The sequence below is a fragment of the Asterias amurensis genome, chromosome 15 (genome assembly GCF_032118995.1).
Source record: "Asterias amurensis chromosome 15, ASM3211899v1".
Lineage (NCBI taxonomy): Eukaryota > Metazoa > Echinodermata > Asteroidea > Forcipulatida > Asteriidae > Asterias > Asterias amurensis.
Genome location: NC_092662.1, coordinates 10,990,087 through 11,062,175, shown reverse-complemented (window position 1 = coordinate 11,062,175; position 72,089 = coordinate 10,990,087).

The window sequence follows — 72,089 nt, the reverse complement described above, 5'->3', positions numbered from 1 at the left end:
GCCATCTTGTTTTCTAATAGTCAACTCTGGAAATCGCGTTTTGACGGTGCAAATCGACCAAGTTGAGCATCCTGAACAACTTTCCTGTGTGGAGTCATGCAAAATTCGCAAAACCTTGGGAATTACAACTTTTTGGTGCAAAAGTGACGTCATAATTTGACAAAAAATCGTCGACTACCGCCAAAGTAAAACATTGATGGGGTTCAAATTTGCACAGGCACACTCGGGTGGGGTATCCCCATGAAGTAATCACGCTAATTCGGCTTTTTGGGAGCTCGAAAATTAAAAAGTTTATTCCCCGGGAAGGGAAAAGGGAAGAGCGGCCATCTTGTTTTTCTAATAGTCAACTCTGGAAATCGCGTTTTGACGGTGCAAATCGACCAAGTTGAGCATCCTGAACAACTTTCCTGTGTGGAGTCATGCAAAATTCGCAAAACCTTGGGAATTACAACTTTTTGGTGCAAAAGTGACGTCATAATTTGACAAAAAATCGTCGATTACCGCCAAAGTAAAACATTGATGGGGTTCAAATTTGCACAGGCACACTCGGGTGGGGTATCCCCATGAAGTAATCACGCTAATTCGGCTTTTTGGGAGCTCGAAAATTAAAAAGTTTATTCCCCGGGCAGGGAAAAGGGAAGAGCGGCCATCTTGTTTTTGTAATAGTCAACTCTGGAAATCGCGTTTTGACGCGCCAAATCGACCAAGTTGAGCATCCTGAACAACTTTCCTGTGTTTGAGTCATGCAAAATTCGTAAAACCTTGGGAATTACAACTTTTTGGTGCAAAAGTGACGTCATAATTTGACCAAAAATCGTCGATTACCGCCAAAGTGAAACATTAAATGGGTTCAAATTTGCACCGGCACACTCGGGTGGGGTATCCGCAAGAAGTAATCACGCTAATTCGGCTTTTCGGGAGCTCGAAAATTAAAAAGTTTATTCCCCGGGCAGGGAAAAGGGAAGAGCGGCCATCTTGTTTTCTAATAGTCAACCCTGGAAATCGCGTTTTGACGGTGCAAATCGACCAAGTTGAGCATCCTGAACAACTTTCCTGAGTGGAGTCATGCAAAATTCGTAAAACCTTGGGAATTACAACTTTTTGGTGCAAAAGTGACGTCATAATTTGTCCAAAAATCGTCGATTACCGCCAAAGTAAAACATTGACGGGGTTCAGATTTGCACCGGCACACTCGGGTGGGGTATCCGCAAGAAGTAATCACGCTTATTCGGCTTTTCGGGTTGGCTCGAAAATTAAAAAGTTATTCTCCGGTCAGGGAAAATGGAAGAGCGGCCATCTTGTTTTTCTAATATTCAACTCTTGAAATCGCGTTTTGACGGTGCAAATCGACCAAGTTGAGCATCCTGAACAACTTTCCTGTGTGGAGTCATGCAAAATTCGCAAAATCTTGGGAATTACAACTTTTTGGTGCAAAAGTGACGTCATAATTTGACAAAAAATCGTCGACTACCGCCAAAGTAAAACATTGATGGGGTTCAAATTTGCACAGGCACACTCGGGTGGGGTATCCCCATGAAGTAATCACGCTAATTCGGCTTTTTGGGAGCTCGAAAATTAAAAAGTTTATTCCCCGGGCAGGGAAAAGGGAAGAGCGGCCATCTTGTTTTTGTAATAGTCAACTCTGGAAATCGCGTTTTGACGCGCCAAATCGACCAAGTTGAGCATCCTGAACAACTTTCCTGTGTTTGAGTCATGCAAAATTCGTAAAACCTTGGGAATTACAACTTTTTGGTGCAAAAGTGACGTCATAATTTGACCAAAAATCGTCGATTACCGCCAAAGTGAAACATTAAATGGGTTCAAATTTGCACCGGCACACTCGGGTGGGGTATCCGCAAGAAGTAATCACGCTAATTCGGCTTTTCGGGAGCTCGAAAATTAAAAAGTTTATTCCCCGGGCAGGGAAAAGGGAAGAGCGGCCATCTTGTTTTCTAATAGTCAACTCTGGAAATCGCGTTTTGACGGTGCAAATCGACCAAGTTGAGCATCCTGAACAACTTTCCTGAGTGGAGTCATGCAAAATTCGTAAAACCTTGGGAATTACAACTTTTTGGTGCAAAAGTGACGTCATAATTTGTCCAAAAATCGTCGATTACCGCCAAAGTAAAACATTGACGGGGTTCAGATTTGCACCGGCACACTCGGGTGGGGTATCCGCAAGAAGTAATCACGCTAATTCGGCTTTTCGGGAGCTCGAAAATTAAAAAGTTTATTCCCCGGGCAGGGAAAAGGGAAGAGCGGCCATCTTGTTTTCTAATAGTCAACTCTGGAAATCGCGTTTTGACGGTGCAAATCGACCAAGTTGAGCATCCTGAACAACTTTCCTGAGTGGAGTCATGCAAAATTCGTAAAACCTTGGGAATTACAACTTTTTGGTGCAAAAGTGACGTCATAATTTGTCCAAAAATCGTCGATTACCGCCAAAGTAAAACATTGACGGGGTTCAGATTTGCACCGGCACACTCGGGTGGGGTATCCGCAAGAAGTAATCACGCTTATTCGGCTTTTCGGGTTGGCTCGAAAATTAAAAAGTTATTCTCCGGTCAGGGAAAATGGAAGAGCGGCCATCTTGTTTTTCTAATATTCAACTCTTGAAATCGCGTTTTGACGGTGCAAATCGACCAAGTTGAGCATCCTGAACAACTTTCCTGTGTGGAGTCATGCAAAATTCGCAAAACCTTGGGAATTACAACTTTTTGGTGCAAAAGTGACGTCATAATTTGACAAAAAATCGTCGACTACCGCCAAAGTAAAACATTGATGGGGTTCAAATTTGCACAGGCACACTCGGGTGGGGTATCCCCATGAAGTAATCACGCTAATTCGGCTTTTTGGGAGCTCGAAAATTAAAAAGTTTATTCCCCGGGCAGGGAAAAGGGAAGAGCGGCCATCTTGTTTTTGTAATAGTCAACTCTGGAAATCGCGTTTTGACGCGCCAAATCGACCAAGTTGAGCATCCTGAACAACTTTCCTGTGTTTGAGTCATGCAAAATTCGTAAAACCTTGGGAATTACAACTTTTTGGTGCAAAAGTGACGTCATAATTTGACCAAAAATCGTCGATTACCGCCAAAGTGAAACATTAAATGGGTTCAAATTTGCACCGGCACACTCGGGTGGGGTATCCGCAAGAAGTAATCACGCTAATTCGGCTTTTCGGGAGCTCGAAAATTAAAAAGTTTTTCTCCGGTCAGGGAAAATGGAAGAGCGGCCATCTTGTTTTTCTAATATTCAACTCTTGAAATCGCGTTTTGACGGTGCAAATCGACCAAGTTGAGCATCCTGAACAACTTTCCTGAGTGGAGTCATGCAAAATTCGTAAAACCTTGGGAATTACAACTTTTTGGTGCAAAAGTGACGTCATAATTTGTCCAAAAATCGTCGATTACCGCCAAAGTAAAACATTGACGGGGTTCAGATTTGCACCGGCACACTCGGGTGGGGTATCCGCAAGAAGTAATCACGCTAATTCGGCTTTTCGGGTTGGCTCGAAAATTAAAAAGTTATTCTCCGGTCAGGGAAAATGGAAGAGCGGCCATCTTGTTTTTCTAATATTCAACTCTTGAAATCGCGTTTTGACGGTGCAAATCGACCAAGTTGAGCATCCTGAACAACTTTCCTGTGTGGAGTCATGCAAAATTCGCAAAATCTTGGGAATTACAACTTTTTGGTGCAAAAGTGACGTCATCATTTGACAAAAAATCGTCGACTACCGCCAAAGTAAAACATTGATGGGGTTCAAATTTGCACAGGCACACTCGGGTGGGGTATCCCCATGAAGTAATCACGCTAATTCGGCTTTTTGGGAGCTCGAAAATTAAAAAGTTTATTCCCCGGGAAGGGAAAAGGGAAGAGCGGCCATGTTGTTTTTCTAATAGTCAACTCTGGAAATCGCGTTTTGACGGTGCAAATCGACCAAGTTGAGCATCCTGAACAACTTTCCTGTGTGGAGTCATGCAAAATTCGCAAAACCTTGGGAATAACAACTTTTTGGTGCAAAAGTGACGTCATAATTTGACAACAAATCGTCGATTACCGCCAAAGTAAAACATTGATGGGGTTCAAATTTGCACAGGCACACTCGGGTGGGGTATCCCCATGAAGTAATCACGCTAATTCGGCTTTTTGGGAGCTCGAAAATTAAAAAGTTTATTCCCCGGGCAGGGAAAAGGGAAGAGCGGCCATCTTGTTTTTGTAATAGTCAACTCTGGAAATCGCGTTTTGACGCGCCAAATCGACCAAGTTGAGCATCCTGAACAACTTTCCTGTGTTTGAGTCATGCAAAATTCGTAAAACCTTGGGAATTACAACTTTTTGGTGCAAAAGTGACGTCATAATTTGACCAAAAATCGTCGATTACCGCCAAAGTGAAACATTAAATGGGTTCAAATTTGCACCGGCACACTCGGGTGGGGTATCCGCAAGAAGTAATCACGCTAATTCGGCTTTTCGGGAGCTCGAAAATTAAAAAGTTTATTCCCCGGGCAGGGAAAAGGGAAGAGCGGCCATCTTGTTTTCTAATAGTCAACTCTGGAAATCGCGTTTTGACGGTGCAAATCGACCAAGTTGAGCATCCTGGACAACTTTCCTGAGTGGAGTCATGCAAAATTCGTAAAACCTTGGGAATTACAACTTTTTGGTGCAAAAGTGACGTCATAATTTGTCCAAAAATCGTCGATTACCGCCAAAGTAAAACATTGACGGGGTTCAGATTTGCACCGGCACACTCGGGTGGGGTATCCGCAAGAAGTAATCACGCTTATTCGGCTTTTCGGGTTGGCTCGAAAATTAAAAAGTTATTCTCCGGTCAGGGAAAATGGAAGAGCGGCCATCTTGTTTTTCTAATATTCAACTCTTGAAATCGCGTTTTGACGGTGCAAATCGACCAAGTTGAGCATCCTGAACAACTTTCCTGTGTGGAGTCATGCAAAATTCGCTAAACCTTGGGAATTACAACTTTTTGGTGCAAAAGTGACGTCATAATTTGACAAAAAATCGTCGACTACCGCCAAAGTAAAACATTGATGGGGTTCAAATTTGCACAGGCACACTCGGGTGGGGTATCCCCATGAAGTAATCACGCTAATTCGGCTTTTTGGGAGCTCGAAAATTAAAAAGTTTATTCCCCGGGCAGGGAAAAGGGAAGAGCGGCCATCTTGTTTTTCTAATAGTCAACTCTGGAAATCGCGTTTTGACGTAGCAAATCGACCAAGTTGAGCATCCTGAACAACTTTCCTGTGTGGAGTCATGCAAAATTCGTAAAACCTTGGGAATTACAACTTTTTGGTGCAAAAGTGACGTCATAATTTGTCCAAAAATCGTCGATTACCGCCAAAGTAAAACATTGACGGGGTTCAGATTTGCACCGGCACACTCGGGTGGGGTATCCGCAAGAAGTAATCACGCTTATTCGGCTTTTCGGGATGGCTCGAAAATTAAAAAGTTATTCTCCGGTCAGGGAAAATGGAAGAGCGGCCATCTTGTTTTTCTAATATTCAACTCTTGAAATCGCGTTTTGACGGTGCAAATCGACCAAGTTGAGCATCCTGAACAACTTTCCTGTGTGGAGTCATGCAAAATTCGCAAAACCTTGGGAATTACAACTTTTTGGTGCAAAAGTGACGTCATAATTTGACAAAAAATCGTCGACTACCGCCAAAGTAAAACATTGATGGGGTTCAAATTTGCACAGGCACACTCGGGTGGGGTATCCCCATGAAGTAATCACGCTAATTCGGCTTTTTGGGAGCTCGAAAATTAAAAAGTTTATTCCCCGGGCAGGGAAAAGGGAAGAGCGGCCATCTTGTTTTTCTAATAGTCAACTCTGGAAATCGCGTTTTGACGTAGCAAATCGACCAAGTTGAGCATCCTGAACAACTTTCCTGTGTGGAGTCATGCAAAATTCGTAAAACCTTGGGAATTACAACTTTTTGGTGCAAAAGTGACATCATAATTTGACAAAAAAACGTCGATTACCGTCAAAGTAAAACTATGATGGGGTTCAAATTTGCACAGGCACACTCGGGTGGGGTATCCGCAAGAAGTAATCACGCTAATTCGGCTTTTTGGGGGCTCGAAAATAAAAAGTTTTTTCCCCGGGCAGGGAAAAGGGAAGAGCGGCCATCTTGTTTTTCTAATATTCAACTCTGGAAATCGCGTTTTGACGGTGCAAATCGACCAAGTTGAGCATCCTGAACAACTTTCCTGTGTGGAGTCATGCAAAATTCGCAAAACCTTGGGAATTACAACTTTTTGGTGCAAAAGTGACGTCATAATTTGACAAAAAATCGTCGATTACCGCCAAAGTAAAACATTGATGGGGTTAAAATTTGCACAGGCACACTCGGGTGGGGTATCCCCATAAAGTAATCACGCTAATTCGGCTTTTTGGGAGCTCGAAAATTAAAAAGTTTATTCCCCGGGCAGGGAAAAGGGAAGAGCGGCCATCTTGTTTTTCTAATAGTCAACTCTGGAAATCGCGTTTTGACGGTGCAAATCGACCAAGTTGAGCATCCTGAACAACTTTCCTGTGTGGAGTCATGCAAAATTCGTAAAACCTTGGGAATTACAACTTTTTGGTGCAAAAGTGACGTCATAATTTGTCCAAAAATCGTCGATTACCGCCAAAGTAAAACATTGACGGGGTTCAGATTTGCACCGGCACACTCGGGTGGGGTATCCGCAAGAAGTAATCACGCTTATTCGGCTTTTCGGGTTGGCTCGAAAATTAAAAAGTTATTCTCCGGTCAGGGAAAATGGAAGAGCGGCCATCTTGTTTTTCTAATATTCAACTCTTGAAATCGCGTTTTGACGGTGCAAATCGACCAAGTTGAGCATCCTGAACAACTTTCCTGTGTGGAGTCATGCAAAATTCGCAAAACCTTGGGAATTACAACTTTTTGGTGCAAAAGTGACGTCATAATTTGACAAAAAATCGTCGACTACCGCCAAAGTAAAACATTGATGGAGTTCAAATTTGCACAGGCACACTCGGGTGGGGTATCCCCATGAAGTAATCACGCTAATTCGGCTTTTTGGGAGCTCGAAAATTAAAAAGTTTATTCCCCGGGCAGGGAAAAGGGAAGAGCGGCCATCTTGTTTTTCTAATAGTCAACTCTGGAAATCGCGTTTTGACGTAGCAAATCGACCAAGTTGAGCATCCTGAACAACTTTCCTGTGTGGAGTCATGCAAAATTCGTAAAACCTTGGGAATTACAACTTTTTGGTGCAAAAGTGACGTCATAATTTGACAAAAAAACGTCGATTACCGTCAAAGTAAAACATTGATGGGGTTCAAATTTGCACAGGCACACTCGGGTGGGGTATCCGCAAGAAGTAATCACGCTAATTCGGCTTTTTGGGAGCTCGAAAATTAAAAAGTTTTTTCCCCGGGCAGGGAAAAGGGAAGAGCGGCCATCTTGTTTTTCTAATATTCAACTCTGGAAATCGCGTTTTGACGGTGCAAATCGACCAAGTTGAGCATCCTGAACAACTTTCCTGTGTGGAGTCATGCAAAATTCGCAAAACCTTGGGAATTACAACTTTTTGGTGCAAAAGTGACGTCATAATTTGACAAAAAATCGTCGATTACCGCCAAAGTAAAACATTGATGGGGTTAAAATTTGCACAGGCACACTCGGGTGGGGTATCCCCATAAAGTAATCACGCTAATTCGGCTTTTTGGGAGCTCGAAAATTAAAAAGTTTATTCCCCGGGCAGGGAAAAGGGAAGAGCGGCCATCTTGTTTTTCTAATAGTCAACTCTGGAAATCGCGTTTTGACGGTGCAAATCGACCAAGTTGAGCATCCTGAACAACTTTCCTGTGTGGAGTCATGCAAAATTCGCAAAACCTTGGGAATTACAACTTTTTGGTGCAAAAGTGACGTCATAATTTGACAAAAAATCGTCGATTACCGCCAAAGTAAAACATTGATGGGGTTCAAATTTGCACAGGCACACTCGGGTGGGGTATCCCCATGAAGTAATCACGCTAATTCGGCTTTTTGGGAGCTCGAAAATTAAAAAGTTTATTCCCCGGGCAGGGAAAAGGGAAGAGCGGCCATCTTGTTTTTCTAATAGTCAACTCTGGAAATCGCGTTTTGACGTAGCAAATCGACCAAGTTGAGCATCCTGAACAACTTTCCTGTGTGGAGTCATGCAAAATTCGTAAAACCTTGGGAATTACAACTTTTTGGTGCAAAAGTGACGTCATAATTTGACAAAAAAACGTCGATTACCGTCAAAGTAAAACATTGATGGGGTTCAAATTTGCACAGGCACACTCGGGTGGGGTATCCGCAAAAAGTAATCACGCTAATTCGGCTTTTTGGGAGCTCGAAAATTAAAAAGTTTATTCCCCGGGCAGGGAAAAGGGAAGAGCGGCCATCTTGTTTTTCTAATAGTCAACTCTGGAAATCGCGTTTTGACGTAGCAAATCGACCAAGTTGAGCATCCTGAACAACTTTCCTGTGTGGAGTCATGCAAAATTCGTAAAACCTTGGGAATTACAACTTTTTGGTGCAAAAGTGACGTCATAATTTGACAAAAAAACGTCGAATACCGTCAAAGTAAAACATTGATGGGGTTCAAATTTGCACAGGCACACTCGGGTGGGGTATCCGCAAAAAGTAATCACGCTAATTCGGCTTTTTGGGAGCTCGAAAATTAAAAAGTTTTTTCCCCGGGCAGGGAAAAGGGAAGAGCGGCCATCTTGTTTTTCTAATATTCAACTCTGGAAATCGCGTTTTGACGGTGCAAATCGACCAAGTTGAGCATCCTGAACAACTTTCCTGTGTGGAGTCATGCAAAATTCGCAAAACCTTGGGAATTACAACTTTTTGGTGCAAAAGTGACGTCATAATTTGACAAAAAATCGTCGATTACCGCCAAAGTAAAACATTGATGGGGTTCAAATTTGCACAGGCACACTCGGGTGGGGTATCCCCATGAAGTAATCACGCTAATTCGGCTTTTTGGGAGCTCGAAAATTAAAAAGTTTATTCCCCGGGCAGGGAAAAGGGAAGAGCGGCCATCTTGTTTTTCTAATAGTCAACTCTGGAAATCGCGTTTTGACGGTGCAAATCGACCAAGTTGAGCATCCTGAACAACTTTCCTGTGTGGAGTCATGCAAAATTCGTAAAACCTTGGGAATTACAACTTTTTGGTGCAAAAGTGACGTCATAATTTGTCCAAAAATCGTCGATTACCGCCAAAGTAAAACATTGACGGGGTTCAGATTTGCACCGGCACACTCGGGTGGGGTATCCGCAAGAAGTAATCACGCTAATTCGGCTTTTCGGGGTGGCTCGAAAATTAAAAAGTTTATTCCCCGGTCAGGGAAAGGGAAGAGCGGCCACCTTGGGAATTACAACTTTTTGGTGCAAAAGTGACGTCATAATTTGTCCAAAAATCGTCGATTACCGCCAAAGTAAAACATTGACGGGGTTCAGATTTGCACCGGCACACTCGGGTGGGGTATCCGCAAGAAGTAATCACGCTCATTCGGCTTTTCGGGGTGGCTCGAAAATTAAAAAGTTATTCTCCGGTCAGGGAAAAGGGAAGAGCGGCCATCTTGTTTTTCTAATATTAAACTCTGGAAATCGCGTTTTGACGGTGCAAATCGACCAAGTTGAGCATCCTGAACAACTTTCCTGTGTGGAGTCATGCAAAATTCGTAAAACCTTGGGAATTACAACTTTTTGGTGCAAAAGTGACGTCATTATTTGACCAAAAATCGTCGATTACCGCCAAAGTAAAACATTGACTGGGTTCAAATTTGCACAGGCACACTCGGGTGGGGGTATCCGCAAGAAGTAATCATGCTAATTCGGCTTTTCGGGAGCTCGAAAATTAAAAAGTTTATTTCCCGGGCAGGGGAAAGGGAAGAGCGGCCATCTTGTTTTTCTAATAGTCAACTCTGGAAATCGCGTTTTGACGGTGCAAATCGACCAAGTTGAGCATCCTGAACAACTTTCCTGTGTGGAGTCATGCAAAATTCGTAAAACCTTGGGAATTACAACTTTTTGGTGCAAAAGTGACGTCATAATTTGTCCAAAAATCGTCGATTACCGCCAAAGTAAAACATTGACGGGGTTCAGATTTGCACAGGCACACTCGGGTGGGGTATCCGCAAGAAGTAATCACGCTAATTCGGCTTTTCGGGGTGGCTCGAAAATTAAAAAGTTTATTCCCCGGGCAGGGAAAAGGGAAGAGCGGCCATCTTGTTTTCTAATAGTCAACTCTGGAAATCGCGTTTTGACGGTGCAAATCGACCAAGTTGAGCATCCTGAACAACTTTCCTGTGTAGAGTCATGCAAAATTCGCAAAACCTTGGGAATTACAACTTTTTGGTGCAAAAGTGACGTCATAATTTGTCCAAAAATCGTCGATTACCGCCAAAGTAAAACATTGACGGGGTTCAGATTTGCACCGGCACACTCGGGTGGGGTATCCGCAAGAAGTAATCACGCTAATTCGGCTGTTCGGGGTGGCTCGAAAATTAAAAAGTTTATTCCCCGTGCAGGGAAAAGGGAAGAGCGGCCATCTTGTTTTCTAATAGTCAACTCTGGAAATCGCGTTTTGACGGTGCAAATCGACCAAGTTGAGCATCCTGAACAACTTTCCTGTGTGGAGTCATGCAAAATTCGCAAAACCTTGGGAATTACAACTTTTTGGTGCAAAAGTGACGTCATAATTTGACAAAAAATCGTCGATTAACGCCAAAGTAAAACATTGATGGGGTTCAAATTTGCACAGGCACACTCGGGTGGGGTATCCGCAAGAAGTAATCACGCTAATTCGGCTTTTCGGGAGATCGAAAATTAAAAAGTTTATTCCCCGGGCAAGGAAAAGGGAAGAGCGGCCATCTTGTTTTTCTAATAGTCAACTCTGGAAATCACGTTTTGACGGTGCAAATCGACCAAGTTGAGCATCCTGAACAACTTTCCTGTGTGGAGTCATGCAAAATTCGCAAAACCTTGGGAATTACAACTTTTTGGTGCAAAAGTGACGTCATAATTTGTCCAAAAATCGTCGATTACCGCCAAAGTAAAACAATGACGGGGTTCAGATTTGCACAGGCACACTCGGGTGGGGTATCCGCAAGAAGTAATCACGCTAATTCGGCTTTTTGGGGTGGCTCGAAAATTAAAAAGTTTATTCCCCGGGCAGGGAAAAGGGAAGAGCGGCCATCTTGTTTTCTAATAGTCAACTCTGGAAATCGCGTTTTGACGGTGCAAATCGACCAAGTTGAGCATCCTGAACAACTTTCCTGTGTGGAGTCATGCAAAATTCGCAAAACCTTGGGAATTACAACTTTTTGGTGCAAAAGTGACGTCATAATTTGACAAATAATCGTCGATTACCGCCAAAGTAAAACATTGATGGGGTTCAAATTTGCACAGGCACACTCGGGTGGGGTATCCGCAAGAAGTAATCACGCTAATTCGGCTTTTCGGGAGCTCGAAAATTAAAAAGTTTATTCCCCGTGCAGGGAAAAGGGAATAGCGGCCATCTTGTTTTTCTAATAGTCAACTCTTGAAATCGCGTTTTGACGGTGCAAATCGACCAAGTTGAGCATCCTGAACAACTTTCCTGTGTGGAGTCATGCAAAATACGTAAAACCTTGGGAATTACAACTTTTTGGTGCAAAAGTGACGTCATAATTTGTCCAAAAATCGTCGATTACCGCCAAAGTAAAACATTGACGGGGTTCAGATTTGCACCGGCACACTCGGGTGGGGTATCCGCAAGAAGTAATCACGCTAATTCGGCTTTTCGGGGTGCCTCGAAAATTAAAAAGTTTATTCCCCGGGCAGGGAAAAGGGAAGAGCGGCCATCTTGTTTTCTAATAGTCAACTCTGGAAATCGCGTTTTGACGGTGCAAATCGACCAAGTTGAGCATCCTGAATAACTTTCCTGTGTGGAGTCATGCAAAATTCGCAAAACCTTGGGAATTACAACTTTTTGGTGCAAAAGTGACGTCATAATTTGACAAAAAATCGTCGATTACCGCCAAAGTAAAACATTGATGGGGTTCAAATTTGCACAGGCACACTCGGGTGGAATATCCGCAAGAAGTAATCACGCTAATTTGCCTTTTTGGGAGCTCGAAAATTAAAAAGTTTATTCCCCGGGCAGGGAAAAGGGAAGAGCGGCCATCTTGTTTTTGTAATAGTCAACTCTGGAAATCGCGTTTTGACGCGCCAAATCGACCAAGTTGAGCATCCTGAACAACTTTCCTGAGTGGAGTCATGCAAAATTCGTAAAACCTTGGGAATTACAACTTTTTGGTGCAAAAGTGACGTCATAATTTGTCCAAAAATCGTCGATTACCGCCAAAGTAAAACATTGACGGGGTTCAGATTTGCACCGGCACACTCGGGTGGGGTATCCGCAAGAAGTAATCACGCTAATTCGGCTTTTCGGGTTGGCTCGAAAATTAAAAAGTTATTCTCCGGTCAGGGAAAATGGAAGAGCGGCCATCTTGTTTTTCTAATATTCAACTCTTGAAATCGCGTTTTGACGGTGCAAATCGACCAAGTTGAGCATCCTGAACAACTTTCCTGTGTGGAGTCATGCAAAATTCGCAAAACCTTGGGAATTACAACTTTTTGGTGCAAAAGTGACGTCATAATTTGACAAAAAATCGTCGACTACCGCCAAAGTAAAACATTGATGGGGTTCAAATTTGCACAGGCACACTCGGGTGGGGTATCCCCATGAAGTAATCACGCTAATTCGGCTTTTTGGGAGCTCGAAAATTAAAAAGTTTATTCCCCGGGAAGGGAAAAGGGAAGAGCGGCCATCTTGTTTTTCTAATAGTCAACTCTGGAAAGCGCGTTTTGACGGTGCAAATCGACCAAGTTGAGCATCCTGAACAACTTTCCTGTGTGGAGTCATGCAAAATTCGCAAAACCTTGGGAATTACAACTTTTTGGTGCAAAAGTGACGTCATAATTTGACAAAAAATCGTCGATTACCGCCAAAGTAAAACATTGATGGGGTTCAAATTTGCACAGGCACACTCGGGTGGGGTATCCCCATGAAGTAATCACGCTAATTCGGCTTTTTGGGAGCTCGAAAATTAAAAAGTTTATTCCCCGGGCAGGGAAAAGGGAAGAGCGGCCATCTTGTTTTTCTAATAGTCAACTCTGGAAATCGCGTTTTGACGTAGCAAATCGACCAAGTTGAGCATCCTGAACAACTTTCCTGTGTGGAGTCATGCAAAATTCGTAAAACCTTGGGAATTACAACTTTTTGGTGCAAAAGTGACGTCATAATTTGACAAAAAACGTCGATTACCGTCAAAGTAAAACATTGATGGGGTTCAAATTTGCACAGGCACACTCGGGTGGGGTATCCGCAAGAAGTAATCACGCTAATTCGGCTTTTTGGGAGCTCGAAAATTAAAAAGTTTTTTCCCCGGGCAGGGAAAAGGGAAGAGCGGCCATCTTGTTTTTCTAATATTCAACTCTGGAAATCGCGTTTTGACGGTGCAAATCGACCAAGTTGAGCATCCTGAACAACTTTCCTGTGTGGAGTCATGCAAAATTCGTAAAACCTTGGGAATTACAACTTTTTGGTGCAAAAGTGACGTCATAATTTGTCCAAAAATCGTCGATTACCGCCAAAGTAAAACATTGACGGGGTTCAGATTTGCACCGGCACACTCGGGTGGGGTATCCGCAAGAAGTAATCACGCTAATTCGGCTTTTCGGGGTGGCTCGAAAATTAAAAAGTTTATTCCCCGGTCAGGGAAAAGGGAAGAGCGGCCACCTTGGGAATTACAACTTTTTGGTGCAAAAGTGACGTCATAATTTGTCCAAAAATCGTCGATTACCGCCAAAGTAAAACATTGACGGGGTTCAGATTTGCACCGGCACACTCGGGTGGGGTATCCGCAAGAAGTAATCACGCTCATTCGGCTTTTCGGGGTGGCTCGAAAATTAAAAAGTTATTCTCCGGTCAGGGAAAAGGGAAGAGCGGCCATCTTGTTTTTCTAATATTAAACTCTGGAAATCGCGTTTTGACGGTGCAAATCGACCAAGTTGAGCATCCTGAACAACTTTCCTGTGTGGAGTCATGCAAAATTCGTAAAACCTTGGGAATTACAACTTTTTGGTGCAAAAGTGACGTCATTATTTGACCAAAAATCGTCGATTACCGCCAAAGTAAAACATTGACTGGGTTCAAATTTGCACAGGCACACTCGGGTGGGGGTATCCGCAAGAAGTAATCATGCTAATTCGGCTTTTCGGGAGCTCGAAAATTAAAAAGTTTATTTCCCGGGCAGGGGAAAGGGAAGAGCGGCCATCTTGTTTTTCTAATAGTCAACTCTGGAAATCGCCTTTTGACGGTGCAAATCGACCAAGTTGAGCATCCTGAACAACTTTCCTGTGTGGAGTCATGCAAAATTCGTAAAACCTTGGGAATTACAACTTTTTGGTGCAAAAGTGACGTCATAATTTGTCCAAAAATCGTCGATTACCGCCAAAGTAAAACATTGACGGGGTTCAGATTTGCACCGGCACACTCGGGTGGGGTATCCGCAAGAAGTAATCACGCTAATTCGGCTTTTCGGGGTGGCTCGAAAATTAAAAAGTTTATTCCCCGGGCAGGGAAAAGGGAAGAGCGGCCATCTTGTTTTCTAATAGTCAACTCTGGAAATCGCGTTTTGACGGTGCAAATCGACCAAGTTGAGCATCCTGAACAACTTTCCTGTGTAGAGTCATGCAAAATTCGCAAAACCTTGGGAATTACAACTTTTTGGTGCAAAAGTGACGTCATAATTTATCCAAAAATCGTCGATTACCGCCAAAGTAAAACATTGACGGGGTTCAGATTTGCACCGGCACACTCGGGTGGGGTATCCGCAAGAAGTAATCACGCTAATTCGGCTGTTCGGGGTGGCTCGAAAATTAAAAAGTTTATTCCCCGTGCAGGGAAAAGGGAAGAGCGGCCATCTTGTTTTCTAATAGTCAACTCTGGAAATCGCGTTTTGACGGTGCAAATCGACCAAGTTGAGCATCCTGAACAACTTTCCTGTGTGGAGTCATGCAAAATTCGCAAAACCTTGGGAATAACAACTTTTTGGTGCAAAAGTGACGTCATAATTTGACAAAAAATCGTCGATTAACGCCAAAGTAAAACATTGATGGGGTTCAAATTTGCACAGGCACACTCGGGTGGGGTATCCGCAAGAAGTAATCACGCTAATTCGGCTTTTCGGGAGATCGAAAATTAAAAAGTTTATTCCCCGGGCAGGGAAAAGGGAAGAGCGGCCATCTTGTTTTTCTAATAGTCAACTCTGGAAATCACGTTTTGACGGTGCAAATCGACCAAGTTGAGCATCCTGAACAACTTTCCTGTGTGGAGTCATGCAAAATTCGCAAAACCTTGGGAATTACAACTTTTTGGTGCAAAAGTGACGTCATAATTTGTCCAAAAATCGTCGATTACCGCCAAAGTAAAACAATGACGGGGTTCAGATTTGCACAGGCACACTCGGGTGGGGTATCCGCAAGAAGTAATCACGCTAATTCGGCTTTTTGGGGTGGCTCGAAAATTAAAAAGTTTATTCCCCGGGCAGGGAAAAGGGAAGAGCGGCCATCTTGTTTTCTAATAGTCAACTCTGGAAATCGCGTTTTGACGGTGCAAATCGACCAAGTTGAGCATCCTGAACAACTTTCCTGTGTGGAGTCATGCAAAATTCGCAAAACCTTGGGAATTACAACTTTTTGGTGCAAAAGTGACGTCATAATTTGTCCAAAAATCGTCGATTACCGCCAAAGTAAAACATTGACGGGGTTCAGATTTGCACCGGCACACTCGGGTGGGGTATCCGCAAGAAGTAATCACGCTAATTCGGCTGTTCGGGGTGGCTCGAAAATTAAAAAGTTTATTCCCCGGTCAGGGAAAAGGGAAGAGCGGCCACCTTGGGAATTACAACTTTTTGGTGCAAAAGTGACGTCATAATTTGTCCAAAAATCGTCGATTACCGCCAAAGTAAAACATTGACGGGGTTCAGATTTGCACCGGCACACTCGGGTGGGGTATCCGCAAGAAGTAATCACGCTCATTCGGCTTTTCGGGGTGGCTCGAAAATTAAAAAGTTATTCTCCGGTCAGGGAAAAGGGAAGAGCGGCCATCTTGTTTTTCTAATATTAAACTCTGGAAATCGCGTTTTGACGGTGCAAATCGACCAAGTTGAGCATCCTGAACAACTTTCCTGTGTGGAGTCATGCAAAATTCGTAAAACCTTGGGAATTACAACTTTTTGGTGCAAAAGTGACGTCATTATTTGACCAAAAATCGTCGATTACCGCCAAAGTAAAACATTGACTGGGTTCAAATTTGCACAGGCACACTCGGGTGGGGGTATCCGCAAGAAGTAATCATGCTAATTCGGCTTTTCGGGAGCTCGAAAATTAAAAAGTTTATTTCCCGGGCAGGGGAAAGGGAAGAGCGGCCATCTTGTTTTTCTAATAGTCAACTCTGGAAATCGCCTTTTGACGGTGCAAATCGACCAAGTTGAGCATCCTGAACAACTTTCCTGTGTGGAGTCATGCAAAATTCGTAAAACCTTGGGAATTACAACTTTTTGGTGCAAAAGTGACGTCATAATTTGTCCAAAAATCGTCGATTACCGCCAAAGTAAAACATTGACGGGGTTCAGATTTGCACCGGCACACTCGGGTGGGGTATCCGCAAGAATTAATCACGCTAATTCGGCTTTTCGGGGTGGCTCGAAAATTAAAAAGTTTATTCCCCGGGCAGGGAAAAGGGAAGAGCGGCCATCTTGTTTTCTAATAGTCAACTCTGGAAATCGCGTTTTGACGGTGCAAATCGACCAAGTTGAGCATCCTGAACAACTTTCCTGTGTAGAGTCATGCAAAATTCGCAAAACCTTGGGAATTACAACTTTTTGGTGCAAAAGTGACGTCATAATTTATCCAAAAATCGTCGATTACCGCCAAAGTAAAACATTGACGGGGTTCAGATTTGCACCGGCACACTCGGGTGGGGTATCCGCAAGAAGTAATCACGCTAATTCGGCTGTTCGGGGTGGCTCGAAAATTAAAAAGTTTATTCCCCGTGCAGGGAAAAGGGAAGAGCGGCCATCTTGTTTTTCTAATAGTCAACTCTGGAAATCACGTTTTGACGGTGCAAATCGACCAAGTTGAGCATCCTGAACAACTTTCCTGTGTGGAGTCATGCAAAATTCGCAAAACCTTGGGAATTACAACTTTTTGGTGCAAAAGTGACGTCATAATTTGTCCAAAAATCGTCGATTACCGCCAAAGTAAAACAATGACGGGGTTCAGATTTGCACAGGCACACTCGGGTGGGGTATCCGCAAGAAGTAATCACGCTAATTCGGCTTTTTGGGGTGGCTCGAAAATTAAAAAGTTTATTCCCCGGGCAGGGAAAAGGGAAGAGCGGCCATCTTGTTTTCTAATAGTCAACTCTGGAAATCGCGTTTTGACGGTGCAAATCGACCAAGTTGAGCATCCTGAACAACTTTCCTGTGTGGAGTCATGCAAAATTCGCAAAACCTTGGGAATTACAACTTTTTGGTGCAAAAGTGACGTCATAATTTGTCCAAAAATCGTCGATTACCGCCAAAGTAAAACATTGACGGGGTTCAGATTTGCACCGGCACACTCGGGTGGGGTATCCGCAAGAAGTAATCACGCTAATTCGGCTGTTCGGGGTGGCTCGAAAATTAAAAAGTTTATTCCCCGTGCAGGGAAAAGGGAAGAGCGGCCATCTTGTTTTCTAATAGTCAACTCTGGAAATCGCGTTTTGACGGTGCAAATCGACCAAGTTGAGCATCCTGAACAACTTTACTGTGTGGAGTCATGCAAAATTCGCAAAACCTTGGGAATTACAACTTTTTGGTGCAAAAGTGACGTCATAATTTGACAAAAAATCGTCGATTAACGCCAAAGTAAAACATTGATGGGGTTCAAATTTGCACAGGCACACTCGGGTGGGGTATCCGCAAGAAGTAATCACGCTAATTCGGCTTTTCGGGAGATCGAAAATTAAAAAGTTTATTCCCCGGGCAGGGAAAAGGGAAGAGCGGCCATCTTGTTTTTCTAATAGTCAACTCTGGAAATCACGTTTTGACGGTGCAAATCGACCAAGTTGAGCATCCTGAACAACTTTCCTGTGTGGAGTCATGCAAAATTCGCAAAACCTTGGGAATTACAACTTTTTGGTGCAAAAGTGACGTCATAATTTGTCCAAAAATCGTCGATTACCGCCAAAGTAAAACAATGACGGGGTTCAGATTTGCACAGGCACACTCGGGTGGGGTATCCGCAAGAAGTAATCACGCTAATTCGGCTTTTTGGGGTGGCTCGAAAATTAAAAAGTTTATTCCCCGGGCAGGGAAAAGGGAAGAGCGGCCATCTTGTTTTCTAATAGTCAACTCTGGAAATCGCGTTTTGACGGTGCAAATCGACCAAGTTGAGCGTCCTGAACAACTTTCCTGTGTGGAGTCATGCAAAATTCGCAAAACCTTGGGAATTACAACTTTTTGGTGCAAAAGTGACGTCATAATTTGACAAATAATCGTCGATTACCGCCAAAGTAAAACATTGATGGGGTTCAAATTTGCACAGGCACACTCGGGTGGGGTATCCGCAAGAAGTAATCACGCTAATTCGGCTTTTCGGGAGCTCGAAAATTAAAAAGTTTATTCCCCGTGCAGGGAAAAGGGAATAGAGGCCATCTTGTTTTTCTAATAGTCAACTCTTGAAATCGCGTTTTGACGGTGCAAATCGACCAAGTTGAGCATCCTGAACAACTTTCCTGTGTGGAGTCATGCAAAATACGTAAAACCTTGGGAATTACAACTTTTTGGTGCAAAAGTGACGTCATAATTTGTCCAAAAATCGTCGATTACCGCCAAAGTAAAACATTGACGGGGTTCAGATTTGCACCGGCACACTCGGGTGGGGTATCCGCAAGAAGTAATCACGCTAATTCGGCTTTTCGGGGTGCCTCGAAAATTAAAAAGTTTATTCCCCGGGCAGGGAAAAGGGAAGAGCGGCCATCTTGTTTTCTAATAGTCAACTCTGGAAATCGCGTTTTGACGGTGCAAATCGACCAAGTTGAGCATCCTGAATAACTTTCCTGTGTGGAGTCATGCAAAATTCGCAAAACCTTGGGAATTACAACTTTTTGGTGCAAAAGTGACGTCATAATTTGACAAAAAATCGTCGATTACCGCCAAAGTAAAACATTGATGGGGTTCAAATTTGCACAGGCACACTCGGGTGGAATATCCGCAAGAAGTAATCACGCTAATTTGGCTTTTTGGGAGCTCGAAAATTAAAAAGTTTATTCCCCGGGCAGGGAAAAGGGAAGAGCGGCCATCTTGTTTTTGTAATAGTCAACTCTGGAAATCGCGTTTTGACGCGCCAAATCGACCAAGTTGAGCATCCTGAACAACTTTCCTGAGTGGAGTCATGCAAAATTCGTAAAACCTTGGGAATTACAACTTTTTGGTGCAAAAGTGACGTCATAATTTGACAAAAAATCGTCGATTACCGCCAAAGTAAAACATTGATGGGGTTCAAATTTGCACAGGCACACTCGGGTGGGGTATCCCCATGAAGTAATCACGCTAATTCGGCTTTTTGGGAGCTCGAAAATTAAAAAGTTTATTCCCCGGGCAGGGAAAAGGGAAGAGCGGCCATCTTGTTTTTCTAATAGTCAACTCTGGAAATCGCGTTTTGACGTAGCAAATCGACCAAGTTGAGCATCCTGAACAACTTTCCTGTGTGGAGTCATGCAAAATTCGTAAAACCTTGGGAATTACAACTTTTTGGTGCAAAAGTGACGTCATAATTTGACAAAAAAACGTCGATTACCGTCAAAGTAAAACATTGATGGGGTTCAAATTTGCACAGGCACACTCGGGTGGGGTATCCGCAAGAAGTAATCACGCTAATTCGGCTTTTTGGGAGCTCGAAAATTAAAAAGTTTTTTCCCCGGGCAGGGAAAAGGGAAGAGCGGCCATCTTGTTTTTCTAATATTCAACTCTGGAAATCGCGTTTTGACGGTGCAAATCGACCAAGTTGAGCATCCTGAACAACTTTCCTGTGTGGAGTCATGCAAAATTCGCAAAACCTTGGGAATTACAACTTTTTGGTGCAAAAGTGACGTCATAATTTGACAAAAAATCGTCGATTACCGCCAAAGTAAAACATTGATGGGGTTCAAATTTGCACAGGCACACTCGGGTGGGGTATCCCCATGAAGTAATCACGCTAATTCGGCTTTTTGGGAGCTCGAAAATTAAAAAGTTTATTCCCCGGGCAGGGAAAAGGGAAGAGCGGCCATCTTGTTTTTCTAATAGTCAACTCTGGAAATCGCGTTTTGACGGTGCAAATCGACCAAGTTGAGCATCCTGAACAACTTTCCTGTGTGGAGTCATGCAAAATTCGCAAAACCTTGGGAATTACAACTTTTTGGTGCAAAAGTGACGTCATAATTTGACAAAAAATCGTCGATTACCGCCAAAGTAAAACATTGATGGGGTTCAAATTTGCACAGGCACACTCGGGTGGGGTATCCCCATGAAGTAATCACGCTAATTCGGCTTTTTGGGAGCTCGAAAATTAAAAAGTTTATTCCCCGGGCAGGGAAAAGGGAAGAGCGGCCATCTTGTTTTTCTAATAGTCAACTCTGGAAATCGCGTTTTGACGGTGCAAATCGACCAAGTTGAGCATCCTGAACAACTTTCCTGTGTGGAGTCATGCAAAATTCGCAAAACCTTGGGAATTACAACTTTTTGGTGCAAAAGTGACGTCATAATTTGACAAAAAATCGTCGATTACCGCCAAAGTAAAACATTGATGGGGTTCAAATTTGCACAGGCACACTCGGGTGGGGTATCCCAATGAAGTAATCACGCTAATTCGGCTTTTTGGGAGCTCGAAAATTAAAAAGTTTATTCCCCGGGAAGGGAAAAGGGAAGAGCGGCCATCTTGTTTTTCTAATAGTCAACTCTGGAAATCGCGTTTTGACGGTGCAAATCGACCAAGTTGAGCATCCTGCACAACTTTCCTGTGTGGAGTTATGCAAAATTCGCAAAACCTTGGGAATTACAACTTTTTGGTGCAAAAGTGACGTCATAATTTGACAAAAAATCGTCGATTACCGCCAAAGTAAAACATTGATGGGGTTCAAATTTGCACAGGCACACTCGGGTGGGGTATCCCCATGAAGTAATCACGCTAATTCGGCTTTTTGGGAGCTCGAAAATTAAAAAGTTTATTCCCCGTGCAGGGAAAAGGGAAGAGCGGCCATCTTGTTTTTCTAATAGTCAACTCTGGAAATCGCGTTTTGACGTAGCAAATCGACCAAGTTGAGCATCCTGAACAACTTTCCTGTGTGGAGTCATGCAAAATTCGTAAAACCTTGGGAATTACAACTTTTTGGTGCAAAAGTGACGTCATAATTTGACAAAAAAACGTCGATTACCGTCAAAGTAAAACATTGATGGGGTTCAAATTTGCACAGGCACACTCGGGTGGGGTATCCGCAAGAAGTAATCACGCTAATTCGGCTTTTTGGGAGCTCGAAAATTAAAAAGTTTTTTCCCCGGGCAGGGAAAAGGGAAGAGCGGCCATCTTGTTTTTCTAATATTCAACTCTGGAAATCGCGTTTTGACGGTGCAAATCGACCAAGTTGAGCATCCTGAACAACTTTCCTGTGTGGAGTCATGCAAAATTCGCAAAACCTTGGGAATTACAACTTTTTGGTGCAAAAGTGACGTCATAATTTGACAAAAAATCGTCGATTACCGCCAAAGTAAAACATTGATGGGGTTCAAATTTGCACAGGCACACTCGGGTGGGGTATCCCCATGAAGTAATCACGCTAATTCGGCTTTTTGGGAGCTCGAAAATTAAAAAGTTTATTCCCCGGGCAGGGAAAAGGGAAGAGCGGCCATCTTGTTTTTCTAATAGTCAACTCTGGAAATCGCGTTTTGACGGTGCAAATCGACCAAGTTGAGCATCCTGAACAACTTTCCTGTGTGGAGTCATGCAAAATTCGTAAAACCTTGGGAATTACAACTTTTTGGTGCAAAAGTGACGTCATAATTTGTCCAAAAATCGTCGATTACCGCCAAAGTAAAACATTGACGGGGTTCAGATTTGCACCGGCACACTCGGGTGGGGTATCCGCAAGAAGTAATCACGCTAATTCGGCTTTTCGGGGTGGCTCGAAAATTAAAAAGTTTATTCCCCGGTCAGGGAAAAGGGAAGAGCGGCCACCTTGGGAATTACAACTTTTTGGTGCAAAAGTGACGTCATAATTTGTCCAAAAATCGTCGATTACCGCCAAAGTAAAACATTGACGGGGTTCAGATTTGCACCGGCACACTCGGGTGGGGTATCCGCAAGAAGTAATCACGCTAATTCGGCTTTTCGGGGTGGCTCGAAAATTAAAAAGTTATTCTCCGGTCAGGGAAAAGGGAAGAGCGGCCATCTTGTTTTTCTAATATTAAACTCTGGAAATCGCGTTTTGACGGTGCAAATCGACCAAGTTGAGCATCCTGAACAACTTTCCTGTGTGGAGTCATGCAAAATTCGTAAAACCTTGGGAATTACAACTTTTGGGTGCAAAAGTGACGTCATTATTTGACCAAAAATCGTCGATTACCGCCAAAGTAAAACATTGACTGGGTTCAAATTTGCACAGGCACACTCGGGTGGGGGTATCCGCAAGAAGTAATCATGCTAATTCGGCTTTTCGGGAGCTCGAAAATTAAAAAGTTTATTTCCCGGGCAGGGGAAAGGGAAGAGCGGCCATCTTGTTTTTCTAATAGTCAACTCTGGAAATCGCGTTTTGACGGTGCAAATCGACCAAGTTGAGCATCCTGAACAACTTTCCTGTGTGGAGTCATGCAAAATTCGTAAAACCTTGGGAATTACAACTTTTTGGTGCAAAAGTGACGTCATAATTTGTCCAAAAATCGTCGATTACCGCCAAAGTAAAACATTGACGGGGTTCAGATTTGCACCGGCACACTCGGGTGGGGTATCCGCAAGAAGTAATCACGCTAATTCGGCTTTTCGGGGTGGCTCGAAAATTAAAAAGTTTATTCCCCGGGCAGGGAAAAGGGAAGAGCGGCCATCTTGTTTTCTAATAGTCAACTCTGGAAATCGCGTTTTGACGGTGCAAATCGACCAAGTTGAGCATCCTGAACAACTTTCCTGTGTAGAGTCATGCAAAATTCGCAAAACCTTGGGAATTACAACTTTTTGGTGCAAAAGTGTCGTCATAATTTGTCCAAAAAATCGTCGATTACCGCCAAAGTAAAACATTGATGGGGTTCAAATTTGCACAGGCACACTCGGGTGGGGTATCCGCAAGAAGTAATCACGCTAATTCGGCTTTTCGGGAGCTCGAAAATTAAAAAGTTTATTCCCCGGGCAGGGAAAAGGGAAGAGCGGCCATCTTGTTTTTCTAATAGTCAACTCTGGAAATCGCGTTTTGACGGTGCAAATCGACCAAGTTGAGCATCCTGAACAACTTTCCTGTGTGGAGTCATGCAAAATTCGCAAAACCTAGGGAATTACAACTTTTTGGTGCAAAAGTGACGTCATAATTTGTCCAAAAATCGTCGATTACCGCCAAAGTAAAACATTGACGGGGTTCAGATTTGCACCGGCACACTCGGGTGGGGTATCCGCAAGAAGTAATCACGCTAATTCGGCTGTTCGGGGTGGCTCGAAAATTAAAAAGTTTATTCCCCGGGCAGGGAAAAGGGAAGAGCGGCCATCTTGTTTTCTAATAGTCAACTCTGGAAATCGCGTTTTGACGGTGCAAATCGACCAAGTTGAGCATCCTGAACAACTTTCCTGTGTGGAGTCATGCAAAATTCGCAAAACCTTGGGAATTACAACTTTTTGGTGCAAAAGTGACGTCATAATTTGACAAAAAATCGTCGATTAACGCCAAAGTAAAACATTGATGGGGTTCAAATTTGCACAGGCACACTCGGGTGGGGTATCCGCAAGAAGTAATCACGCTAATTCGGCTTTTCGGGAGATCGAAAATTAAAAAGTTTATTCCCCGGGCAGGGAAAAGGGAAGAGCGGCCATCTTGTTTTTCTAATAGTCAACTCTGGAAATCGCGTTTTGACGGTGCAAATCGACCAAGTTGAGCATCCTGAACAACTTTCCTGTGTGGAGTCATGCAAAATTCGCAAAACCTTGGGAATTACAACTTTTTGGTGCAAAAGTGACGTCATAATTTGACAAAAAATCGTCGATTACCGCCAAAGTAAAACATTGATGGGGTTCAAATTTGCACAGGCACACTCGGGTGGAATATCCGCAAGAAGTAATCACGCTAATTTGGCTTTTTGGGAGCTCGAAAATTAAAAAGTTTATTCCCCGGGCAGGGAAAAGGGAAGAGCGGCCATCTTGTTTTTGTAATAGTCAACTCTGGAAATCGCGTTTTGACGCGCCAAATCGACCAAGTTGAGCATCCTGAACAACTTTCCTGTGTTTGAGTCATGCAAAATTCGTAAAACCTTGGGAATTACAACTTTTTGGTGCAAAAGTGACGTCATAATTTGACCAAAAATCGTCGATTACCGCCAAAGTGAAACATTAAATGGGTTCAAATTTGCACCGGCACACTCGGGTGGGGTATCCGCAAGAAGTAATCACGCTAATTCGGCTTTTCGGGAGCTCGAAAATTAAAAAGTTTATTCCCCGGGCAGGGAAAAGGGAAGAGCGGCCATCTTGTTTTCTAATAGTCAACTCTGGAAATCGCGTTTTGACGGTGCAAATCGACCAAGTTGAGCATCCTGAACAACTTTCCTGAGTGGAGTCATGCAAAATTCGTAAAACCTTGGGAATTACAACTTTTTGGTGCAAAAGTGACGTCATAATTTGTCCAAAAATCGTCGATTACCGCCAAAGTAAAACATTGACGGGGTTCAGATTTGCACCGGCACACTCGGGTGGGGTATCCGCAAGAAGTAATCACGCTAATTCGGCTTTTCGGGTTGGCTCGAAAATTAAAAAGTTTATTCCCCGGGAAGGGAAAAGGGAAGAGCGGCCATCTTGTTTTTCTAATAGTCAACTCTGGAAATCGCGTTTTGACGGTGCAAATCGACCAAGTTGAGCATCCTGAACAACTTTCCTGTGTGGAGTCATGCAAAATTCGCAAAACCTTGGGAATTACAACTTTTTGGTGCAAAAGTGACGTCATAATTTGACAAAAAATCGTCGATTACCGCCAAAGTAAAACATTGATGGGGTTCAAATTTGCACAGGCACACTCGGGTGGGGTATCCCCATGAAGTAATCACGCTAATTCGGCTTTTTGGGAGCTCGAAAATTAAAAAGTTTATTCCCCGGGAAGGGAAAAGGGAAGAGCGGCCATCTTGTTTTTCTAATAGTCAACTCTGGAAATCGCGTTTTGACGGTGCAAATCGACCAAGTTGAGCATCCTGAACAACTTTCCTGTGTGGAGTCATGCAAAATTCGCAAAACCTTGGGAATTACAACTTTTTGGTGCAAAAGTGACGTCATAATTTGACAAAAAATCGTCGATTACCGCCAAAGTAAAACATTGATGGGGTTCAAATTTGCACAGGCACACTCGGGTGGGGTATCCCCATGAAGTAATCACGCTAATTCGGCTTTTTGGGAGCTCGAAAATTAAAAAGTTTATTCCCCGGGCAGGGAAAAGGGAAGAGCGGCCATCTTGTTTTTCTAATAGTCAACTCTGGAAATCGCGTTTTGACGTAGCAAATCGACCAAGTTGAGCATCCTGAACAACTTTCCTGTGTGGAGTCATGCAAAATTCGTAAAACCTTGGGAATTACAACTTTTTGGTGCAAAAGTGACGTCATAATTTGACAAAAAAACGTCGATTACCGTCAAAGTAAAACATTGATGGGGTTCAAATTTGCACAGGCACACTCGGGTGGGGTATCCGCAAGAAGTAATCACGCTAATTCGGCTTTTTGGGAGCTCGAAAATTAAAAAGTTTTTTTCCCCGGGCAGGGAAAAGGGAAGAGCGGCCATCTTGTTTTTCTAATAGTCAACTCTGGAAATCGCGTTTTGACGGTGCAAATCGACCAAGTTGAGCATCCTGAACAACTTTCCTGTGTGGAGTCATGCAAAATTCGCAAAACCTTGGGAATTACAACTTTTTGGTGCAAAAGTGACGTCATAATTTGACAAAAAATCGTCGATTACCGCCAAAGTAAAACTTTGATGGGGTTCAAATTTGCACAGGCACACTCGGGTGGGGTATCCCCATGAAGTAATCACGCTAATTCGGCTTTTTGGGAGCTCGAAAATTAAAAAGTTTATTCCCCGGGAAGGGAAAAGGGAAGAGCGGCCATCTTGTTTTTCTAATAGTCAACTCTGGAAATCGCGTTTTGACGGTGCAAATCGACCAAGTTGAGCATCCTGAACAACTTTCCTGTGTGGAGTCATGCAAAATTCGCAAAACCTTGGGAATTACAACTTTTTGGTGCAAAAGTGACGTCATAATTTGACAAAAAATCGTCGATTACCGCCAAAGTAAAACATTGATGGGGTTCAAATTTGCACAGGCACACTCGGGTGGGGTATCCCCATGAAGTAATCACGCTAATTCGGCTTTTTGGGAGCTCGAAAATTAAAAAGTTTATTCCCCGGGCAGGGAAAAGGGAAGAGCGGCCATCTTGTTTTTCTAATAGTCAACTCTGGAAATCGCGTTTTGACGTAGCAAATCGACCAAGTTGAGCATCCTGAACAACTTTCCTGTGTGGAGTCATGCAAAATTCGTAAAACCTTGGGAATTACAACTTTTTGGTGCAAAAGTGACGTCATAATTTGACAAAAAAACGTCGATTACCGTCAAAGTAAAACATTGATGGGGTTCAAATTTGCACAGGCACACTCGGGTGGGGTATCCGCAAGAAGTAATCACGCTAATTCGGCTTTTTGGGAGCTCGAAAATTAAAAAGTTTTTTCCCCGGGCAGGGAAAAGGGAAGAGCGGCCATCTTGTTTTTCTAATATTCAACTCTGGAAATCGCGTTTTGACGGTGCAAATCGACCAAGTTGAGCATCCTGAACAACTTTCCTGTGTGGAGTCATGCAAAATTCGCAAAACCTTGGGAATTACAACTTTTTGGTGCAAAAGTGACGTCATAATTTGACAAAAAATCGTCGATTACCGCCAAAGTAAAACATTGATGTGGTTCAAATTTGCACAGGCACACTCGGGTGGGGTATCCCCATGAAACAATCACGCTAATTCGGCTTTTTGGGAGCTCGAAAATTAAAAAGTTTATTCCCCGGGCAGGGAAAAGGGAAGAGCGGCCATCTTGTTTTTCTAATAGTCAACTCTGGAAATCGCGTTTTGACGGTGCAAATCGACCAAGTTGAGCATCCTGAACAACTTTCCTGTGTGGAGTCATGCAAAATTCGCAAAACCTTGGGAATTACAACTTTTTGGTGCAAAAGTGACGTCATAATTTGACAAAAAATCGTCGATTACCGCCAAAGTAAAACATTGATGGGGTTCAAATTTGCACAGGCACACTCGGGTGGGGTATCCCCATGAAACAATCACGCTAATTCGGCTTTTTGGGAGCTCGAAAATTAAAAAGTTTATTCCCCGGGCAGGGAAAAGGGAAGAGCGGCCATCTTGTTTTTCTAATAGTCAACTCTGGAAATCGCGTTTTGACGGTGCAAATCGACCAAGTTGAGCATCCTGAACAACTTTCCTGTGTGGAGTCATGCAAAATTCGTAAAACCTTGGGAATTACAACTTTTTGGTGCAAAAGTGACGTCATAATTTGTCCAAAAATCGTCGATTACCGCCAAAGTAAAACATTGACGGGGTTCAGACTTGCACCGGCACACTCGGGTGGGGTATCCGCAAGAAGTAATCACGCTAATTCGGCTTTCCGGGGTGGCTCGAAAATTAAAAAGTTATTCTCCGGTCAGGGAAAAGGGAAGAGCGGCCATCTTGTTTTTCTAATATTAAACTCTGGAAATCGCGTTTTGACGGTGCAAATCGACCAAGTTGAGCATCCTGAACAACTTTCCTGTGTGGAGTCATGCAAAATTCGTAAAACCTTGGGAATTACAACTTTTTGGTGCAAAAGTGACGTCATTATTTGACCAAAAATCGTCGATTACCGCCAAAGTAAAACATTGACTGGGTTCAAATTTGCACAGGCACACTCGGGTGGGGGTATCCGCAAAAAGTAATCATGCTAATTCGGCTTTTCGGGAGCTCGAAAATTAAAAAGTTTATTCCCCGGGCAGGGAAAAGGGAAGAGCGGCCATCTTGTTTTCTAATAGTCAACTCTGGTAATCGCGTTTTGACGGTGCAAATCGACCAAGTTGAGCATCCTGAACAACTTTTCTGTGTGGAGTCATGCAAAATTCGTAAAACCTTGGGAATTACAACTTTTTGGTGCAAAAGTGACGTCATAATTTGACAAAAAATCGTCGATTACCGCCAAAGTAAAACATTGATGGGGTTCAAATTTGCACAGGCACACTCGGGTGGGGTATCCGCAAGAAGTAATCACGCTAATTTGGCTTTTTGGGAGCTCGAAAATTAAAAAGTTTATTCCCCGGGCAGGGAAAAGGGAAGAGCGGCCATCTTGTTTTTCTAATAGTCAACTCTGGAAATCGCGTTTTGACGGTGCAAATCGACCAAGTTGAGCATCCTGAACAACTTTCCTGTGTGGAGTCATGCAAAATTCGTAAAACCTTGGGAATTACAACTTTTTGGTGCAAAAGTGACGTCATAATTTGACCAAAAATCGTCGATTACCGCCAAAGTAAAACATTGACGGGGTTCAGATTTGCACAGGCACACTCGGGTGGGGTATCCGCAAGACGTAATCACGCTAATTCGGCTTTTCGGGTTGGCTCGAAAATTAAAAAGTTATTCTCCGGTCAGGGAAAATGGAAGAGCGGCCATCTTGTTTTTCTAATATTCAACTCTGGAATACGCGTTTTGACAGTGCAAATCGACCAAGTTGAGCATCCTGAACAACTTTCCTGTGTGGAGTCATGCAAAATTCGCAAAACCTTGGGAATTACAACTTTTTGGTGCAAAAGTGACGTCATAATTTGACAAAAAATCGTCGATTACCGCCAAAGTAAAACATTGATGGGGTTCAAATTTGCACAGGCACACTCGGGTGGGGTATCCGCAAGAAGTAATCACGCTAATTTGGCTTTTTGGGAGCTCGAAAATTAAAAAGTTTATTCCCCGGGCAGGGAAAAGGGAAGAGCGGCCATCTTGTTTTTCTAATAGTCAACTCTGGAAATCGCGTTTTGACGGTGCAAATCGACCAAGTTGAGCATCCTGAACAACTTTCCTGTGTGGAGTCATGCAAAATTCGTAAAACCTTGGGAATTACAACTTTTTGGTGCAAAAGTGACGTCATAATTTGACCAAAAATCGTCGATTACCGCCAAAGTAAAACATTGACGGGGTTCAGATTTGCACCGGCACACTCGGGTGGGGTATCCGCAAGAAGTAATCACGCTAATTCGGCTTTTCGGGTTGGCTCGAAAATTAAAAAGTTATTCTCCGGTCAGGGAAAAGGGAAGAGCGGCCATCTTGTTTTTCTAATATTAAACTCTGGAAATCGCGTTTTGACGGTGCAAATCGACCAAGTTGAGCATCCTGAACAACTTTCCTGTGTGGAGTCATGCAAAATTCGTAAAACCTTGGGAATTACAACTTTTTGGTGCAAAAGTGACGTCATTATTTGACCAAAAATCGTCGATTACCGCCAAAGTAAAACATTGACTGGGTTCAAATTTGCACAGGCACACTCGGGTGGGGGTATCCGCAAAAAGTAATCATGCTAATTCGGCTTTTCGGGAGCTCGAAAATTAAAAAGTTTATTCCCCGGGCAGGGAAAAGGGAAGAGCGGCCATCTTGTTTTCTAATAGTCAACTCTGGAAATCGCGTTTTGACGGTGCAAATCGACCAAGTTGAGCATCCTGAACAACTTTCCTGTGTGGAGTCATGCAAAATTCGTAAAACCTTGGGAATTACAACTTTTTGGTGCAAAAGTGACGTCATAATTTGACAAAAAATCGTCGATTACCGCCAAAGTAAAACATTGATGGGGTTCAAATTTGCACAGGCACACTCGGGTGGGGTATCCGCAAGAAGTAATCACGCTAATTTGGCTTTTTGGGAGCTCGAAAATTAAAAAGTTTATTCCCCGGGCAGGGAAAAGGGAAGAGCGGCCATCTTGTTTTTCTAATAGTCAACTCTGGAAATCGCGTTTTGACGGTGCAAATCGACCAAGTTGAGCATCCTGAACAACTTTCCTGTGTGGAGTCATGCAAAATTCGTAAAACCTTGGGAATTACAACTTTTTGGTGCAAAAGTGACGTCATAATTTGACCAAAAATCGTCGATTACCGCCAAAGTAAAACATTGACGGGGTTCAGATTTGCACCGGCACACTCGGGTGGGGTATCCGCAAGAAGTAATCACGCTAATTCGGCTTTTCGGGTTGGCTCGAAAATTAAAAAGTTATTCTCCGGTCAGGGAAAAGGGAAGAGCGGCCATCTTGTTTTTCTAATAGTCAACTCTGGAAATCGCGTTTTGACGCGCCAAATCGACCAAGTTGAGCATCCTGAACAACTTTCCTGTGTGGAGTCATGCAAAATTCGTAAAACCTTGGGAATTACAACTTTTTGGTGCAAAAGTGACGTCATAATTTGACCAAAAATCGTCGATTACCGCCAAAGTAAAACATTGACGGGGTTCAGATTTGCACCGGCACACTCGGGTGGGGTATCCGCAAGAAGTAATCACGCTAATTCGGCTTTTCGGGTTGGCTCGAAAATTAAAAAGTTATTCTCCGGTCAGGGAAAATGGAAGAGCGGCCATCTTGTTTTTCTAATATTCAACTCTGGAATACGCGTTTTGACGCGCCAAATCGACCAAGTTGAGCATCCTGAACAACTTTCCTGTGTGGAGTCATGCAAAATTCGCAAAACCTTGGGAATTACAACTTTTTGGTGCAAAAGTGACGTCATAATTTGACAAAAAATCGTCGATTACCGCCAAAGTAAAACATTGATGGGGTTCAAATTTGCACAGGCACACTCGGGTGGGGTATCCGCAAGAAGTAATCACGCTAATTTGGCTTTTTGGGAGCTCGAAAATTAAAAAGTTTATTCCCCGGGCAGGGAAAAGGGAAGAGCGGCCATCTTGTTTTTCTAATAGTCAACTCTGGAAATCGCGTTTTGACGGTGCAAATCGACCAAGTTGAGCATCCTGAACAACTTTCCTGTGTGGAGTCATGCAAAATTCGTAAAACCTTGGGAATTACAACTTTTTGGTGCAAAAGTGACGTCATAATTTGACCAAAAATCGTCGATTACCGCCAAAGTAAAACATTGACGGGGTTCAGATTTGCACCGGCACACTCGGGTGGGGTATCCGCAAGAAGTAATCACGCTAATTCGGCTTTTCGGGTTGGCTCGAAAATTAAAAAGTTATTCTCCGGTCAGGGAAAATGGAAGAGCGGCCATATTGTTTTTCTAATATTCAACTCTGGAATACGCGTTTTGACGGTGCAAATCGACCAAGTTGAGCATCCTGAACAACTTTCCTGTGTGGAGTCATGCAAAATTCGCAAAACCTTGGGAATTACAACTTTTTGGTGCAAAAGTGACGTCATAATTTGACAAAAAATCGTCGATTACCGCCAAAGTAAAACATTGATGGGGTTCAAATTTGCACAGGCACACTCGGGTGGGGTATCCCCATGAAGTAATCACGCTAATTCGGCTTTTTGGGAGCTCGAAAATTAAAAAGTTTATTCCCCGGGCAGGGAAAAGGGAAGAGCGGCCATCTTGTTTTTCTAATAGTCAACTCTGGAAATCGCGTTTTGACGGTGCAAATCGACCAAGTTGAGCATCCTGAACAACTTTCCTGTGTGGAGTCATGCAAAATTCGCAAAACCTTGGGAATTACAACTTTTTGGTGCAAAAGTGACGTCATAATTTGACAAAAAATCGTCGATTACCGCCAAAGTAAAACATTGATGGGGTTCAAATTTGCACAGGCACACTCGGGTGGGGTATCCGCAAGAAGTAATCACGCTAATTCGGCTTTTCGGGTTGGCTCGAAAATTAAAAAGTTATTCTCCGGTCAGGGAAAATGGAAGAGCGGCCATCTTGTTTTTCTAATATTCAACTCTGGAAATTGCGTTTTGACGGTGCAAATCGACCAAGTTGAGCATCCTGAACAACTTTCCTGTGTGGAGTCATGCAAAATTCGTAAAACCTTGGGAATTACAACTTTTTGGTGCAAAAGTGACGTCATAATTTGACCAAAAATCGTCGATTACCGCCAAAGTAAAACATTGACGGGGTTCAGATTTGCACCGGCACACTCGGGTGGGGTATCCGCAAGAAGTAATCACGCTAATTCGGCTTTTCGGGTTGGCTCGAAAATTAAAAAGTTATTCTCCGGTCAGGGAAAATGGAAGAGCGGCCATCTTGTTTTTCTAATATTCAACTCTGGAATACGCGTTTTGACGGTGCAAATCGACCAAGTTGAGCATCCTGAACAACTTTCCTGTGTGGAGTCATGCAAAATTCGTAAAACCTTGGGAATTACAACTTTTTGGTGCAAAAGTGACGTCATAATTTGACAAAAAATCGTCGATTACCGCCAAAGTAAAACATTGATGGGGTTCAAATTTGCACAGGCACACTCGGGTGGGGTATCCCCATGAAGTAATCACGCTAATTCGGCTTTTTGGGAGCTCGAAAATTAAAAAGTTTATTCCCCGGGCAGGGAAAAGGGAAGAGCGGCCATCTTGTTTTTCTAATAGTCAACTCTGGAAATCGCGTTTTGACGGTGCAAATCGACCAAGTTGAGCATCCTGAACAACTTTCCTGTGTGGAGTCATGCAAAATTCGCAAAACCTTAGGAATTACAACTTTTTGGTGCAAAAGTGACGTCATAATTTGACAAAAAATCGTCGATTACCGTCAAAGTAAAACATTGATGGGGTTCAAATTTGCACAGGCACACTCGGGTGGGGTATCCGCAAGAAGTAATCACGCTAATTCGGCCTTTTTGGGAGCTCGAAAATTAAAAAGTTTATTCCCCGGGCAGGGAAAAGGGAAGAGCGGCCATCTTGTTTTTCTAATATTCAACTCTGGAAATCGCGTTTTGACGGTGCAAATCGACCAAGCTGAGCATCCTGAACGACTTTCCTGTGTGGAGTCATGCAAAATTCGCAAAACCTTGGGAATTACAACTTTTTGGTGCAAAAGTGACGTCGTAATTTGACAAAAAATCGTCGATTACCGCCAAAGTAAAACATTGATGGGGTTCAAATTTGCACAGGCACACTCGGGTGGGGTATCCCCATGAAGTAATCACGCTAATTCGGCTTTTTGGGAGCTCGAAAATTAAAAAGTTTATTCCCCGGCCAGGGAAAAGGGAAGAGCGGCCATCTTGTTTTTCTAATAGTCAACTCTGGAAATCGCGTTTTGACGGTGCAAATCGACCAAGTTGAGCATCCTGAACAACTTTCCTGTGTGGAGTCATGCAAAAATCGCAAAACCTTGGGAATTACAACTTTTTGGTGCAAAAGTGACGTCATAATTTGACAAAAAATCGTCGATTACCGCCAAAGTAAAACATTGATGGGGTTCAAATTTGCACAGGCACACTCGGGTGGGGTATCCCCATGAAGTAATCACGCTAATTCGGCTTTTTGGGAGCTCGAAAATTAAAAAGTTTATTCCCCGGGCAGGGAAAAGGGAAGAGCGGCCATCTTGTTTTTCTAATATTCAACTCTGGAAATTGCGTTTTGACGGTGCAAATCGACCAAGTTGAGCATCCTGAACAACTTTCCTGTGTGGAGTCATGCAAAATTCGTAAAACCTTGGGAATTACAACTTTTTGGTGCAAAAGTGACGTCATAATTTGACCAAAAATCGTCGATTACCGCCAAAGTAAAACATTGACGGGGTTCAGATTTGCACCGGCACACTCGGGTGGGGTATCCGCAAGAAGTAATCACGCTAATTCGGCTTTTCGGGTTGGCTCGAAAATTAAAAAGTTATTCTCCGGTCAGGGAAAATGGAAGAGCGGCCATCTTGTTTTTCTAATATTCAACTCTGGAATACGCGTTTTGACGCGCCAAATCGACCAAGTTGAGCATCCTGAACAACTTTCCTGTGTGGAGTCATGCAAAATTCGCAAAACCTTGGGAATTACAACTTTTTGGTGCAAAAGTGACGTCATAATTTGACAAAAAATCGTCGATTACCGCCAAAGTAAAACATTGATGGGGTTCAAATTTGCACAGGCACACTCGGGTGGGGTATCCGCAAGAAGTAATCACGCTAATTTGGCTTTTTGGGAGCTCGAAAATTAAAAAGTTTATTCCCCGGGCAGGGAAAAGGGAAGAGCGGCCATCTTGTTTTTCTAATAGTCAACTCTGGAAATCGCGTTTTGACGGTGCAAATCGACCAAGTTGAGCATCCTGAACAACTTTCCTGTGTGGAGTCATGCAAAATTCGTAAAACCTTGGGAATTACAACTTTTTGGTGCAAAAGTGACGTCATAATTTGACCAAAAATCGTCGATTACCGCCAAAGTAAAACATTGACGGGGTTCAGATTTGCACCGGCACACTCGGGTGGGGTATCCGCAAGAAGTAATCACGCTAATTCGGCTTTTCGGGTTGGCTCGAAAATTAAAAAGTTATTCTCCGGTCAGGGAAAATGGAAGAGCGGCCATATTGTTTTTCTAATATTCAACTCTGGAATACGCGTTTTGACGGTGCAAATCGACCAAGTTGAGCATCCTGAACAACTTTCCTGTGTGGAGTCATGCAAAATTCGCAAAACCTTGGGAATTACAACTTTTTGGTGCAAAAGTGACGTCATAATTTGACAAAAAATCGTCGATTACCGCCAAAGTAAAACATTGATGGGGTTCAAATTTGCACAGGCACACTCGGGTGGGGTATCCCCACGAAGTAATCACGCTAATTCGGCTTTTTGGGAGCTCGAAAATTAAAAAGTTTATTCCCCGGGCAGGGAAAAGGGAAGAGCGGCCATCTTGTTTTTCTAATAGTCAACTCTGGAAATCGCGTTTTGACGGTGCAAATCGACCAAGTTGAGCATCCTGAACAACTTTCCTGTGTGGAGTCATGCAAAATTCGCAAAACCTTGGGAATTACAACTTTTTGGTGCAAAAGTGACGTCATAATTTGACAAAAAATCGTCGATTACCGCCAAAGTAAAACATTGATGGGGTTCAAATTTGCACAGGCACACTCGGGTGGGGTATCCCCATGAAACAATCACGCTAATTCGGCTTTTTGGGAGCTCGAAAATTAAAAAGTTTATTCCCCGGGCAGGGAAAAGGGAAGAGCGGCCATCTTGTTTTTCTAATAGTCAACTCTGGAAATCGCGTTTTGACGGTGCAAATCGACCAAGTTGAGCATCCTGAACAACTTTCCTGTGTGGAGTCATGCAAAATTCGCAAAACCTTGGGAATTACAACTTTTTGGTGCAAAAGTGACGTCATAATTTGACAAAAAATCGTCGATTACCGCCAAAGTAAAACATTGATGGGGTTCAAATTTGCACAGGCACACTCGGGTGGGGTATCCCCATGAAGTAATCACGCTAATTCGGCTTTTTGGGAGCTCGAAAATTAAAAAGTTTATTCCCCGGGCAGGGAAAATGGAAGAGCGGCCAGCTTGTTTTTCTAATATTCAACTCTGGAAATCGCGTTTTGAAGGTGCAAATCGACAAAGTTGAGCATCCTGAACAACTTTCCTGTGTGGAGTCATGCAAAATTCGCAAAACCTAGGGAATTACAACTTTTTGGTGCAAAAGTGACGTCATTATTTGACCAAAAATCGTCGATTACCGCCAAAGTAAAACATTATTAACGGGGTTCAAATTTGCACAGGCACACTCGGGTGGGGTATCCGCAAGAAGTAATCACGCTAATTCGGCTTTTCGGGAGCTCGAAAATTAAAAAGTTTATTCCCCGGGCAGGGAAAAGGGAAGAGCGGCCATCTTGTTTTTCTAATAGTCAACTCTGGAAATCGCGTTTTGACGGTGCAAATCGACCAAGTTGAGCGTCCTGAACAACTTTCCTGTGTGGAGTCATGCAAAATTCGCAAAACCTTGGGAATTACAACTTTTTGGTGCAAAAGTGAAGTCATAATTTGTCCAAAAATCGTCGATTACCGCCAAAGTAAAACATTGATGGGGTTCAAATTTGCACAGGCACACTCGGGTGGGGTATCCGCAAGAAGTAATCACGCTAATTCGGCTTTTTGGGAGCTCGAAAATTAAAAAGTTTATTCCCCGGGCAAGGAAAAGGGAAGAGCAGCCATCTTGTTTTTTTTAATAGTCAACTCTGGAAATCGCGTTTTGACGGTGCAAATCGACCAAGTTGAGCATCCTGAACAACTTTCCTGTGTGGAGTCATGCAAAATTCGTAAAACCTTGGGAATTACAACTTTTTGGTGCAAAAGTGACGTCATTATTTCACCAAAAAATCGTCGATTACCGCCAAAGTAAAACATTGATGGGGTTCAAATTTGCACAGGCACACTCGGGTGGGGTATCCGCAAGAAGTAATCACGCTAATTCGGCTTTTTGGGAGCTCGAAAATTAAAAAGTTTATTCCCCGGGCAGGGAAAAGGGAAGAGCGGCCATCTTGTTTTTCTAATAGTCAACTCTGGAAATCGCGTTTTGACGGTGCAAATCGACCAAGTTGAGCATCCTGAACAACTTTCCTGTGTGGAGTCATGCAAAATTCGTAAAACCTTGGGAATTACAACTTTTTGGTGCAAAAGTGACGTCATAGTTTGACCAAAAATCGTCGATTACCGCCAAAGTGAAACATTAAATGGGTTCAAATTTGCACTGGCACACTCGGGTGGGGTATCCGCAAGAAGTAATCACGCTAATTCGGCTTTTCGGGAGCTCGAAAATTAAAAAGTTTATTCCCCGTGCAGGGAAAAGGGAAGAGCGGCCATCTTGTTTTTCTAATAGTCAACTCTGGAAATCGCGTTTTGACGGTGCAAATCGACCAAGTTGAGCATCCTGAACAACTTTCCTGTGTGGTGTCATGCAAAATTCGCAAAACCCTGGGAATTACAACTTTTTGGTGCAAAAGTGACGACATTATTCGACCAACAATCGTCGATTACCGCCAAAGTAAAACATTGATGGGGTTCAAATTTGCACAGGCACACTCGGGTGGGGTATCCGCAAAAAGTAATCACGCTAATTCGGCTTTTTGGGAGCTCGAAAATTAAAAAGTTTATTCCCCGGGCAGGGAAAAGGGAAGAGCGGCCATCTTGTTTTTCTAATAGTCAACTCTGGAAATCGCGTTTTGACGGTGCAAATCGACCAAGTTGAGCATCCTGAACAACTTTCCTGTGTGGAGTCATGCAAAATTCGTAAAACCTTGGGAATTACAACTTTTTGGTGCAAAAGTGACGTCATAGTTTGACCAAAAATCGTCGATTACCGCCAAAGTGAAACATTAAATGGGTTCAAATTTGCACTGGCACACTCGGGTGGGGTATCCGCAAGAAGTAATCACGCTAATTCGGCTTTTCGGGAGCTCGAAAATTAAAAAGTTTATTCCCCGTGCAGGGAAAAGGGAAGAGCGGCCATATTGTTTTTCTAATAGTCAACTCTGTAAAAATAAAACATTGATGGGGTTCAAATTTGCACAGGCACACTCGGGTGGGGTATCCGCAAAAAGTAATCACGCTACTTCGGCTTTTCGGGAGTTTGAAAATTAAAAAGTTTATTCCCCGGGCAGGGAAAAGGGAAGAGCGGCCATCTTGTTTTTCTAATAGTCAACTCTGGAAATCGCGTTTTGACGGTGCAAATCGACCAAGTTGAGCATCCTGAACAACTTTCCTGTGTGGAGTCATGCAAAATTCGCAAAACCTTGGGAATTACAACTTTTTGGTGCAAAAGTGAAGTCATAATTTGTCCAAAAATCGTCGATTACCGCCAAAGTAAAACATTGATGGGGAAAAAATTTGCACAGGCACACTCGGGTGGGGTATCCGCAAGAAGCAATCACGCTAATTCGGCTTTTTGGGAGCTCGAAAATTAAAAAGTTTATTCCCCGGGCAGGGAAAAGGGAAGAGCGGCCATCTTGTTTTTCTAATAGTCAACTCTGGAAATCGCGTTTTGACGGTGCAAATCGACCAAGTTGAGCATCCTGAACAACTTTCCTGTGTGGAGTCATGCAAAATTCGCAAAACCTTGGGAATTACAACTTTTTGGTGCAAAAGTGAAGTCATAATTTGTCCAAAAATCGTCGATTACCGCCAAAGAAAAACATTGATGGGGTTCAAATTTGCACAGGCACACTCGGGTGGGGTATCCGCAAGAAGTAATCACGCTAATTCGGCTTTTTGGGAGCTCGAAAATTAAAAAGTTTATTCCCCGGGCAGGGAAAAGGGAAGAGCGGCCATCTTGTTTTTTCTAATAGTCAACTCTGGAAATCGCGTTTTGACGGTGCAAATCGACCAAGTTGAGCATCCTGAACAACTTTCCTGTGTGGAGTCATGCAAAATTCGTAAAACCTTGGGAATTACAACTTTTTGGTGCAAAAGTGACGTCATAGTTTGACCAAAAATCGTCGATTACCGCCAAAGTGAAACATTAAATGGGTTCAAATTTGCACTGGCACACTCGGGTGGGGTATCCGCAAGAAGTAATCACGCTAATTCGGCTTTTCGGGAGCTCGAAAATTAAAAAGTTTATTCCCCGTGCAGGGAAAAGGGAAGAGCGGCCATATTGTTTTTCTAATAGTCAACTCTGTAAAAATAAAACATTGATGGGGTTCAAATTTGCACAGGCACACTCGGGTGGGGTATCCGCAAAAAGTAATCACGCTACTTCGGCTTTTCGGGAGCTCGAAAATTAAAAAGTTTATTCCCCGGGCAGGGAAAAGGGAATAGCGGCCATCTTGTTTTTCTAATAGTCAACTCTGGAAATCGCGTTTTGACGGTGCAAATCGACCAAGTTGAGCATCCTGAACAACTTTCCTGTGTGGAGTCATGCAAAATTCGCAAAACCTTGGGAATTACAACTTTTTGGTGCAAAAGTGAAGTCATAATTTGTCCAAAAATCGTCGATTACCGCCAAAGTGAAACATTAAATGGGTTCAAATTTGCACTGGCACACTCGGGTGGGGTATCCGCAAGAAGTAATCACGCTAATTCGGCTTTTCGGGAGCTCGAAAATTAAAAAGTTTATTCCCCGTGCAGGGAAAAGGGAAGAGCGGCCATATTGTTTTTCTAATAGTCAACTCTGTAAAAATAAAACATTGATGGGGTTCAAATTTGCACAGGCACACTCGGGTGGGGTATCCGCAAAAAGTAATCACGCTACTTCGGCTTTTCGGGAGCTCGAAAATTAAAAAGTTTATTCCCCGGGCAGGGAAAAGGGAAGAGCGGCCATCTCGTTTTTCTAATAGTCAACTCTGGAAATCGCGTTTTGACGGTGCAAATCGACCAAGTTGAGCATCCTGAACAACTTTCCTGTGTGGAGTCATGCAAAATTCGCAAAACCTTGGGAATTACAACTTTTTGGTGCAAAAGTGAAGTCATAATTTGTCCAAAAATCGTCGATTACCGCCAAAGTAAAACATTGATGGGGAAAAAATTTGCACAGGCACACTCGGGTGGGGTATCCGCAAGAAGTAATCACGCTAATTCGGCTTTTTGGGAGCTCGAAAATTAAAAAGTTTATTCCCCGGGCAGGGAAAAGGGAAGAGCGGCCATCTTGTTTTTCTAATAGTCAACTCTGGAAATCGCGTTTTGACGGTGCAAATCGACCAAGTTGAGCATCCTGAACAACTTTCCTGTGTGGAGTCATGCAAAATTCGTAAAACCTTGGGAATTACAACTTTTTGGTGCAAAAGTGAAGTCATAATTTGTCCAAAAATCGTCGATTACCGCCAAAGTAAAACATTAAATGGGTTCAAATTTGCACTGGCACACTCGGGTGGGGTATCCGCAAGAAGTAATCACGCTAATTCGGCTTTTCGGGAGCTCGAAAATTAAAAAGTTTATTCCCCGTGCAGGGAAAAGGGAACAGCGGCCATCTTGTTTTTCTAATAGTCAACTCTGGAAATCGCGTTTTGACGGTGCAAATCGACCAAGTTGAGCATCCTGAACAATTTTCCTGTGTGGAGTCATGCAAAATTCGCTAAACCTTGGGAATTACAACTTTTTGGTGCAAAAGTGACGTCATTATTTGACCAAAAATATTCGATTACCGCCAAAGTAAAACATTGATGGGGTTCAAATTTGCACAGGCACACTCGGGTGGGGTATCCGCAAAAAGTAATCACGCTACTTCGGCTTTTCGGGAGCTCGAAAATTAAAAAGTTTATTCCCCGGGCAGGGAAAAGGGAAGAGCGGCCATCTTGTTTTTCTAATAGTCAACTCTGGAAATCGCGTTTTGACGGTGCAAATCGACCAAGTTGAGCATCCTGAACAACTTTCCTGTGTGGAGTCATGCAAAATTCGCAAAACCTTGGGAATTACAACTTTTTGGTGCAAAAGTGAAGTCATAATTTGTCCAAAAATCGTCGATTACCGCCAAAGTAAATCATTGATGGGGAAAAAATTTGCACAGGCACACTCGGGTGGGGTATCCGCAAGAAGTAATCACGCTAATTCGGCTTTTTGGGAGCTCGAAAATTAAAAAGTTTATTCCCCGGGCAGGGAAAAGGGAAGAGCGGCCATCTTGTTTTTCTAATAGTCAACTCTGGAAATCGCGTTTTGACGGTGCAAATCGACCAAGTTGAGCATCCTGAACAACTTTCCTGTGTGGAGTCATGCAAAATTCGTAAAACCTTGGGAATTACAACTTTTTGGTGCAAAAGTGAAGTCATAATTTGTCCAAAAATCGTCGATTACCGCCAAAGTAAAACATTAAATGGGTTCAAATTTGCACTGGCACACTCGGGTGGGGTATCCGCAAGAAGTAATCACGCTAATTCGGCTTTTCGGGAGCTCGAAAATTAAAAAGTTTATTTCCCGTGCAGGGAAAAGGGAAGAGCGGCCATATTGTTTTTCTAATAGTCAACTCTGTAAAAATAAAACATTGATGGGGGTTCAAATTTGCACAGGCACACTCGGGTGGGGTATCCGCAAAAAGTAATCACGCTACTTCGGCTTTTCGGGAGCTCGAAAATTAAAAAGTTTATTCCCCGGGCAGGGAAAAGGGAAGAGCGGCCATCTTGTTTTTCTAATAGTCAACTCTGGAAATCGCGTTTTGACGGTGCAAATCGACCAAGTTGAGCATCCTGAACAACTTTCCTGTGTGGAGTCATGCAAAATTCGCAAAACCTTGGGAATTACAACTTTTGGTGCAAAAGTGAAGTCATAATTTGTCCAAAAATCGTCGATTACCACCAAAGTAAAACATTGATGGGGAAAAAATTTGCACAGGCACACTCGGGTGGGGTATCCGCAAGAAGTAATCACGCTAATTCGGCTTTTTGGGAGCTCGAAAATTAAAAAGTTTATTCCCCGGGCAGGGAAAAGGGAAGAGCGGCCATCATGTTTTTCTAATAGTCAACTCTGGAAATCGCGTTTTGACGGTGCAAATCGACCAAGTTGAGCATCCTGAACAACTTTCCTGTGTGGAGTCATGCAAAATTCGTAAAACCTTGGGAATTACAACTTTTTGGTGCAAAAGTGAAGTCATAATTTGTCCAAAAATCGTCGATTACCGCCAAAGTAAAACATTAAATGGGTTCAAATTTGCACTGGCACACTCGGGTGGGGTATCCGCAAGAAGTAATCACGCTAATTCGGCTTTTCGGGAGCTCGAAAATTAAAAAGTTTATTCCCCGTGCAGGGAAAAGGGAACAGCGGCCATCTTGTTTTTCTAATAGTCAACTCTGGAAATCGCGTTTTGACGGTGCAAATCGACCAAGTTGAGCATCCTGAACAACTTTCCTGTGTGGAGTCATGCAAAATTCGCAAAACCTTGGGAATTACAACTTTTTGGTGCAAAAGTGACGTCATTATTTGACCAAAAATATTCGATTACCGCCAAAGTAAAACATTGATGGGGTTCAAATTTGCACAGGCACACTCGGGTGGGGTATCCGCAAAAAGTAATCACGCTACTTCGGCTTTTCGGGAGCTCGAAAATTAAAAAGTTTATTCCCCGGGCAGGGAAAAGAGAAGAGCGGCCATCTTGTTTTTCTAATAGTCAACTCTGGAAATCGCGTTTTGACGGTGCAAATCGACCAAGTTGAGCATCCTGAACAACTTTCCTGTGTGGAGTCATGCAAAATTCGCAAAACCTTGGGAATTACAACTTTTTGGTGCAAAAGTGAAGTCATAATTTGTCCAAAAATCGTCGATTACCGCCAAAGTGAAACATTAAATGGGTTCAAATTTGCACTGGCACACTCGGGTGGGGTATCCGCAAGAAGTAATCACGCTAATTCGGCTTTTCGGGAGCTCGAAAATTAAAAAGTTTATTCCCCGTGCAGGGAAAAGGGAAGAGCGGCCATATTGTTTTTCTAATAGTCAACTCTGTAAAAATAAAACATTGATGGGGTTCAAATTTGCACAGGCACACTCGGGTGGGGTATCCGCAAAAAGTAATCACGCTACTTCGGCTTTTCGGGAGCTCGAAAATTAAAAAGTTTATTCCCCGGGCAGGGAAAAGGGAAGAGCGGCCATCTCGTTTTTCTAATAGTCAACTCTGGAAATCGCGTTTTGACGGTGCAAATCGACCAAGTTGAGCATCCTGAACAACTTTCCTGTGTGGAGTCATGCAAAATTCGCAAAACCTTGGGAATTACAACTTTTTGGTGCAAAAGTGAAGTCATAATTTGTCCAAAAATCGTCGATTACCGCCAAAATAAACATTGATGGGGTTCAAATTTGCACAGGCACACTGGGGTGGGTTATCCGCAAAAAGTAATCACGCTACTTCGGCTTTTCGGGAGCTCGAAAATTAAAAAGTTTATTCCCCGGGCAGGGAAAAGGGAAGAGCGGCCATCTTGTTTTTCTAATAGTCAACTCTGGAAATCGCGTTTTGACGGTGCAAATCGACCAAGTTGAGCATCCTGAACAACTTTCCTGTGTGGAGTCATGCAAAATTCGCAAAACCTTGGGAATTACAACTTTTTGGTGCAAAAGTGAAGTCATAATTTGTCCAAAAATCGTCGATTACCGCCAAAATAAACATTGATGGGGTTCAAATTTGCACAGGCACACTCGGGTGGGGTATCCGCAAGAAGTAATCACGCTAATTCGGCTTTTTGGGAGCTCGAAAATTAAAAAGTTTATTCCCCGGGCAGGGAAAAGGGAAGAGCGGCCATCTTGTTTTTCTAATAGTCAACTCTGGAAATCGCGTTTTGACGGTGCAAATCGACCAAGTTGAGCATCCTGAACAACTTTCCTGTGTGGAGTCATGCAAAATTCGTAAAACCTTGGGAATTACAACTTTTTGGTGCAAAAGTGACGTCATAGTTTGACCAAAAATCGTCGATTACCGCCAAAGTGAAACATTAAATGGGTTCAAATTTGCACTGGCACACTCGGGTGGGGTATCCGCAAGAAGTAATCACGCTAATTCGGCTTTTCGGGAGCTCGAAAATTAAAAAGTTTATTCCCCGTGCAGGGAAAAGGGAAGAGCGGCCATCTTGTTTTTCTAATAGTCAACTCTGGAAATCGCGTTTTGACGGTGCAAATCGACCAAGTTGAGCATCCTGAATAACTTTCCTGTGTGGAGTCATGCAAAATTCGTAAAACCTTGGGAATTACAACTTTTTGGTGCAAAAGTGACGTCATAATTTGTCCAAAAATCGTCGATTACCGCCAAAGTAAAACATTGACGGGGTTCAGATTTGCACCGGCACACTCGGGTGGGGTATCCGCAAGAAGTAATCACGCTAATTCGGCTTTTCGGGGTGCCTCGAAAATTAAAAAGTTTATTCCCCGGGCAGGGAAAAGGGAAGAGCGGCCATCTTGTTTTCTAATAGTCAACTCTGGAAATCGCGTTTTGACGGTGCAAATCGACCAAGTTGAGCATCCTGAACAACTTTCCTGTGTGGAGTCATGCAAAATTCGCAAAACCTTGGGAATTACAACTTTTTGGTGCAAAAGTGACGTCATAATTTGACAAAAAATCGTCGATTACCGCCAAAGTAAAACATTGATGGGGTTCAAATTTGCACAGGCACACTCGGGTGGGGTATCCGCAAGAAGTAATCACGCTAATTCGGCTTTTTGGGAGCTCGAAAATTAAAAAGTTTATTCCCCGGGCAGGGAAAAGGGAAGAGCGGCCATCTTGTTTTTCTAATAGTCAACTCTGGAAATCGCGTTTTGACGGTGCAAATCGACCAAGTTGAGCATCCTGAACAACTTTCCTGTGTGGAGTCATGCAAAATTCGTAAAACCTTGGGAATTACAACTTTTTGGTGCAAAAGTGACGTCATAATTTGACCAAAAATCGTCGTTTACCGCCAAAGTGAAACATTAAATGGGTTCAAATTTGCACCGGCACACTCGGGTGGGGTATCCGCAAGAAGTAATCACGCTAATTCGGCTTTTCGGGAGCTCGAAAATTAAAAAGTTTATTCCCCGTGCAGGGAAAAGGGAAGAGCGGCCATCTTGTTTTTCTAAGAGTCAACTCTGGAAATCGCGTTTTGACGGTGCAAATCGACCAAGTTGAGCATCCTGAACAACTTTCCTGTGTGGAGTCATGCAAAATTCGCAAAACCTTGGGAATTACAACTTTTTGGTGCAAAAGTGACGTCATAATTTGACAAAAAATCGTCGATTACCGCCAAAGTAAAACATTGATGGGGTTCAAATTTGCACAGGCACACTCGGGTGGGGTATCCGCAAGAAGTAATCACGCTAATTCGGCTTTTTGGGAGCTCGAAAATTAAAAAGTTTATTCCCCGGGCAGGGAAAAGGGAAGAGCGGCCATCTTGTTTTTCTAATAGTCAACTCTGGAAATCGCGTTTTGACGGTGCAAATCGACCAAGTTGAGCATCCTGAACAACTTTCCTGTGTGGAGTCATGCAAAATTCGTAAAACCTTGGGAATTACAACTTTTTGGTGCAAAAGTGACGTCATAATTTGACCAAAAATCGTCGATTACCGCCAAAGTGAAACATTAAATGGGTTCAAATTTGCACCGGCACACTCGGGTGGGGTATCCGCAAGAAGTAATCACGCTAATTCGGCTTTTCGGGAGCTCGAAAATTAAAAAGTTTATTCCCCGTGCAGGGAAAAGGGAAGAGCGGCCATCTTGTTTTTCTAAGAGTCAACTCTGGAAATCGCGTTTTGACGGTGCAAATCGACCAAGTTGAGCATCCTGAACAACTTTCCTGTGTGGAGTCATGCAAAATTCGCAAAACCTTGGGAATTACAACTTTTTGGTGCAAAAGTGACGTCATAATTTGACACAAAATCGTCGATTACCGCCAAAGTAAAACATTGATGGGGTTCAAATTTGCACAGGCACACTCGGGTGGGGTATCCGCAAGAAGTAATCACGCTAATCTGGCTTTTTGGGAGATCGAAAATTAAAAAGTTTATTCCCCGGGCATGGAAAAAGAAAGAGCGGCCATCTTGTTTTTCTAATAGTCAACTCTGGAAATCGCGTTTTGACGGTGCAAATCGACCAAGTTGAGCATCCTGAACAACTTTCCTGTGTGGAGTCACGCAAAATTCGTAAAACCTTGGGAATTACAACTTTTTGATGCAAAAGTGACGTCATAATTTGACCAAAAATCGTCGATTACCGCCAAAGTGAAACATTATTAAATGGGTTCAAATTTGCACCGGCACACTCGGGTGGGGTATCCGCAAGAAGTAATCACGCTAATTCGGCTTTTCGGGAGCTCGAAAATTAAAAAGTTTATTCCCCGGGCAGGGAAAAGGGAAGAGCGGCCATCTTGTTTTTCTAATAGTCAACTCTGGAAATCGCGTTTTGACGGTGCAAATCGACCAAGTTGAGCATCCTGAACAACTTTCCTGTGTGGAGTCATGCAAAATTCGTAAAACCTTGGGAATTACAACTTTTTGGTGCAAAAGTGACGTCATAATTTGTCCAAAAATCGTCGATTACCGCCTATGTAAAACATTGACGGGGTTCAGATTTGCACCGGCACACTCGGGTGGGGTATCCGCAAGAAGTAATCACGCTAATTCGGCTTTTCGGGGTGGCTCGAAATTTAAAAAGTTATTCTCCGGTCAGGGAAAATGGAAGAGCGGCCATCTTGTTTTTCTAATATTCAACTCTGGAAATCGAGTTTTGACGGTGCAAATGGACCAAGTTGAGCATCCTGAACAACTTTCCTGCGTGGAGTCATGCAAAATTCGTAAAACCTTGGGAATTACAACTTTTTGGTGCAAAAGTGACGTCATAATTTGTCCAAAAATCGTCGATTACCGCCAAAGTAAAACATTGACGGGGTTCAAATTTGCACAGGCACACTCGGGTGGGGTATCCGCAAGAAGTAATCACCCTAATTTGGCTTTTTGGGAGCTCGAAAATTAAAAAGTTATTCTCCGGGCAGGGAAAATGGAAGAGCGGCCATCTTGTTTTTCTAATATTCAACTCTGGAAATCGCGTTTTGACGGTGCAAATCGACCAAGCTGAGCATCCTGAACAACTTTCCTGTGTGGAGTCATGCAAAATTCGCAAAACCTAGGGAATTACAACTTTTTGGTGCAAAAAGTGACGTCATAATTTGACAAAAAAAATCGTCGATTAGCGCCAAAGTAAAACATTGACGGGGTTCAAATTTGCACCGGCACACTCGGGTGGGGTATCCGCTAGAAGTAATCACGCTAATTCGGCTTTTCGGGGTGGCTCGAAAATTAAAAAGTTATTCTCCGGGCAGGGAAAAGGGAAGAGCGGCCATCTTGTTTTTCTACGAGTCAACTCTGGAAATCGCGTTTTGACGGTGCAAATCGACCAAGTTGAGCATCCTGAACAACTTTCCTGTGTGGAGTCATGCAAAATTCGCAAAACCTTGGGAATTACAACTTTTTGGTGCAAAAGTGACGTCATAATTTGACAAAAAATCGTCGATTACCGCCAAAGTAAAACATTGATGGGGTTCAAATTTGCACAGGCACACTCGGGTGGGGTATCCGCAAGAAGTAATCACGCTAATCTGGCTTTTTGGGAGCTCGAAAATTAAAAAGTTTATTCCCCGGGCAGGGAAAATGGAAGAGCGGCCATCTTGTTTTTCTAATATTCAACTCTGGAAATCGAGTTTTGACGGTGCAAATGGACCAAGTTGAGCATCCTGAACAACTTTCCTGCGTGGAGTCATGCAAAATTCGTAAAACCTTGGGAATTACAACTTTTTGGTGCAAAAGTGACGTCATAATTTGTCCAAAAATCGTCGATTACCGCCAAAGTAAAACATTGACGGGGTTCAAATTTGCACAGGCACACTCGGGTGGGGTATCCGCAAGAAGTAATCACCCTAATTTGGCTTTTTGGGAGCTCGAAAATTAAAAAGTTATTCTCCGGGCAGGGAAAATGGAAGAGCGGCCATCTTGTTTTTCAAATATTCAACTCTGGAAATCGCGTTTTGACGGTGCAAATCGACCAAGCTGAGCATCCTGAACAACTTTCCTGTGTGGAGTCATGCAAAATTCGCAAAACCTAGGGAATTACAACTTTTTGGTGCAAAAAGTGACGTCATAATTTGACAAAAAAAATCGTCGATTAGCGCCAAAGTAAAACATTGACGGGGTTCAAATTTGCACCGGCACACTCGGGTGGGGTATCCGCTAGAAGTAATCACGCTAATTCGGCTTTTCGGGGTGGCTCGAAAATTAAAAAGTTATTCTCCGGGCAGGGAAAAGGGAAGAGCGGCCATCTTGTTTTTCTACGAGTCAACTCTGGAAATCGCGTTTTGACGGTGCAAATCGACCAAGTTGAGCATCCTGAACAACTTTCCTGTGTGGAGTCATGCAAAATTCGCAAAACCTTGGGAATTACAACTTTTTGGTGCAAAAGTGACGTCATAATTTGACAAAAAATCGTCGATTACCGCCAAAGTAAAACATTGATGGGGTTCAAATTTGCACAGGCACACTCGGGTGGGGTATCCGCAAGAAGTAATCACGCTAATCTGGCTTTTTGGGAGCTCGAAAATTAAAAAGTTTATTCCCCGGGCAGGGAAAAGGGAAGAGCGGCCATCTTGTTTTTCTAATAGTCAACTCTGGAAATCGCGTTTTGACGGTGCAAATCGACCAAGTTGAGCATCCTGAACAACTTTCCTGTGTGGAGTCATGCAAAATTCGTAAAACCTTGGGAATTACAACTTTTTGGTGCAAAAGTGACGTCATAATTTGACCAAAAATCGTCGATTACCGCCAAAGTGAAACATTAAATGGGTTCAAATTTGCACCGGCACACTCGGGTGGGGTATCCGCAAGAAGTAATCACGCTAATTCGGCTTTTCGGGAGCTCGAAAATTAAAAAGTTTATTCCCCGTGCAGGGAAAAGGGAAGAGCGGCCATCTTGTTTTTCTAAGAGTCAACTCTGGAAATCGCGTTTTGACGGTGCAAATCGACCAAGTTGAGCATCCTGAACAACTTTCCTGTGTGGAGTCATGCAAAATTCGCAAAACCTTGGGAATTACAACTTTTTGGTGCAAAAGTGACGTCATAATTTGACAAAAAATCGTCGATTACCGCCAAAGTAAAACATTGATGGGGTTCAAATTTGCACAGGCACACTCGGGTGGGGTATCCGCAAGAAGTAATCACGCTAATCTGGCTTTTTGGGAGATCGAAAATTAAAAAGTTTATTCCCCGGGCATGGAAAAAGAAAGAGCGGCCATCTTGTTTTTCTAATAGTCAACTCTGGAAATCGCGTTTTGACGGTGCAAATCGACCAAGTTGAGCATCCTGAACAACTTTCCTGTGTGGAGTCACGCAAAATTCGTAAAACCTTGGGAATTACAACTTTTTGATGCAAAAGTGACGTCATAATTTGACCAAAAATCGTCGATTACCGCCAAAGTGAAACATTATTAAATGGGTTCAAATTTGCACCGGCACACTCGGGTGGGGTATCCGCAAGAAGTAATCACGCTAATTCGGCTTTTCGGGAGCTCGAAAATTAAAAAGTTTATTCCCCGGGCAGGGAAAAGGGAAGAGCGGCCATCTTGTTTTTCTAATAGTCAACTCTGGAAATCGCGTTTTGACGGTGCAAATCGACCAAGTTGAGCATCCTGAACAACTTTCCTGTGTGGAGTCATGCAAAATTCGTAAAACCTTGGGAATTACAACTTTTTGGTGCAAAAGTGACGTCATAATTTGTCCAAAAATCGTCGATTACCGCCTATGTAAAACATTGACGGGGTTCAGATTTGCACCGGCACACTCGGGTGGGGTATCCGCAAGAAGTAATCACGCTAATTCGGCTTTTCGGGGTGGCTCGAAATTTAAAAAGTTATTCTCCGGTCAGGGAAAATGGAAGAGCGGCCATCTTGTTTTTCTAATATTCAACTCTGGAAATCGAGTTTTGACGGTGCAAATGGACCAAGTTGAGCATCCTGAACAACTTTCCTGCGTGGAGTCATGCAAAATTCGTAAAACCTTGGGAATTACAACTTTTTGGTGCAAAAGTGACGTCATAATTTGTCCAAAAATCGTCGATTACCGCCAAAGTAAAACATTGACGGGGTTCAAATTTGCACAGGCACACTCGGGTGGGGTATCCGCAAGAAGTAATCACCCTAATTTGGCTTTTTGGGAGCTCGAAAATTAAAAAGTTATTCTCCGGGCAGGGAAAATGGAAGAGCGGCCATCTTGTTTTTCTAATATTCAACTCTGGAAATCGCGTTTTGACGGTGCAAATCGACCAAGCTGAGCATCCTGAACAACTTTCCTGTGTGGAGTCATGCAAAATTCGCAAAACCTAGGGAATTACAACTTTTTGGTGCAAAAAGTGACGTCATAATTTGACAAAAAAAATCGTCGATTAGCGCCAAAGTAAAACATTGACGGGGTTCAAATTTGCACCGGCACACTCGGGTGGGGTATCCGCTAGAAGTAATCACGCTAATTCGGCTTTTCGGGGTGGCTCGAAAATTAAAAAGTTATTCTCCGGGCAGGGAAAAGGGAAGAGCGGCCATCTTGTTTTTCTACGAGTCAACTCTGGAAATCGCGTTTTGACGGTGCAAATCGACCAAGTTGAGCATCCTGAACAACTTTCCTGTGTGGAGTCATGCAAAATTCGCAAAACCTTGGGAATTACAACTTTTTGGTGCAAAAGTGACGTCATAATTTGACAAAAAATCGTCGATTACCGCCAAAGTAAAACATTGATGGGGTTCAAATTTGCACAGGCACACTCGGGTGGGGTATCCGCAAGAAGTAATCACGCTAATCTGGCTTTTTGGGAGCTCGAAAATTAAAAAGTTTATTCCCCGGGCAGGGAAAATGGAAGAGCGGCCATCTTGTTTTTCTAATATTCAACTCTGGAAATCGAGTTTTGACGGTGCAAATGGACCAAGTTGAGCATCCTGAACAACTTTCCTGCGTGGAGTCATGCAAAATTCGTAAAACCTTGGGAATTACAACTTTTTGGTGCAAAAGTGACGTCATAATTTGTCCAAAAATCGTCGATTACCGCCAAAGTAAAACATTGACGGGGTTCAAATTTGCACAGGCACACTCGGGTGGGGTATCCGCAAGAAGTAATCACCCTAATTTGGCTTTTTGGGAGCTCGAAAATTAAAAAGTTATTCTCCGGGCAGGGAAAATGGAAGAGCGGCCATCTTGTTTTTCAAATATTCAACTCTGGAAATCGCGTTTTGACGGTGCAAATCGACCAAGTTGAGCATCCTGAACAACTTTCCTGCGTGGAGTCATGCAAAATTCGTAAAACCTTGGGAATTACAACTTTTTGGTGCAAAAGTGACGTCATAATTTGTCCAAAAATCGTCGATTACCGCCAAAGTAAAACATTGACGGGGTTCAAATTTGCACAGGCACACTCGGGTGGGGTATCCGCAAGAAGTAATCACCCTAATTTGGCTTTTTGGGAGCTCGAAAATTAAAAAGTTATTCTCCGGGCAGGGAAAATGGAAGAGCGGCCATCTTGTTTTTCAAATATTCAACTCTGGAAATCGCGTTTTGACGGTGCAAATCGACCAAGCTGAGCATCCTGAACAACTTTCCTGTGTGGAGTCATGCAAAATTCGCAAAACCTAGGGAATTACAACTTTTTGGTGCAAAAAGTGACGTCATAATTTGACAAAAAAAATCGTCGATTAGCGCCAAAGTAAAACATTGACGGGGTTCAAATTTGCACCGGCACACTCGGGTGGGGTATCCGCTAGAAGTAATCACGCTAATTCGGCTTTTCGGGGTGGCTCGAAAATTAAAAAGTTATTCTCCGGGCAGGGAAAAGGGAAGAGCGGCCATCTTGTTTTTCTACGAGTCAACTCTGGAAATCGCGTTTTGACGGTGCAAATCGACCAAGTTGAGCATCCTGAACAACTTTCCTGTGTGGAGTCATGCAAAATTCGCAAAACCTTGGGAATTACAACTTTTTGGTGCAAAAGTGACGTCATAATTTGACAAAAAATCGTCGATTACCGCCAAAGTAAAACATTGATGGGGTTCAAATTTGCACAGGCACACTCGGGTGGGGTATCCGCAAGAAGTAATCACGCTAATCTGGCTTTTTGGGAGCTCGAAAATTAAAAAGTTTATTCCCCGGGCATGGAAAAAGGAAGAGCGGCCATCTTGTTTTTCTAATAGTCAACTCTGGAAATCGCGTTTTGACGGTGCAAATCGACCAAGTTGAGCATCCTGAACAACTTTCCTGTGTGGAGTCATGCAAAATTCGTAAAACCTTGGGAATTACAACTTTTTGGTGCAAAAGTGACGTCATAATTTGTCCAAAAATCGTCGATTACCGCCTATGTAAAACATTGACGGGGTTCAGATTTGCACCGGCACACTCGGGTGGGGTATCCGCAAGAAGTAATCACGCTAATTCGGCTTTTCGGGGTGGCTCGAAATTTAAAAAGTTATTCTCCGGTCAGGGAAAATGGAAGAGCGGCCATCTTGTTTTTCTAATATTCAACTCTGGAAATCGAGTTTTGACGGTGCAAATGGACCAAGTTGAGCATCCTGAACAACTTTCCTGTGTGGAGTCATGCAAAATTCGTAAAACCTTGGGAATTACAACTTTTTGGTGCAAAAGTGACGTCATAATTTGTCCAAAAATCGTCGATTACCGCCAAAGTAAAACATTGACGGGGTTCAAATTTGCACAGGCACACTCGGGTGGGGTATCCGCAAGAAGTAATCACCCTAATTTGGCTTTTTGGGAGCTCGAAAATTAAAAAGTTATTCTCCGGGCAGGGAAAATGGAAGAGCGGCCATCTTGTTTTTCTAATATTCAACTCTGGAAATCGCGTTTTGACGGTGCAAATCGACCAAGCTGAGCATCCTGAACAACTTTCCTGTGTGGAGTCATGCAAAATTCGCAAAACCTAGGGAATTACAACTTTTTGGTGCAAAAGTGACGTCATTATTTGACCAAAAATCGTCGATTACCGCCAAAGTAAAACATTGACTGGGTTCAAATTTGCACCGGCACACTCGGGTGGGGTATCCGCAAGAAGTAATCACGCTAATCTGGCTTTTTGGGAGCTCGAAAATTAAAAAGTTTATTCCCCGGGCAGGGAAAAGGGAAGAGCGGCCATCTTGTTTTTCTAATAGTCAACTCTGGAAATCGCGTTTTGACGGTGCAAATCGACCAAGTTGAGCATCCTGAACAACTTTCCTGTGTGGAGTCATGCAAAATTCGTAAAACCTTGGGAATTACAACTTTTTGGTGCAAAAGTGACGTCATAATTTGACCAAAAATCGTCGATTACCGCCAAAGTGAAACATTAAATGGGTTCAAATTTGCACCGGCACACTCGGGTGGGGTATCCGCAAGAAGTAATCACGCTAATTCGGCTTTTCGGGAGCTCGAAAATTAAAAAGTTTATTCCCCGTGCAGGGAAAAGGGAAGAGCGGCCATCTTGTTTTTCTAAGAGTCAACTCTGGAAATCGCGTTTTGACGGTGCAAATCGACCAAGTTGAGCATCCTGAACAACTTTCCTGTGTGGAGTCATGCAAAATTCGCAAAACCTTGGGAATTACAACTTTTTGGTGCAAAAGTGACGTCATAATTTGACAAAAAATCGTCGATTACTGCCAAAGTAAAACATTGATGGGGTTCAAATTTGCACAGGCACACTCGGGTGGGGTATCCGCAAGAAGTAATCACGCTAATCTGGCTTTTTGGGAGATCGAAAATTAAAAAGTTTATTCCCCGGGCATGGAAAAAGGAAGAGCGGCCATCTTGTTTTTCTAATAGTCAACTCTGGAAATCGCGTTTTGACGGTGCAAATCGACCAAGTTGAGCATCCTGAACAACTTTCCTGTGTGGAGTCACGCAAAATTCGTAAAACCTTGGGAATTACAACTTTTTGATGCAAAAGTGACGTCATGATTTGACCAAAAATCGTCGATTACCGCCAAAGTGAAACATTATTAAATGGGTTCAAATTTGCACCGGCACACTCGGGTGGGGTATCCGCAAGAAGTAATCACGCTAATTCGGCTTTTCGGGAGCTCGAAAATTAAAAAGTTTATTCCCCGGGCAGGGAAAAGGGAAGAGCGGCCATCTTGTTTTTCTAATAGTCAACTCTGGAAATCGCGTTTTGACGGTGCAAATCGACCAAGTTGAGCATCCTGAACAACTTTCCTGTGTGGAGTCATGCAAACTTCGTAAAACCTTGGGAATTACAACTTTTTGGTGCAAAAGTGACGTCATAATTTGTCCAAAAATCGTCGATTACCGCCTATGTAAAACATTGACGGGGTTCAGATTTGCACCGGCACACTCGGGTGGGGTATCCGCAAGAAGTAATCACGCTAATTCGGCTTTTCGGGGTGGCTCGAAATTTAAAAAGTTATTCTCCGGTCAGGGAAAAGGGAAGAGCGGCCATCTTGTTTTTCTAAGAGTCAACTCTGGAAATCGCGTTTTGACGGTGCAAATCGACCAAGTTGAGCATCCTGAACAACTTTCCTGTGTGGAGTCATGCAAAATTCGCAAAACCTTGGGAATTACAACTTTTTGGTGCAAAAGTGACGTCATAATTTGACAAAAAATCGTCGATTACTGCCAAAGTAAAACATTGATGGGGTTCAAATTTGCACAGGCACACTCGGGTGGGGTATCCGCAAGAAGTAATCACGCTAATCTGGCTTTTTGGGAGATCGAAAATTAAAAAGTTTATTCCCCGGGCATGGAAAAAGGAAGAGCGGCCATCTTGTTTTTCTAATAGTCAACTCTGGAAATCGCGTTTTGACGGTGCAAATCGACCAAGTTGAGCATCCTGAACAACTTTCCTGTGTGGAGTCACGCAAAATTCGTAAAACCTTGGGAATTACAACTTTTTGATGCAAAAGTGACGTCATAATTTGACCAAAAATCGTCGATTACCGCCAAAGTGAAACATTATTAAATGGGTTCAAATTTGCACCGGCACACTCGGGTGGGGTATCCGCAAGAAGTAATCACGCTAATTCGGCTTTTCGGGAGCTCGAAAATTAAAAAGTTTATTCCCCGGGCAGGGAAAAGGGAAGAGCGGCCATCTTGTTTTTCTAATAGTCAACTCTGGAAATCGCGTTTTGACGGTGCAAATCGACCAAGTTGAGCATCCTGAACAACTTTCCTGTGTGGAGTCATGCAAACTTCGTAAAACCTTGGGAATTACAACTTTTTGGTGCAAAAGTGACGTCATAATTTGTCCAAAAATCGTCGATTACCGCCTATGTAAAACATTGACGGGGTTCAGATTTGCACCGGCACACTCGGGTGGGGTATCCGCAAGAAGTAATCACGCTAATTCGGCTTTTCGGGGTGGCTCGAAATTTAAAAAGTTATTCTCCGGTCAGGGAAAATGGAAGAGCGGCCATCTTGTTTTTCTAATATTCAACTCTGGAAATCGAGTTTTGACGGTGCAAATGGACCAAGTTGAGCATCCTGAACAACTTTCCTGCGTGGAGTCATGCAAAATTCGTAAAACCTTGGGAATTACAACTTTTTGGTGCAAAAGTGACGTCATAATTTGTCCAAAAATCGTCGATTACCGCCAAAGTAAAACATTGACTGGGTTCAAATTTGCACAGGCACACTCGGGTGGGGTATCCGCAAGAAGTAATCACCCTAATTTGGCTTTTTGGGAGCTCGAAAATTAAAAAGTTATTCTCCGGGCAGGGAAAATGGAAGAGCGGCCATCTTGTTTTTCTAATATTCAACTCTGGAAATCGCGTTTTGACGGTGCAAATCGACCAAGCTGAGCATCCTGAACAACTTTCCTGTGTGGAGTCATGCAAAATTCGCAAAACCTAGGGAATTACAACTTTTTGGTGCAAAAAGTGACGTCATAATTTGACAAAAAAAATCGTCGATTAGCGCCAAAGTAAAACATTGACGGGGTTCAAATTTGCACCGGCACACTCGGGTGGGGTATCCGCTAGAAGTAATCACGCTAATTCGGCTTTTCGGGGTGGCTCGAAAATTAAAAAGTTATTCTCCGGGCAGGGAAAAGGGAAGAGCGGCCATCTTGTTTTTCTACGAGTCAACTCTGGAAATCGCGTTTTGACGGTGCAAATCGACCAAGTTGAGCATCCTGAACAACTTTCCTGTGTGGAGTCATGCAAAATTCGCAAAACCTTGGGAATTACAACTTTTTGGTGCAAAAGTGACGTCATAATTTGACAAAAAATCGTCGATTACCGCCAAAGTAAAACATTGATGGGGTTCAAATTTGCACAGGCACACTCGGGTGGGGTATCCGCAAGAAGTAATCACGCTAATCTGGCTTTTTGGGAGCTCGAAAATTAAAAAGTTTATTCCCCGGGCAGGGAAAATGGAAGAGCGGCCATCTTGTTTTTCTAATATTCAACTCTGGAAATCGAGTTTTGACGGTGCAAATGGACCAAGTTGAGCATCCTGAACAACTTTCCTGCGTGGAGTCATGCAAAATTCGTAAAACCTTGGGAATTACAACTTTTTGGTGCAAAAGTGACGTCATAATTTGTCCAAAAATCGTCGATTACCGCCAAAGTAAAACATTGACGGGGTTCAAATTTGCACAGGCACACTCGGGTGGGGTATCCGCAAGAAGTAATCACCCTAATTTGGCTTTTTGGGAGCTCGAAAATTAAAAAGTTATTCTCCGGGCAGGGAAAATGGAAGAGCGGCCATCTTGTTTTTCAAATATTCAACTCTGGAAATCGCGTTTTGACGGTGCAAATCGACCAAGCTGAGCATCCTGAACAACTTTCCTGTGTGGAGTCATGCAAAATTCGCAAAACCTAGGGAATTACAACTTTTTGGTGCAAAAAGTGACGTCATAATTTGACAAAAAAAATCGTCGATTAGCGCCAAAGTAAAACATTGACGGGGTTCAAATTTGCACCGGCACACTCGGGTGGGGTATCCGCTAGAAGTAATCACGCTAATTCGGCTTTTCGGGGTGGCTCGAAAATTAAAAAGTTATTCTCCGGGCAGGGAAAAGGGAAGAGCGGCCATCTTGTTTTTCTACGAGTCAACTCTGGAAATCGCGTTTTGACGGTGCAAATCGACCAAGTTGAGCATCCTGAACAACTTTCCTGTGTGGAGTCATGCAAAATTCGTAAAACCTTGGGAATTACAACTTTTTGGTGCAAAAGTGACGTCATAATTTGACAAAAAATCGTCGATTACCGCCAAAGTAAAACATTGATGGGGTTCAAATTTGCACAGGCACACTCGGGTGGGGTATCCGCAAGAAGTAATCACGCTAATCTGGCTTTTTGGGAGCTCGAAAATTAAAAAGTTTATTCCCCGGGCAGGGAAAAGGGAAGAGCGGCCATCTTGTTTTTCTAATAGTCAACTCTGGAATTTGCGTTTTGACGGTGCAAATCGACCAAGTTGAGCATCCTGAACAACTTTCCTGTGTGGAGTCATGCAAAATTCGTAAAACCTTGGGAATTACAACTTTTTGGTGCAAAAGTGACGTCATAATTTGACCAAAAATCGTCGATTACCGCCAAAGTGAAACATTAAATGGGTTCAAATTTGCACCGGCACACTCGGGTGGGGTATCCGCAAGAAGTAATCACGCTAATTCGGCTTTTCGGGAGCTCGAAAATTAAAAAGTTTATTCCCCGTGCAGGGAAAAGGGAAGAGCGGCCATCTTGTTTTTCTAAGAGTCAACTCTGGAAATCGCGTTTTGACGGTGCAAATCGACCAAGTTGAGCATCCTGAACAACTTTCCTGTGTGGAGTCATGCAAAATTCGCAAAACCTTTGGAATTACAACTTTTTGGTGCAAAAGTGACGTCATAATTTGACAAAAAATCGTCGATTACTGCCAAAGTAAAACATTGATGGGGTTCAAATTTGCACAGGCACACTCGGTTGGGGTATCCGCAAGAAGTAATCACGCTAATCTGGCTTTTTGGGAGATCGAAAATTAAAAAGTTTATTCCCCGGGCATGGAAAAAGGAAGAGCGGCCATCTTGTTTTTCTAATAGTCAACTCTGGAAATCGCGTTTTGACGGTGCAAATCGACCAAGTTGAGCATCCTGAACAACTTTCCTGTGTGGAGTCACGCAAAATTCGTAAAACCTTGGGAATTACAACTTTTTGATGCAAAAGTGACGTCATAATTTGACCAAAAATCGTCGATTACCGCCAAAGTGAAACATTATTAAATGGGTTCAAATTTGCACCGGCACACTCGGGTGGGGTATCCGCAAGAAGTAATCACGCTAATTCGGCTTTTCGGGAGCTCGAAAATTAAAAAGTTTATTCCCCGGGCAGGGAAAAGGGAAGAGCGGCCATCTTGTTTTTCTAATAGTCAACTCTGGAAATCGCGTTTTGACGGTGCAAATAGACCAAGTTGAGCATCCTGAACAACTTTCCTGTGTGGAGTCATGCAAAATTCGTAAAACCTTGGGAATTACAACTTTTTGGTGCAAAAGTGACGTCATAATTTGTCCAAAAATCGTCGATTACCGCCTATGTAAAACATTGACGGGGTTCAGATTTGCACCGGCACACTCGGGTGGGGTATCCGCAAGAAGTAATCACGCTAATTCGGCTTTTCGGGGTGGCACGAAATTTAAAAAGTTATTCTCCGGTCAGGGAAAATGGAAGAGCGGCCATCTTGTTTTTCTAATATTCAACTCTGGAAATCGAGTTTTGACGGTGCAAATGGACCAAGTTGAGCATCCTGAACAACTTTCCTGTGTGGAGTCATGCAAAATTCGTAAAACCTTGGGAATTACAACTTTTTGGTGCAAAAGTGACGTCATAATTTGTCCAAAAATCGTCGATTACCGCCAAAGTAAAACATTGACGGGGTTCAAATTTGCACAGGCACACTCGGGTGGGGTATCCGCAAGAAGTAATCACCCTAATTTGGCTTTTTGGGAGCTCGAAAATTAAAAAGTTATTCTCCGGGCAGGGAAAATGGAAGAGCGGCCATCTTGTTTTTCTAATATTCAACTCTGGAAATCGCGTTTTGACGGTGCAAATCGACCAAGCTGAGCATCCTGAACAACTTTCCTGTGTGGAGTCATGCAAAATTCGCAAAACCTAGGGAATTACAACTTTTTGGTGCAAAAGTGACGTCATTATTTGACCAAAAATCGTCGATTACCGCCAAAGTAAAACATTGACTGGGTTCAAATTTGCACCGGCACACTCGGGTGGGGTATCCGCAAGAAGTAATCACGCTAATCTGGCTTTTTGGGAGCTCGAAAATTAAAAAGTTTATTCCCCGGGCAGGGAAAAGGGAAGAGCGGCCATCTTGTTTTTCTAATAGTCAACTCTGGAAATCGCGTTTTGACGGTGCAAATCGACCAAGTTGAGCATCCTGAACAACTTTCCTGTGTGGAGTCATGCAAAATTCGTAAAACCTTGGGAATTACAACTTTTTGGTGCAAAAGTGACGTCATAATTTGACCAAAAATCGTCGATTACCGCCAAAGTGAAACATTAAATGGGTTCAAATTTGCACCGGCACACTCGGGTGGGGTATCCGCAAGAAGTAATCACGCTAATTCGGCTTTTCGGGAGCTCGAAAATTAAAAAGTTTATTCCCCGTGCAGGGAAAAGGGAAGAGCGGCCATCTTGTTTTTCTAAGAGTCAACTCTGGAAATCGCGTTTTGACGGTGCAAATCGACCAAGTTGAGCATCCTGAACAACTTTCCTGTGTGGAGTCATGCAAAATTCGCAAAACCTTGGGAATTACAACTTTTTGGTGCAAAAGTGACGTCATAATTTGACAAAAAATCGTCGATTACTGCCAAAGTAAAACATTGATGGGGTTCAAATTTGCACAGGCACACTCGGGTGGGGTATCCGCAAGAAGTAATCACGCTAATCTGGCTTTTTGGGAGATCGAAAATTAAAAAGTTTATTCCCCGGGCATGGAAAAAGGAAGAGCGGCCATCTTGTTTTTCTAATAGTCAACTCTGGAAATCGCGTTTTGACGGTGCAAATCGACCAAGTTGAGCATCCTGAACAACTTTCCTGTGTGGAGTCACGCAAAATTCGTAAAACCTTGGGAATTACAACTTTTTGATGCAAAAGTGACGTCATGATTTGACCAAAAATCGTCGATTACCGCCAAAGTGAAACATTATTAAATGGGTTCAAATTTGCACCGGCACACTCGGGTGGGGTATCCGCAAGAAGTAATCACGCTAATTCGGCTTTTCGGGAGCTCGAAAATTAAAAAGTTTATTCCCCGGGCAGGGAAAAGGGAAGAGCGGCCATCTTGTTTTTCTAATAGTCAACTCTGGAAATCGCGTTTTGACGGTGCAAATCGACCAAGTTGAGCATCCTGAACAACTTTCCTGTGTGGAGTCATGCAAACTTCGTAAAACCTTGGGAATTACAACTTTTTGGTGCAAAAGTGACGTCATAATTTGTCCAAAAATCGTCGATTACCGCCTATGTAAAACATTGACGGGGTTCAAATTTGCACCGGCACACTCGGGTGGGGTATCCGCAAGAAGTAATCACGCTAATTCGGCTTTTCGGGGTGGCTCGAAATTTAAAAAGTTATTCTCCGGTCAGGGAAAAGGGAAGAGCGGCCATCTTGTTTTTCTAAGAGTCAACTCTGGAAATCGCGTTTTGACGGTGCAAATCGACCAAGTTGAGCATCCTGAACAACTTTCCTGTGTGGAGTCATGCAAAATTCGCAAAACCTTGGGAATTACAACTTTTTGGTGCAAAAGTGACGTCATAATTTGACAAAAAATCGTCGATTACTGCCAAAGTAAAACATTGATGGGGTTCAAATTTGCACAGGCACACTCGGGTGGGGTATCCGCAAGAAGTAATCACGCTAATCTGGCTTTTTGGGAGATCGAAAATTAAAAAGTTTATTCCCCGGGCATGGAAAAAGGAAGAGCGGCCATCTTGTTTTTCTAATAGTCAACTCTGGAAATCGCGTTTTGACGGTGCAAATCGACCAAGTTGAGCATCCTGAACAACTTTCCTGTGTGGAGTCACGCAAAATTCGTAAAACCTTGGGAATTACAACTTTTTGATGCAAAAGTGACGTCATAATTTGACCAAAAATCGTCGATTACCGCCAAAGTGAAACATTATTAAATGGGTTCAAATTTGCACCGGCACACTCGGGTGGGGTATCCGCAAGAAGTAATCACGCTAATTCGGCTTTTCGGGAGCTCGAAAATTAAAAAGTTTATTCCCCGGGCAGGGAAAAGGGAAGAGCGGCCATCTTGTTTTTCTAATAGTCAACTCTGGAAATCGCGTTTTGACGGTGCAAATCGACCAAGTTGAGCATCCTGAACAACTTTCCTGTGTGGAGTCATGCAAACTTCGTAAAACCTTGGGAATTACAACTTTTTGGTGCAAAAGTGACGTCATAATTTGTCCAAAAATCGTCGATTACCGCCTATGTAAAACATTGACGGGGTTCAGATTTGCACCGGCACACTCGGGTGGGGTATCCGCAAGAAGTAATCACCCTAATTTGGCTTTTTGGGAGCTCGAAAATTAAAAAGTTATTCTCCGGGCAGGGAAAATGGAAGAGCGGCCATCTTGTTTTTCTAATATTCAACTCTGGAAATCGCGTTTTGACGGTGCAAATCGACCAAGCTGAGCATCCTGAACAACTTTCCTGTGTGGAGTCATGCAAAATTCGCAAAACCCAGGGAATTACAACTTTTTGGTGCAAAAGTGACGTCATTATTTGACCAAAAATCGTCGATTACCGCCAAAGTAAAACATTGACTGGGTTCAAATTTGCACCGGCACACTCGGGTGGGGTATCCGCAAGAAGTAATCACGCTAATTCGGCTTTTCGGGAGCTCGAAAAGTAAAAAGTTTATTCCCCGGGCAGGGAAAAGGGAAGAGCGGCCATCTTGTTTTTCTAGTAGTCAACTCTGGAAATCGCGTTTTGACAGTGCAAATCGACCAAGTTGAGCATCCTGAACAACTTTCCTGTGTGGAGTCATGCAAAATTCGCAAAACCTTGGGAATTACAACTTTTTGGTGCAAAAAGTGACGTCATAATTTGACAAAAAAATCGTCGATTACCGCCAAAGTAAAACATTGACGGGGTTCAAATTTGCACCGGCACACTCGGGTGGGATATCCGCTAGAAGTAATCACGCTAATTCGGCTTTTCGGGGTGGCTCGAAAATTAAAAAGTTATTCTCCGGGCAGGGAAAAGGGAAGAGCGGCCATCTTGTTTTTCTACGAGTCAACTCTGGAAATCGCGTTTTGACGGTGCAAATCGACCAAGTTGAGCATCCTGAACAACTTTCCTGTGTGGAGTCATGCAAAATTCGCAAAACCTTGGGAATTACAACTTTTTGGTGCAAAAGTGACGTCATAATTTGACAAAAAATCGTCGATTACCGCCAAAGTAAAACATTGATGGGGTTCAAATTTGCACAGGCACACTCGGGTGGGGTATCCGCAAGAAGTAATCACGCTAACCTGGCTTTTTGGGAGCTCGAAAATTAAAAAGTTTATTCCCCGGGCAGTGAAAAGGGAAGTGCGGCCATCTTGTTTTTCTAATAGTCAACTCTGGAAATCGCGTTTTGACGGTGCAAATCGACCAAGTTGAGCATCCTGAACAACTTTCCTGTGTGGAGTCATGCAAAATTCGTAAAACCTTGGGAATTACAACTTTTTGGTGCAAAAGTGACGTCATAATTTGACCAAAAATCGTCGATTACCGCCAAAGTGAAACATTAAATGGGTTCAAATTTGCACCGGCACACTCGGGTGGGGTATCCGCAAGAAGTAATCACGCTAATCTGGCTTTTTGGGAGCTCGAAAATTAAAAAGTTTATTCCCCGGGCAGGGAAAAGGGAAGAGCGGCCATCTTGTTTTTCTAATAGTCAACTCTGGAAATCGCGTTTTGACGGTGCAAATCGACCAAGTTGAGCATCCTGAACAACTTTCCTGTGTGGAGTCATGCAAAATTCGTAAAACCTTGGGAATTACAACTTTTTGGTGCAAAAGTGACGTCATAATTTGACCAAAAATCGTCGATTACCGCCAAAGTGAAACATTAAATGGGTTCAAATTTGCACCGGCACACTCGGGTGGGGTATCCGCAAGAAGTAATCACGCTAATTCGGCTTTTCGGGAGCTCGAAAATTAAAAAGTTTATTCCCCGTGCAGGGAAAAGGGAAGAGCGGCCATCTTGTTTTTCTAAGAGTCAACTCTGGAAATCGCGTTTTGACGGTGCAAATCGACCAAGTTGAGCATCCTGAACAACTTTCCTGTGTGGAGTCATGCAAAATTCGCAAAACCTTGGGAATTACAACTTTTTGGTGCAAAAGTGACGTCATAATTTGACAAAAAATCGTCGATTACTGCCAAAGTAAAACATTGATGGGGTTCAAATTTGCACAGGCACACTCGGGTGGGGTATCCGCAAGAAGTAATCACGCTAATCTGGCTTTTTGGGAGATCGAAAATTAAAAAGTTTATTCCCCGGGCATGGAAAAAGGAAGAGCGGCCATCTTGTTTTTCTAATAGTCAACTCTGGAAATCGCGTTTTGACGGTGCAAATCGACCAAGTTGAGCATCCTGAACAACTTTCCTGTGTGGAGTCACGCAAAATTCGTAAAACCTTGGGAATTACAACTTTTTGATGCAAAAGTGACGTCATGATTTGACCAAAAATCGTCGATTACCGCCAAAGTGAAACATTATTAAATGGGTTCAAATTTGCACCGGCACACTCGGGTGGGGTATCCGCAAGAAGTAATCACGCTAATTCGGCTTTTCGGGAGCTCGAAAATTAAAAAGTTTATTCCCCGGGCAGGGAAAAGGGAAGAGCGGCCATCTTGTTTTTCTAATAGTCAACTCTGGAAATCGCGTTTTGACGGTGCAAATCGACCAAGTTGAGCATCCTGAACAACTTTCCTGTGTGGAGTCATGCAAACTTCGTAAAACCTTGGGAATTACAACTTTTTGGTGCAAAAGTGACGTCATAATTTGTCCAAAAATCGTCGATTACCGCCTATGTAAAACATTGACGGGGTTCAAATTTGCACCGGCACACTCGGGTGGGGTATCCGCAAGAAGTAATCACGCTAATTCGGCTTTTCGGGGTGGCTCGAAATTTAAAAAGTTATTCTCCGGTCAGGGAAAAGGGAAGAGCGGCCATCTTGTTTTTCTAAGAGTCAACTCTGGAAATCGCGTTTTGACGGTGCAAATCGACCAAGTTGAGCATCCTGAACAACTTTCCTGTGTGGAGTCATGCAAAATTCGCAAAACCTTGGGAATTACAACTTTTTGGTGCAAAAGTGACGTCATAATTTGACAAAAAATCGTCGATTACTGCCAAAGTAAAACATTGATGGGGTTCAAATTTGCACAGGCACACTCGGGTGGGGTATCCGCAAGAAGTAATCACGCTAATCTGGCTTTTTGGGAGATCGAAAATTAAAAAGTTTATTCCCCGGGCATGGAAAAAGGAAGAGCGGCCATCTTGTTTTTCTAATAGTCAACTCTGGAAATCGCGTTTTGACGGTGCAAATCGACCAAGTTGAGCATCCTGAACAACTTTCCTGTGTGGAGTCACGCAAAATTCGTAAAACCTTGGGAATTACAACTTTTTGATGCAAAAGTGACGTCATAATTTGACCAAAAATCGTCGATTACCGCCAAAGTGAAACATTATTAAATGGGTTCAAATTTGCACCGGCACACTCGGGTGGGGTATCCGCAAGAAGTAATCACGCTAATTCGGCTTTTCGGGAGCTCGAAAATTAAAAAGTTTATTCCCCGGGCAGGGAAAAGGGAAGAGCGGCCATCTTGTTTTTCTAATAGTCAACTCTGGAAATCGCGTTTTGACGGTGCAAATCGACCAAGTTGAGCATCCTGAACAACTTTCCTGTGTGGAGTCATGCAAAATTCGTAAAACCTTGGGAATTACAACTTTTTGGTGCAAAAGTGACGTCATAATTTGACCAAAAATCGTCGATTACCGCCAAAGTGAAACATTAAATGGGTTCAAATTTGCACCGGCACACTCGGGTGGGGTATCCGCAAGAAGTAATCACGCTAATTCGGCTTTTCGGGAGCTCGAAAATTAAAAAGTTTATTCCCCGTGCAGGGAAAAGGGAAGAGCGGCCATCTTGTTTTTCTAAGAGTCAACTCTGGAAATCGCGTTTTGACGGTGCAAATCGACCAAGTTGAGCATCCTGAACAACTTTCCTGTGTGGAGTCATGCAAAATTCGCAAAACCTTGGGAATTACAACTTTTTGGTGCAAAAGTGACGTCATAATTTGACAAAAAATCGTCGATTACTGCCAAAGTAAAACATTGATGGGGTTCAAATTTGCACAGGCACACTCGGGTGGGGTATCCGCAAGAAGTAATCACGCTAATCTGGCTTTTTGGGAGATCGAAAATTAAAAAGTTTATTCCCCGGGCATGGAAAAAGGAAGAGCGGCCATCTTGTTTTTCTAATAGTCAACTCTGGAAATCGCGTTTTGACGGTGCAAATCGACCAAGTTGAGCATCCTGAACAACTTTCCTGTGTGGAGTCACGCAAAATTCGTAAAACCTTGGGAATTACAACTTTTTGATGCAAAAGTGACGTCATGATTTGACCAAAAATCGTCGATTACCGCCAAAGTGAAACATTATTAAATGGGTTCAAATTTGCACCGGCACACTCGGGTGGGGTATCCGCAAGAAGTAATCACGCTAATTCGGCTTTTCGGGAGCTCGAAAATTAAAAAGTTTATTCCCCGGGCAGGGAAAAGGGAAGAGCGGCCATCTTGTTTTTCTAATAGTCAACTCTGGAAATCGCGTTTTGACGGTGCAAATCGACCAAGTTGAGCATCCTGAACAACTTTCCTGTGTGGAGTCATGCAAACTTCGTAAAACCTTGGGAATTACAACTTTTTGGTGCAAAAGTGACGTCATAATTTGTCCAAAAATCGTCGATTACCGCCTATGTAAAACATTGACGGGGTTCAAATTTGCACCGGCACACTCGGGTGGGGTATCCGCAAGAAGTAATCACGCTAATTCGGCTTTTCGGGGTGGCTCGAAATTTAAAAAGTTATTCTCCGGTCAGGGAAAAGGGAAGAGCGGCCATCTTGTTTTTCTAAGAGTCAACTCTGGAAATCGCGTTTTGACGGTGCAAATCGACCAAGTTGAGCATCCTGAACAACTTTCCTGTGTGGAGTCATGCAAAATTCGCAAAACCTTGGGAATTACAACTTTTTGGTGCAAAAGTGACGTCATAATTTGACAAAAAATCGTCGATTACTGCCAAAGTAAAACATTGATGGGGTTCAAATTTGCACAGGCACACTCGGGTGGGGTATCCGCAAGAAGTAATCACGCTAATCTGGCTTTTTGGGAGATCGAAAATTAAAAAGTTTATTCCCCGGGCATGGAAAAAGGAAGAGCGGCCATCTTGTTTTTCTAATAGTCAACTCTGGAAATCGCGTTTTGACGGTGCAAATCGACCAAGTTGAGCATCCTGAACAACTTTCCTGTGTGGAGTCACGCAAAATTCGTAAAACCTTGGGAATTACAACTTTTTGATGCAAAAGTGACGTCATAATTTGACCAAAAATCGTCGATTACCGCCAAAGTGAAACATTATTAAATGGGTTCAAATTTGCACCGGCACACTCGGGTGGGGTATCCGCAAGAAGTAATCACGCTAATTCGGCTTTTCGGGAGCTCGAAAATTAAAAAGTTTATTCCCCGGGCAGGGAAAAGGGAAGAGCGGCCATCTTGTTTTTCTAATAGTCAACTCTGGAAATCGCGTTTTGACGGTGCAAATCGACCAAGTTGAGCATCCTGAACAACTTTCCTGTGTGGAGTCATGCAAACTTCGTAAAACCTTGGGAATTACAACTTTTTGGTGCAAAAGTGACGTCATAATTTGTCCAAAAATCGTCGATTACCGCCTATGTAAAACATTGACGGGGTTCAGATTTGCACCGGCACACTCGGGTGGGGTATCCGCAAGAAGTAATCACCCTAATTTGGCTTTTTGGGAGCTCGAAAATTAAAAAGTTATTCTCCGGGCAGGGAAAATGGAAGAGCGGCCATCTTGTTTTTCTAATATTCAACTCTGGAAATCGCGTTTTGACGGTGCAAATCGACCAAGCTGAGCATCCTGAACAACTTTCCTGTGTGGAGTCATGCAAAATTCGCAAAACCCAGGGAATTACAACTTTTTGGTGCAAAAGTGACGTCATTATTTGACCAAAAATCGTCGATTACCGCCAAAGTAAAACATTGACTGGGTTCAAATTTGCACCGGCACACTCGGGTGGGGTATCCGCAAGAAGTAATCACGCTAATTCGGCTTTTCGGGAGCTCGAAAAGTAAAAAGTTTATTCCCCGGGCAGGGAAAAGGGAAGAGCGGCCATCTTGTTTTTCTAGTAGTCAACTCTGGAAATCGCGTTTTGACAGTGCAAATCGACCAAGTTGAGCATCCTGAACAACTTTCCTGTGTGGAGTCATGCAAAATTCGCAAAACCTTGGGAATTACAACTTTTTGGTGCAAAAAGTGACGTCATAATTTGACAAAAAAATCGTCGATTACCGCCAAAGTAAAACATTGACGGGGTTCAAATTTGCACCGGCACACTCGGGTGGGATATCCGCTAGAAGTAATCACGCTAATTCGGCTTTTCGGGGTGGCTCGAAAATTAAAAAGTTATTCTCCGGGCAGGGAAAAGGGAAGAGCGGCCATCTTGTTTTTCTACGAGTCAACTCTGGAAATCGCGTTTTGACGGTGCAAATCGACCAAGTTGAGCATCCTGAACAACTTTCCTGTGTGGAGTCATGCAAAATTCGCAAAACCTTGGGAATTACAACTTTTTGGTGCAAAAGTGACGTCATAATTTGACAAAAAATCGTCGATTACCGCCAAAGTAAAACATTGATGGGGTTCAAATTTGCACAGGCACACTCGGGTGGGGTATCCGCAAGAAGTAATCACGCTAACCTGGCTTTTTGGGAGCTCGAAAATTAAAAAGTTTATTCCCCGGGCAGTGAAAAGGGAAGTGCGGCCATCTTGTTTTTCTAATAGTCAACTCTGGAAATCGCGTTTTGACGGTGCAAATCGACCAAGTTGAGCATCCTGAACAACTTTCCTGTGTGGAGTCATGCAAAATTCGTAAAACCTTGGGAATTACAACTTTTTGGTGCAAAAGTGACGTCATAATTTGACCAAAAATCGTCGATTACCGCCAAAGTGAAACATTAAATGGGTTCAAATTTGCACCGGCACACTCGGGTGGGGTATCCGCAAGAAGTAATCACGCTAATCTGGCTTTTTGGGAGCTCGAAAATTAAAAAGTTTATTCCCCGGGCAGGGAAAAGGGAAGAGCGGCCATCTTGTTTTTCTAATAGTCAACTCTGGAAATCGCGTTTTGACGGTGCAAATCGACCAAGTTGAGCATCCTGAACAACTTTCCTGTGTGGAGTCATGCAAAATTCGTAAAACCTTGGGAATTACAACTTTTTGGTGCAAAAGTGACGTCATAATTTGACCAAAAATCGTCGATTACCGCCAAAGTGAAACATTAAATGGGTTCAAATTTGCACCGGCACACTCGGGTGGGGTATCCGCAAGAAGTAATCACGCTAATTCGGCTTTTCGGGAGCTCGAAAATTAAAAAGTTTATTCCCCGTGCAGGGAAAAGGGAAGAGCGGCCATCTTGTTTTTCTAAGAGTCAACTCTGGAAATCGCGTTTTGACGGTGCAAATCGACCAAGTTGAGCATCCTGAACAACTTTCCTGTGTGGAGTCATGCAAAATTCGCAAAACCTTGGGAATTACAACTTTTTGGTGCAAAAGTGACGTCATAATTTGACAAAAAATCGTCGATTACTGCCAAAGTAAAACATTGATGGGGTTCAAATTTGCACAGGCACACTCGGGTGGGGTATCCGCAAGAAGTAATCACGCTAATCTGGCTTTTTGGGAGATCGAAAATTAAAAAGTTTATTCCCCGGGCATGGAAAAAGGAAGAGCGGCCATCTTGTTTTTCTAATAGTCAACTCTGGAAATCGCGTTTTGACGGTGCAAATCGACCAAGTTGAGCATCCTGAACAACTTTCCTGTGTGGAGTCACGCAAAATTCGTAAAACCTTGGGAATTACAACTTTTTGATGCAAAAGTGACGTCATGATTTGACCAAAAATCGTCGATTACCGCCAAAGTGAAACATTATTAAATGGGTTCAAATTTGCACCGGCACACTCGGGTGGGGTATCCGCAAGAAGTAATCACGCTAATTCGGCTTTTCGGGAGCTCGAAAATTAAAAAGTTTATTCCCCGGGCAGGGAAAAGGGAAGAGCGGCCATCTTGTTTTTCTAATAGTCAACTCTGGAAATCGCGTTTTGACGGTGCAAATCGACCAAGTTGAGCATCCTGAACAACTTTCCTGTGTGGAGTCATGCAAACTTCGTAAAACCTTGGGAATTACAACTTTTTGGTGCAAAAGTGACGTCATAATTTGTCCAAAAATCGTCGATTACCGCCTATGTAAAACATTGACGGGGTTCAAATTTGCACCGGCACACTCGGGTGGGGTATCCGCAAGAAGTAATCACGCTAATTCGGCTTTTCGGGGTGGCTCGAAATTTAAAAAGTTATTCTCCGGTCAGGGAAAAGGGAAGAGCGGCCATCTTGTTTTTCTAAGAGTCAACTCTGGAAATCGCGTTTTGACGGTGCAAATCGACCAAGTTGAGCATCCTGAACAACTTTCCTGTGTGGAGTCATGCAAAATTCGCAAAACCTTGGGAATTACAACTTTTTGGTGCAAAAGTGACGTCATAATTTGACAAAAAATCGTCGATTACTGCCAAAGTAAAACATTGATGGGGTTCAAATTTGCACAGGCACACTCGGGTGGGGTATCCGCAAGAAGTAATCACGCTAATCTGGCTTTTTGGGAGATCGAAAATTAAAAAGTTTATTCCCCGGGCATGGAAAAAGGAAGAGCGGCCATCTTGTTTTTCTAATAGTCAACTCTGGAAATCGCGTTTTGACGGTGCAAATCGACCAAGTTGAGCATCCTGAACAACTTTCCTGTGTGGAGTCACGCAAAATTCGTAAAACCTTGGGAATTACAACTTTTTGATGCAAAAGTGACGTCATAATTTGACCAAAAATCGTCGATTACCGCCAAAGTGAAACATTATTAAATGGGTTCAAATTTGCACCGGCACACTCGGGTGGGGTATCCGCAAGAAGTAATCACGCTAATTCGGCTTTTCGGGAGCTCGAAAATTAAAAAGTTTATTCCCCGGGCAGGGAAAAGGGAAGAGCGGCCATCTTGTTTTTCTAATAGTCAACTCTGGAAATCGCGTTTTGACGGTGCAAATCGACCAAGTTGAGCATCCTGAACAACTTTCCTGTGTGGAGTCATGCAAACTTCGTAAAACCTTGGGAATTACAACTTTTTGGTGCAAAAGTGACGTCATAATTTGTCCAAAAATCGTCGATTACCGCCTATGTAAAACATTGACGGGGTTCAGATTTGCACCGGCACACTCGGGTGGGGTATCCGCAAGAAGTAATCACCCTAATTTGGCTTTTTGGGAGCTCGAAAATTAAAAAGTTATTCTCCGGGCAGGGAAAATGGAAGAGCGGCCATCTTGTTTTTCTAATATTCAACTCTGGAAATCGCGTTTTGACGGTGCAAATCGACCAAGCTGAGCATCCTGAACAACTTTCCTGTGTGGAGTCATGCAAAATTCGCAAAACCCAGGGAATTACAACTTTTTGGTGCAAAAGTGACGTCATTATTTGACCAAAAATCGTCGATTACCGCCAAAGTAAAACATTGACTGGGTTCAAATTTGCACCGGCACACTCGGGTGGGGTATCCGCAAGAAGTAATCACGCTAATTCGGCTTTTCGGGAGCTCGAAAAGTAAAAAGTTTATTCCCCGGGCAGGGAAAAGGGAAGAGCGGCCATCTTGTTTTTCTAGTAGTCAACTCTGGAAATCGCGTTTTGACAGTGCAAATCGACCAAGTTGAGCATCCTGAACAACTTTCCTGTGTGGAGTCATGCAAAATTCGCAAAACCTTGGGAATTACAACTTTTTGGTGCAAAAAGTGACGTCATAATTTGACAAAAAAATCGTCGATTACCGCCAAAGTAAAACATTGACGGGGTTCAAATTTGCACCGGCACACTCGGGTGGGATATCCGCTAGAAGTAATCACGCTAATTCGGCTTTTCGGGGTGGCTCGAAAATTAAAAAGTTATTCTCCGGGCAGGGAAAAGGGAAGAGCGGCCATCTTGTTTTTCTACGAGTCAACTCTGGAAATCGCGTTTTGACGGTGCAAATCGACCAAGTTGAGCATCCTGAACAACTTTCCTGTGTGGAGTCATGCAAAATTCGCAAAACCTTGGGAATTACAACTTTTTGGTGCAAAAGTGACGTCATAATTTGACAAAAAATCGTCGATTACCGCCAAAGTAAAACATTGATGGGGTTCAAATTTGCACAGGCACACTCGGGTGGGGTATCCGCAAGAAGTAATCACGCTAATCTGGCTTTTTGGGAGATCGAAAATTAAAAAGTTTATTCCCCGGGCAGGGAAAAAGGAAGAGCGGCCATCTTGTTTTTCTAATAGTCAACTCTGGAAATCGCGTTTTGACGGTGCAAATCGACCAAGTTGAGCATCCTGAACAACTTTCCTGTGTGGAGTCATGCAAAATTCGTAAAACCTTGGGAATTACAACTTTTTGGTGCAAAAGTGACGTCATAATTTGACCAAAAATCGTCGATTACCGCCAAAGTGAAACATTAAATGGGTTCAAATTTGCACCGGCACACTCGGGTGGGGTATCCGCAAGAAGTAATCACTCTAATTCGGCTTTTCGGGAGCTCGAAAATTAAAAAGTTTATTCCCCGGGCAGGGAAAAGGGAAGAGCGGCCATCTTGTTTTTCTAATAGTCAACTCTGGAAATCTTGTTTTGACGGTGCAAATCGACCAAGTTGAGCATCCTGAACAACTTTCCTGTGTGGAGTCATGCAAAATTCGCAAAACCTAGGGAATTACAACTTTTTGGTGCAAAAGTGACGTCATAATTTGTCCAAAAATCGTCGATTACCGCCAAAGTAAAACATTGACGGGTATTCAGATTTGCACCGGCACACTCGGGTGTGGTATCCGCAAGAAGTAATCACGCTAATTCGGCTTTTCGGGGTGGCTCGAAAATTAAAAAGTTTATTCCCCGGGCAGGGAAAAGGGAAGAGCGGCCATCTTGTTTTCTAATAGTCAACTCTGGAAATCGCGTTTTGACGGTGCAAATCGACCAAGTTGAGCATCCTGAACAACTTTCCTGTGTGGAGTCATGCAAAATTCGTAAAACCTTGGGAATTACAACTTTTTGGTGCAAAAGTGAAGTCATAATTTG